Source organism: Centroberyx affinis, unplaced genomic scaffold (assembly GCF_046629955.1).
Source record: "Centroberyx affinis isolate AG114_WGS23_722 - 3 ecotype Tasmania unplaced genomic scaffold, CSIRO-AGI_Caff_v1 ptg002418l_1, whole genome shotgun sequence".
NCBI lineage: Eukaryota > Metazoa > Chordata > Actinopteri > Beryciformes > Berycidae > Centroberyx > Centroberyx affinis.
This window is the reverse complement of record NW_027280664.1, coordinates 1-71,612: the sequence shown is the minus strand read 5'-3', so window position 1 is coordinate 71,612 and position 71,612 is coordinate 1. Positions and strand designations below refer to the sequence as shown.

Here is a 71,612-nt window from a genome sequence, read left to right as displayed (position 1 = left end):
GTTGGGTTGGGCTACTTCATTTCGAAAAGCTTACAAAATGCGATTAGGGTTAGGGTGGATTCCTATTCCCAAACATGGGGATGCAAACCACACAGCCCTCATCGTTCAAATTGGCACGTCAACGTCCATCCAAAAAAAAACTGTCAATTTCTTGTTGTTTTGCTTATCGACAAACGACACATTACAACGTAGAACAAGACTTTAGACCTTTTGTGATTACATGTGGTCTTCTGGTAAATTCGGCTTACAGCTGATCCACCAAAATGCACTTTGTTTCAATAAAATTTCAACTTTTAGAACTGTTTTACACTGCTCGCTACCGGTGTATTTTGGTGGCAAAAATACAGACGAACAAGTTTTAAAGGTTGAGGTTTGTTTTTTTTTGTTTGAATAGGCGTTGGGTGGTGGATTATATGAACGCCGAAGTGATGCAGAACAGGTATTGAGTCGCTTTGTGCGAGGTATGTAATGCCAATAAGCGAGGGAACATTAAATTGCCATATTTGTGAATTAAGTTTGGCGTGACATTCTCTCCCATACTAGACAGCCTGTATCGGGGTACAAAAAGACTCTTGTACAACTTTGTTACAAGCTCACACCCGGGTTTAACCGCGAAACCGCTGTTGGAAAACATTGTAACGTTAACATTTTCATTTCAGGAGAGAGGACTTCAGTGTCCGTGGCTGTAAATTCATCATAACTTCATTTAAAAGAAACGACATTAATATGAGTAGAGTGACGGGCGGCTGAAGCTAAGGTGTGCCTATGTTTGGTATTAGCTACGGGACCAGTTTTGTTCACTCCAACAACACCGGGCATGCTAGCAAAGCGGGCCGTTTTCCTGTCAACTCGCGACAAAACGACACCCGAAAGACCCTGACTCACTTGCGCCTCGAACTTAAAAAACAATGTAGACGAAACAGAGTTGCGAACTCACCCTCTAAAAGCCTGGAAATCAGCGAGTCGACGTCCAACTCCCCCTCCGCCATTTCTGTAGTGAACTGTGCTGTCAGGGACTCAGTGCTGCCCGCCGCAGTCTGGAGCAGGCAGGGCAGGCACCGCCTCACCGCACCGGAACGCAGAGCCCGGCCGCCCGGGGCCTCCCGATCTGGGCAATTATGCCGCCTTCACGTGACTCCCGGAAACTACACTTTCTACCACAGAGGGAGAAGAAGTAGAGAGCTCAGCTGTAGCCGGATGAAACTTGGGGAATGTCTGATCAGGGAATGTTGCATCTCACCAATTATGTGGATGGATGGTCAAACACTGGTTCTGACAGGATGCCGTCCTCCATGAGTAAATGCAAATGTGGAAAAAACAGACATTCAAAAGTTTGATTGCGTTGTTCAAAATCAACTTGGCCAGTCTCAGAAATGGACCACTCCTTACTGCACAACAGCCACTCCCTGTGACCCTGTGGCAGTCAGTGAGGACAAATGGTGTACTTAGACATAGAGTGATCTGTTTCTAAGACCGACTAAGTCGATTTTAACAACAAAATCAAACTTTTGAGTGTCTGTTTTTCCACAGCATGGACCTATTAAGTCCTGCAGTGGCACATTAAAAGTGGAGAAAATGTAAGTGTGTAATTGATGATTTAAAGGGTAACCAAATAATAGAAATACAAACATCCAACAATTAATTATTGATGTAGAATACATCCCTTTTATGATTGGCTTCCATATTCCATACAAACATCACATCTGGGAAACTCAGTTATCATAGACGATTTTCACCTTCCGAATCGTATTTACCACTTTGTTGTGCTGTTATGCACTCTCAAGTTGTGGTTTTGATATTTCCGATAGCCCCTGAAGGAATCAACAGAGCCAGGGCCCTCGGCAACAGGTATTTCGTTATTCACTGTAGGCCTACGGTTACTAAAACTAGACATTTGATAACCTCATTTACATTCTTTTGTAACAATACAATAGGCCTAGCCTAATTTGCCTCATTGTTTCATATTTACTTTTACATCCATTAAATGTTTAGGCCTATTAGAACAATGATGCTTTAACTGTAGAGAGCACCATTCTCCTAAAAGTAGCCTAAATTCATAGGAGCTATATGCCTAAGTAACTGAAGGATGGAATTTAGGCTGTTATATAATACACCCATAATTCATCCAGCTCTTTCCTCTTGTATCTAGGTCAAGGCCCAGTCAAAGAATATAGTTCAGGGACCGGTGCACAGTGCTGGTGATAGGGGAACCGACTGCAAAGGAATCTGATTTATTGGCTCACAGCGTCCCCCTCTGGCCACAATGCGCCTGGGAAGCTGAAAAGACTGAAGGTGTTCAATATGATTTTGATTTTGAATAGAATTTCCTAAGTGAAAACCTCTGATAAAAGCAGCCACGCAGGCTACTCGTTGTGGTATACTTGTGGTATAATTATTTAGTGGTTGGAATTAATAGTGAAATCAAACAGTTGTTTTTTTTCCTGGGGACCCTATGGAACCCCTTCAAGGACCCCCGGAGGTCCCCGGACCGCAGTTTGGGAACCACTGTCACAGAAGGGCGTGTTCAGTTATTGTGCTTACACGTCAAAATTCGCTTAAATGGGGACAACAATTAATTTGACAAAATTAAGTTTTCATAACGTGTTTATCACTAAGTTGAGCTAATAAAACTAGTAGGGTGACAATTAATTTGACAAAATGAAGTTGTTGTAACATGTTTATTATTTAGTTCTCATTGCTTTGCCAATGACAAGCCACACACATAGTATAGAGAAGTTATTTTTAGTGAGCAACAGATTGGAAACTTCTAGTGTGGGTTGTAATGAATGACTGTTTATAGTTAGTCGAATAGAATTAAAACAAAAAAATGCATCAGCTGGAGCCTCTACATTTTTGAGAGCAGCTGTTCCTCATAATAAACCCTTAGAATAAACAAAGTGTATTCCTAATAGGACTAAAGACTGGACCCCCATTCTAAAACCCTCTTCCCAGGCTGTGACTGCAGTCAAGAGTTATTTTATCGCTTCTCCCACTCACAACTTATTTTTCTGTTCCTTTAAAGTGCGTCATCGGGGTATTTCCGCACCGTTTGTGTGGGCGGTGGCGACTTGCACTGGAGAGAAACTCTGCGAAGGCGGCGCAGCTGCGTCAAGCTGGCCGGAGATAAACAGCAACCGGTGCGGTTTCGGCATTTCAAAATAAGAGCGTAAAATCTGTCACCTGTGGGGGAAAAAAGTATGTGACGTGTGAATTGATTATTATAATTATTATTCATTCATTGTTATGCTTTTAAAAAAAAATAACTTTGAATAATTTTAGATTATTTATTTGAGCATTATTTGATTGATTATTTACATTACGTTAAAATATAAGTAATAACTAATGAATTAAGACGATCAATATAGGCTAAATGAAATAAAACAACTTAACAAACAAATAAACAAACAAACAAACAAATACATAAATAAATAAGTAAATCAATCAATAAATAAATAAGATTATTTCATTATTATTGCATAAAGGGGGCTTACACAACAAAAATCGCATCAAAACACTAATTATTCGATTAATCGTGCAGCGGCGATGGAGCTGCCATTCTTCCATTCTCAACATTTTCACTTATGTTTACTCTGTATTACTCAACAAAACAAACAAAAAAAAAGTTGCAACATACGCTCCCCAATTAGGCTTGTGTTTTTTTTTTTTACTGTTTTTTTTTTTTTTTTTACCGGAAAAACTGCCTCACTCTTGCATCTAGCTTCACAGCTGCCGTGGGTGGAGCGAAGGAGGCGAAAGAACAGCAGCTCTGTCAAGAAGTTTGGGAGCCTGCGCTGCCGAGTTTGCGGCTGATAATTAGTTGACAAAACAAACACCGAAGAGACGGTCGTCCGGACGAAGAAAGCGTGGCTCGGACTCGGTTACAGCCATGGACGGTGAGTGGAACGGGTTTTGTTTATGTGCCGTGGATGTTTACTGCGCTCACACATAGTTGTAGGTGAAACTGTACAGGGAGTTGTTTTGCGCACAGGGGAAAGCCCCGCTGCCATTGAGCGCTTCGCTAACGCAGGAGGGGTCAGTGTCAATGGAGATCACTGTACACCGACAGCAGGAAATGAGACTTGGCGCTTTTGTTACAGCCGCCGTTCGGTTTCACAGTGAAATATGATCTTACGTGGATGTGGTATCTTATCGTAATTACTGCGTAATTCACCTGACATAGGGCAGGTCGAACATGCCGGGTTGCCAAGAGGCCTGTTCAGATTAACACAGCATGGGGTTCCCTGGCCGCTTTAAGTGCCACAAGATTCCACTCAAAAATCTGCCAAATTAATGTTAATTTGCTTATTAGGAAAATTGCATATATTATAAAACAAAGATCAGTTCATTTTCTGAATTATTCGGACCCACACTTAAATTCGGCGTACATACAATCTACCCAGTAGCATTTAGTTAAATAAAAACTTTTATAACTGGCCCACACTGCTCGCAACCGCCCACCAAGGTGTATTTAGGTAGAAGATTGTGGGAATAACAGGCGAATCAATTAGCATAGTTGAAATATTAGTGGGATTAAGTCCTGCTTGGGGAATTACATGTATGCCGAATTGAAGAGTGACTCTTGGAGTTAGAAACGGTCTGGCTTCATATTTTATCCCATGTGTGCTTTTGCTGATGACATGAAATTGCCAGATTTTTTTTAATGGTGTTTGGTGTGACGTTCTCTACTAGAGCTACGGGTTCCCAGATGTTTTCACATCAAGGACTCCCCCAAAATCGATTCACATTGTTGATAGCTATGATTAAGTATAGAATTATATCCCTGTTTATAATGTGATCATAACAGTCATTCTCATACTGGGCCTTCTTATTGCAGTGAATTAATAGTGAAATTAAACCTATTCATATTGCTAGGGACCCCCTAGACTCCACTCTCAAGGACCCTTGGGGACCCCGGACCCTAGTTTGGGAACCACTCGTCTAGAGAGATTAATCCATATCACAGTAACACACCCAGCCACCCGTTGCGGATGTGTGACAAGTTGTTTATGTTGTTAATTAACAGATAAGCACAGATCAGTCGGTTTTAGGAACTTGAATGAAAGTGACTCATACGTTGGAATCCTTCTGTGGACGCTTCAGGCCTGGGAAGGTTTCAGTATGAATACATTTCTGCTTCAAGTTTGCTTAAACTTGAAGTCATGCGTGAAGCCCAAATTATGGCGGTAGACATTTACTTTCACTTTGTTGATATGTAAGATTTTCATTTGTAATCTGTTGATTCTGCATTTGGTTTGTTTGGCTTGTTGTCTGTATTCAATGTATTTTTTTTGGGTTGTAAAATGGCTCCTCCCCTATCTCTGAAGCCCCTCCCACCCCTTATAAACGCTAAAGCTCAATCAATAAGGTGGTAATTGCCTAGGAAGGTAAGTAGGCAAACACTGTAGTTGTTTGTGTACTTATAGGCCTTTATGCTTGGTGTTATATCAAGATCAGTTGTCCACTTTAATCTTGCATAGTATACCTTTAAGTAGGGACTGTTGGGTTTGATTCATAATACTTTTATCACTCTCTGGGCAAAGACTGAGAGGCGAAGAAAAGGGGAATTTTGAGCAAACTGTGTGTTTTGTGTGGTGGATTTATGTTGGATTTTGAATGACGAGACAATTCAGTCAGCTATATAGGCCACAGTAGGCTTTATGGTTGTTCCACTACATTCTTTCACAGTCATATGCGCCGAATATCTATATGTACTGCACTCAAAGAGAATGTCCATGCTCAATTGCTTTGGTCTGAGGCAGGGAAGCAGGCATGTTAAGACTTGGAAGGCATGTTTTTTTGAAAATGAGCACATGCTAGTAGTCGATGGGGTGGAGCTTTGACCATCTGAGCTTATATCACACCTTGGATCTCTTTATGAATCTCCACAATGCACAAAGTAAACACCTGAAACTAGAGTGCTACACACCCTAGTGAACCACTCCAGACACAATGGAAGAACAGATAAGTTCTTCACAATAAGGGGGCGGGGGGGCGGGGGGGGGGGGGGGGGGGTAATTTGACACCAATATTATACCTCGCTTGTCTTTGTTTGCTTTATTCTGCAGTTCGTCTTCTCTCCGAGCTTGGCAGGTCATTTATGATGAGCAATTATATTTAGCTGGGAAGCCCTTGTGTTCCAGCGCCCTTTGACCCTTTTGGACGCCGCACTGTCCAGTAGATTTCCACTCCCATCACGCCGCAACCGAGGAACCTTTGCCAAACCACAAATATGTGCTGGAGCAGTTCTGTTCGTCGTCTGCACTGCCACTGTGTGCTGTGTGTCATGCAGATGGAGGATCACTACTTGCTACACTATTTTTTTTTAATAAGTGTGTTAAATTTCTTTCTTCCTTTCTCTCCACCGTAGGACTGTTTGGATGGGGGCAGGCCCCACTGAACCAAGGTAAGAAGCATGAATGCTGTGTATGAATGACCGAGCTGTGTTGCTTTGACATGCTGACACAAGGAAGCCGTGTAGACAGTGTTGCGCAATCAGGACAGCATGTTTATCTTCAAAAGTAACTGACACCGAATGGGAGCCACATTGTCTTTTTTTACATGGCTATCTACTGGTATTTAAAGTAGGGTTGGGACAATATATTGAAATTCAATACATCACGGTACAAAAATGTGACAATATGTATATGTATCTGATATTAGCTCCATTTTATGCTGCTGTAGTAAACACAAATGAGACTTGCCTATCACAATTTCACAAGCTCTCCATCCAATTTATATTATTTGCACTTTGTAATGACATTTGTACATTCTAGTAAGCCAATGCCATTGCTAGAAAGATTTGTGGCTCAGAAGTAAACATAATTCTGTGAAAAGCACCATTTGTGTTTCTTCTGCTATTAGGATGAGATCGATCACTGAACAATAATCTTCTTCGATGCTGCATTGACGTATAGATGCTGATAATACTGTTATGAAATGCTGCAATATTCAAAAACAAGAGCAGAGGGGGAACGCACATTTTCTGCTTTATGTTGTTTTTCTTCGATAGCAGGGTAGAGATGTTTGATCCGGGAATGATCTGTTTGTCTTGAATGACTCTTCGGTGAACGGATCCTCTGTATCTCTCACTAAACACCTAAAAATATCTATTCGCCGCCCAGGTAATCCCTTCATAGAGATCATCGAGCAGCCGAAGCAGAGGGGGATGAGGTTCAGATACAAGTGTGAGGGACGCTCGGCGGGCAGCATCCCCGGAGAGAAGAGCAACGACACCACCAAGACCCACCCTGCCATCAAGGTGAGCCCAATGCCACTTTTACGCTGTACATTTTCAAGCTTCATGTGATTTAGGTTAGATTTCATGAAACTGGACGGATTCCTTGTGGGGGAATTGGGTCGTCGCATTAACAGAGAATAGGATGTAGAAGAATAAGACGAACAGAGAGTAGTTAAAGAGTAACTAAATCCCTAATAAAAATCTGTGTAAAGCCTGAGATCTAATGGTAAAAAGCATGTTACTGAAATTGCCATCTGCTATTGGCTGTTCTTTGGTGCCAGGTGATGTCACCACCTGTTGTACTCTATAGAAGGTGACATCACCTGGCACCAAAGATCAGCCAATAGCAGATGTCAATTTCAGTAGCATGCTTTTTACCATTAGATGTCAGGCTTTTGGGTTTGGGGTTTAGTTACTCTTTAAATTAATAATTACAACAACCGGACATACTGAAAATAATACAGCAAATACATAAGTACAAATACAGCGTCTTTGTTTACCTAAGTTTTTCCTATGAATGGCAATGTACAGTGTACACCAGGGCCTGAGATTGATTTTATCCACCAGCAACAGTAGGAAGTGACTGAATTTTGAAATTTAGCCATCACTTGTTGTACAGGTTTAGTCCTTTTTTTGAGTAGTAAAAATTGTTGTTGGTTGCCTGTAGAGGAAACAAATGTACCAACCAAGGCCAAAATATACTGGCTGATCAATGGCTCGTGGCTGAGCTTCATTCCAACCCTGATTACTCATGAAGATAATGTCAAGATCATTACTTCCACCAAGGAGGTAATGTTTGCAGGATATCTCAAAAAGTTGGGCACGGATTTGCACAAAACTTGGTATGAAGGTTGGTTATGGGCCAAGGAAGAACTGATTAACTTTTCTCGTCGATTGGCCAAAAGGGGGCGTGGTGGTGGGCGTGACATCATACTATAAAGCAAGGAGCTTAAACATAATGCCGTCACACAGTGAGGAGTTGGCGTTATTATATGAAGCTTGTATATTTGGGTAGCGGGGTGGCTAGGGAGTCTGGAGACCCCCCCCTTCAAGCTGAAAGCATTCCCTTTGGGGATAAACAAAGTATCACGTTACATTACATTATCTCCTCCCTACAGGTGCACAACTACAGCGGTCCCTTGCGTGTTCGCATCTCGCTGGTGACCAAGAACGCGCCGCACAAGCCTCACCCCCACGAACTGGTTGGGAAAGACTGCAAACACGGCTACTATGAGGCCGACCTGCAGGAGAGACGAATACACAGGTAGACTGGAGAGTTTGGTTGTGGTTTACTTGTATACTGGTGTACTGGTATTTGCTTTATTCAAATGGCAGCAAAACGCCAGCAAAGCAGAAGGAAGCAGCAGCAAATCGGTTGTTGGACAAAAAAATGGATGGAGAGGGTCCAAATCCAAGGAACACCTGTGATATTGATCCATCATGTTAGCTAATGTTAGCAGTCAGCTACTTCATGCTGTTAATGTTATATTTATCTCCAAACCAACTAGGTCTAACTCTTAATTGTCGGCATTAAAAGCCTTATCTATAGTATTAGTAATATGCTAACTTTATGCGTAATATATCCCTCATGGCGCTTCTTTGACAGTCAAACTGTTTGTTAGATGTGTCTGCTAGCTAACATTAGCATTGCGTGACGTTAGCTGGTTTAAAACTGCTAATGTTGAGGGACTATGGATCTGATTGGCCCGAGGTGGACATACAATTACAGCTCAAAACAAGGTGACATATTTGTTACTGATTGGCCGGATAGAGATTTTTTTTTTTTTTTTTTTTTACATTATTTGTGGGGGGACGGCATGTTCACCGTTGCCTTGTTAAAACTAGTAGTCAGAAACATCATCTCAACGTCAATCCAGTTGCTATAGCCTTTGGTTTGGACACTCTCCAGCTTTGTGTAATTCTCCACGATATCAAATGATACTTTTGATTTGAATGGTTTAGACCCTGTTTGTCTGTGCCTATTTGTCTGTCTGTCTATCTTTATCTCTGTGTGATGAAATGCAAACAAACAAAATGTACTGCCATCCAGTGCCATTATGTGATACAGAGTGGGGAAGCACACCGGTTTAGATTAGTCATTTGTTTTTCACATCTGGGTTAACATTACATCATACATTGAGTAAAGCAGTGATCAGGGATGTAGTGGAGGGTAAATCCACCTAAACAAAGTAGAGTTAGAATAGAGTTCTAGGTTGAGATAAATGCATAGTCTACATAGTAAGTAAGTCTTTTTAAAGGTCTAAGTAAATCACAGGTCAGTTAAAGATACTCTTCACGTATTGTGGCGAATACTACAATGAGTGCAAATTAGAGAGTACAAGTACTGGGTTGTGGTTTACTTTCACTCGTTTTCTTTCTCACTCTCGGCCTGCTTTCAGTTTTCAGAACCTGGGCATTCAGTGTGTGAAGAAGAAGGATGTGAATGAGGCTATCACTTGTAGGCTGCAGACCCATAACAACCCCTTCAACAGTAAGTAGTCCTCTTTGGAGACGAGAATACCACACAAAGCACCTCTTGCTCAACTTTCTGTGTAGTTGACTCTTTTGTTCTGTCATTATGTGGAAAGGAATTGCGCTGTGCTCTCTACTAACAGAGGTGGAAAGAGTAGAAAAATGTCCCACTCAAATACAAGTACTGTTTTGTTTTTTTTGCTTTCAGAGTAAAAGTTACTGAGTAACTTTTTTACAAAATAGAACACAGTTACATATGTTTTTTTCACCATGCTATGTAAATAGGACAAGAGGGCAGAGTTCAATATGTGGTATTGCATGTTGTTATAGACTATTTTGAGCAGTCTAAAACTAAGATTTAAAAAATTCATGTCATTATTTGACTGTGAGTGTAAAAAACTGGAAATGCTCATCCCCATTATTCAATAACATTGCCACTACAACCAATAACATTACAGTGTATCTTTTGCATTAGCTAGAGCTAGCTAGCAAGACTAGTGTACTAGCTAGATGACAACCAGGCTTACGCAAGCCAATAAAACTGTAGCTTGATACATGGCTTTTTGGCTAATGTTAACTTGGCTACTATTGTGGATACATTTTAAGCATTTAATGTCACAGTTAACATTTTCTCTACATGCTACAAGTGTTTCCGGTTTGTTTGGAACAGTGGTGGAAAGTAACTAAGTACATTTACTCAAGTACTGTACTTAAGTACAGTTTTGAGATACTTGTACTTTACTTGAGTATTTCCATTTGATGCTAAGAAAAGAGCGCCACCTACAGAAACTCAAACAGAAGATCCAAGGAGAAAGACGTCACAGTACTGGGCACACTGTTTGATTGACAGGTGATCTCTGGGAAGTGCAGTGCAGAAACACCACAGCAATAAGTGCTGGGCAACAGAGATGAAGACAAAATAAAAAAACAAACAAGGATCTCACTGATTACCACTTGACGTAAACGTGTTTTTATTACCGAGTTTACAAAAAGGCTATGTACAATTCTTGTTACTGTAATTAATGTGTGACTTCCACCCTTTGATTACCAGTGTTTATGAGAGGATGTAGTGGTTTGCCAGACACCGGTTTTGCCCGACTGTGCACCACACCCACTCTCTCTCTGTTGTGTTTCGGCTGCAGTTCCCGAGGCCAAGGTGTGGGAGGAAGAGTTTGACCTGAATTCAGTCCGGCTTTGCTTCCAGGCCTCCATCACTCTGCCTACAGGGGAGCTGTTTGCCCTGGACCCGGTGGTGTCCCAGCCCATCTACGACAACAGTGAGTGGGCAATGCCAATAGCCAGTAGCCAGTGTTATGTCTTTAAATTTGATTTTCATGCCAAGAATTCCAAGTATGCAGTGTTTCCTCCAGAATTTTAATCTTGTCAGGGTGGAAAAGCCTCTGAAACAGCATTTAGACCATCATGGGACACTAAAACTCTCCATTGAAACCCTATATCATGGCCAATATCTGAATTTTAATAGCAAACCCAATAGCAAACTGATGTATCTGTCTAGCCTTAATACATGTACATATATACACACACACAAGCACACACTATACGTTTCACACTTTGACCTTTACACCAGCTGCAACCTTTAATTCCCCCATACATTTCTTTGTTCCTCTTTGCATGTTGACTTTTCTTGTCAGTCTGGAATCATTTACAAGAATCAGTCTGACGGTTGAAGCTGTGTCTCTCTTCCCTCCAGCCATTGCTCCATATGTCTCTCTGTATGATTGCAAAGGTTTATGTTTTTATTCCAAAGTCCTCAGAAATGCAAGTCGTCGTGGAAAACAATTCTCCGTACCATGTGCCTCATTTGCAGTTTAAATGCTTTTAGAGCGCATGTATCAACAAGGAAATTCCAGTAATTTGAGCAGAGTTTCACATTGCTGCCGTTTTTGCTCTTTATGCCTGTTTGATAGACTAGTCAGTTCAGAAACGAGCGATTCAGATCAGTAACGTTTCAATATGTATTTCTTCCAGAAGCCTCTGATATATCTGAACAGAGCATCTGATGGCTTCTGTCCCTTTTTACTCATACAGCTGCTCCACATCCCTCTCTGTATGAATAAATGAAGAGCTTTGTTTCACATTCAAAATGAGATATCCACCATTTGAAAAAAGTGAGGCCTACTTTTACAAAATGATTGATCGCAAACATAAAGATTTCAGAAATTATGGCACTTTTCAATAGAACGGAATAGAAACTTTACTGGCCACATGGGGAAATCTGTCTTTGGCTTCACTGTGGTAGAATTAAAATGAGACAAGATATAGATAATACATAATCAAAAGACACAAGACACCAGTACATATTCCAGTTCATATTTACAAAAATGTACTGCAATCCCCATCAGAGAACTGGTAGAGACTTAGGTATTTCTTTCTTTTCGTTTTGGAATAGAACTTCTTCACACTGTATGGTGCATGAAGCCACAGTGGCCACAGTGTTAAGTGAATTGTTAAGTGAATTTCACAGTAGAAAGAATGTCTTGGCTGCCAAAGTTGTTTGTAAAATAGAGAAGACTCGATTAGTGCAGGTTGGCTGCCTGTCTAAGTGGCTTGTAAAATTCACTTGCCAGCCACAGCCCAAATTCCTCTGCATTTAGCAGGTGTGTGGTGTTAATCCTGAAGCCTCGGTGCTGTATTTATTTACGCGTGAAAGTTTTTCTCTCTCGTAGGGGCCCCGAACACAGCCGAGCTGAAGATCTGCCGAGTCAACCGCAACTCTGGAAGCTGCAAAGGAGGGGACGAGATCTTTCTGCTGTGCGACAAAGTGCAAAAAGGTACGATGGGTCTGTCCAACTGTCATTCAAACACAAGTGGAATCTCATGTAAAGTAGATACTAGGTGATAGGTCCAGTCCTCCACTTCAACTTCAGATCAAATTGGCCTTTCCGAAGTGTGTACAGGATTCCTACACAGGTATCGAAAGTCTGGAAATGTATGGAAAAAAGGATTTGGTCATTTCCAGGTCTTGGTAAGTTTGGAAATTGCACAAAAACATTTGTAGAAGTATGGGAAAATGTTTTTGTACCATCCAATATACATACAACTCTGTGGTTTTAGACTCCCGTCAAATCACATATTCTGATATTTGTTGCTGTGAAGAATAATCTTCATCTATAGAGTGCTATGGCAGAGTTAGCAGGGACAAGATGGCTATCAGTGTAAATTGAAATTTTAAATTGAAACTGTATAAAAATGAAACAAGCCAATACATCTGCCTGCCTTATTCATTAAAAGCCGGGTATGATGCTGGGTTCTCGTTGATAGGCTAAAGGCAATGAACAAAATAAAACAAAAACAAATAAAACGAAATCACTTTCTGGTGAGGAGGAAATGGTCAAAATTTAGAATAATACATCGTTTTACATTCATCCAGACATACTGCAGTTGCAAAAGAGTAAATGTGCCAATGAGTAGCGTATTTCATGACCTTAACATGGCGTTAATTGAAGAAAAAGGTAGACTCTCCGATAAGCTGGAGCTCTTGAAACTGTTGAAACTGACCTTTAGCATTTACCTTTTTCTTTCTGACAAGTAATTCCAGTCCCTCATTGCTTAAAATCTGACATAAAAGGATGTTGTTGTCAGTGATGGTGTGATATTGTTGCTGAAGACTCATTTTCGCTCTTTCCAAGATGCAACTGCCACAAATAATTTGTTACTGGACTCATAATGGCAAATGTTACAAGAAGTGTTCTGGAAGTATTGAGGAGAAATGTAAAAACGAACAAGACTCGAGAACATTTTTGGCTATTTATACAAATCTACATGCACATAATTCAATCTGCAACTACAGTACTTTACTCTTCTTGTATGAGACTTAATGACTGTTCAGTGGTACTGAAGCAAGTCCACTCTAGACTTTTTTAATGTTTTAGTACCAAATGTATGCTTTGTTAAGGAGTTTATCTGATTTATTACTTATTACACCACACAAATTGACATAAGATGTGTGTTTCAAAGAAGTGTGTGCTCATACACACCATACATACACACCCTTGTGAAGTGATATTTTGGCTTCCACCAACATCAAAGTTGCACATTGTACTTTGCTGCCTGTCACAGTGTGTGGCGGGTGCAATGCAATGCAATGCAATCTCATTATCTCTATTTTTATGATGCGAGCCTAAGCCTCAGAGTTACTTTTATCTCAAACCAAAAATCTTTCTTCCTCTATTTGGATGTGCCCCACTTCTCATTTTCTCCATTGTCCAAAAAAACATAATTTACATTACAGTACCCATATGCTGACAAGTACCTGCTTACCGCTGTGTTTCTGTGCCGGTTGTGTCATAACTACACCCACGTAGCAATACATCTTCATTTACTTTGAAAAGATGAGGAGGCTGAAAGTGAATCATGAACTTTGCATAGCACGACATTACAGATCAGAAAAGTTTCCAGTGAGTGGAAATGTGCTGCGATAATAAGGCCGACTGAAAACTTCAGCCACCCTGCTCTTTGTAAGGATCTGAGCTCAGTTTTCAAACCCTTTTTCATTTAATTTCTTCCCTTTGAAGTATTTCTACCTAATTAACACAAAGTTAAACAAAATAACAGGACAAGGCTGTGATCACATTGGACGCTTCTTTGAAGGCACATTTGCCTTTTTTTCACTTAGTTTCGGTAGTTTGGTCGTGGCAGGCACGTGTCTTCTCCAAACTTTGGGCCCTTGGCTGCAAGTTGAACCTGTCTAAGCTGCGTCACACAGACATCAATGCGAAAATAACTCTTAAAACTGTCTCTATCTAGCTCTTGGACCAGATGATGAAACTCGGTGCTCTGTTCTCCCTTGGAGGATGTCATGTACCCAGAGCCACTGCAAGCAGAGCAATCTCTCGTCCATTTTTATTTTCATCATTATCCCCTTTTTTACTTGAGGTTAGCCAGCTAAAGCTAATTAGATATCTTGCAAGTTGTCAAACGAGAATGACGCAACGCTCCTTGTGCCCCTTGAGCTTTTACTCTCCGTTACTAGCGACGCTCACAGCTGAGTTTTGCATTTAAGCAGGATAAAAGAAAAAAAAAAGTCTCCTATCTGTTGCCTCTCTTTTAGCCTTAACGCAAACTTAACTTTCTCCTCGCTTTCCCCCCCCCCACCCACTGCAGAGGACATCGAGGTGCGTTTCTTCCAGGACTCCTGGGAGGGAAAGGGCACTTTCTCCCAGGCCGATGTGCACAGGCAGGTGGCCATCGTGTTCCGCACGCCGGCCTACCGCGACACCAACCTCACCAAGCCCGTCAGCGTCAAGATGCAGCTCCGCCGGCCCTCCGACCGCGAGGTCAGCGAGCCGATGGACTTCCAGTTCCTGCCCTCCGACCCAGGTAAGATGAGGTGTTCCTGAGAGCGCTGGACACTTGTCACTTTAAAGATGAAATTGTTGAGGAGCTACAGGGTCAAATCTGGGTTGTTTGATATCACTCTTACCACTGTCGCCCTTATAGATGAATACAGGCTGATGGAGAAGAGGAAGCGAACTGGAGATATGTTCCAGAGCCTGAAGCTGGGGACGATGCTGCCTGGAGGTTGGTTGATGAGAATTTTTATTTTTTTTATTTTTTATATCATTCTGCCATAAAGTAATAAAATCACAGTGATTTTCAGGGTTCGTTCTGTAATGTAATGGGTGTGTGTGGGAATTTCAGTGTCCGTTCCACCAGAGAGACGGCCCATAAACACTGCCAGGAGAACAGTCACGGCCAAGCCTCCGTCAATGAATGTACAACCTGGTAAGCATTTCAGTGTCTTAGACATAAGTTCTATTCACACAGGACTAATATAACCTGGGGACGTCCTGTGATTTGTAATAACTGCGGAGATTGGCAGCGATTTTAATCCTGTGTGAATCTGCCATGTCTGTAAATTATGAAGTAAAACTTTCAGCACAAATTACCTACCATGTTTTGGTGAAAACAGAGGTCCCCTGATAATACTAATCCTGTGTGAATCCAACTCTTGGTAATTTCAGACATAATTTGTTTTTGCCGTGGCATTTCTTTTCCTTCCTCTAGATGTGTCATTTCCAGCCTCCTCCTGTTATGAAAAATTGAGGCAGTAGTTGAATCTATAGAGGAAGGATTTGCTTTGCTAAATCAGGAAGTGACTAATTGTAAAATGATTCCAGTGAATTTCATTACACTGCGCGAACGTGTTCCTAGAAATGTTGAGGGGTGATTCATTAATTTCATGAGGTCCAAACATAATACTAGTCCTGTGTTAATAGGGCTATAGCTTGGATTATGCAGGTGCACTTGAAAGACAAACTCATTGAACAATAAACATGAACTGAAGGGTCATCTGTGGATTGTAGGTAATATTCTGCATAGAGACTATATCATACTGCACAGAATGGAGGTAGTGGAACTGCAGACGAGTTGTTGTGTTGTCTCCAGCAGGTGTGAACCCGGTGGTGCCCCCTAATGGCGGTGGAGTGAAGCCCCAGCCCTCCTACTCTTACGTCCAGCCAGGCCAGCTCTTCTCGGTCCAGCCCAAGGTGGAGGCCTCCCCCTCCGTCTCCACCACGACTACCAGCCAAACGTGGAAGTTCATGGAGAGCCTGACCCTGGACCCCCAGCCCAAAGCCACTCCGGTGTCCAGCTACGTCCTGAGCCAGGGCCCAGCCTCCTCCGCCGCCGTCAACCAGGACTACTCGACCGTCAACCTGTCGGACCTGCACGACTTCTTCCCCACCTTCTCCACGGCGGTCGCCGCCATCGCAGAGCCGGTGGCTTCTCAGGCGAGCGCGGCCTCTTCGCAGCCCGGCTCCTCCTTCGCCCTCCAGGGCTCCCAGTTCCGGGTGGACGCCCCGCTGGTGGACGACGACATGCCGGAGTTCCCTAGCTTTACCGAGGGCCAGGTCACGGGCACCCTGGACAGTCTCGACATGGATGATTTTGTGGACCTGCTGAACCCGAGGCTCATGGGCGAAGGCGGAAACAGCGTCTCGATGTTGGCTCAAGCTTCGAGCCATCAGGCTGCCCTCGCTAGCTCCTCCGCCGCTGCCCAGAACAATGCGGCGTCCCAGAACCCCTCCGACCCGGCCAGCGCACCCGGGAGTACCTGGATGAACTACCCCAACAGCATCGTCAGCCTGCTCCAGAATGAGGGCATGATTGACAGCTCACCCAGCAACGCCAGCCATCGCGTAGTCTTGGATGACTTTGACGACTTTATGTCGGCTGATGATGATCGTCTTATTTCCATTTTGAATAGCGGAACCCAAGCCGGTTTTGTGTCAGGACACCCGACTTAGAGGTTGTCCATATGATTTTCCTTTTTTTTTTTTTTTTTTTTAAATTGATGTATTTATAAGCCCAGTTCATCAGGCCACATCTGTCCTTTTACCCTTTTGGGACTGAAACCCCTTCAGATTTCTTTTGTTACATAAGACAAAAAAAAGGAAATGTGGTGGAGATGAAGGGCTGGCTCAGACAGAATGCTGCAAAATTGCTCAATGTGGACCTGCTTATCGAAATACCACAAAGACTCTTGATGGTATTTGATGTGGACAGACTTGAGTCGTGGGCGGCCTTTGGTTTTGTCTTCGACAAATGATAAAAGGCTAAACATCATCAGAGGTCATACCGCTTGTTTAACGTACTACTTTTATCGACAGTTGTACTTAATGTTCAGCATAAATGCTTAACATGCTACACCACTATGTCAGCCTGATGGTGCAAGATTTTCCACAAAGAAAAATGTTTCTTTAAAGAGACGCATTGCTAAATATATTGAATGTTTTCCTGTTGGACCATTCTCTTCTGGAACATGTGAAGCATGTTTTTATACTGTCATAGTATAATCTTGTATAGCTCTGGTCAGTGTTAACATTAATTGACCACTGCTAAGTTTAATAGCCTGACTTTTTTTTAAAAAAGGGGCTAGTATTTCTCAGTAGAGGAATACTTTCTTTGAAGCTCAATGGGTTTTTTTTCCAGTATGCAATCAAACCTGGAGGGAAGCCCATGCAGATATTGTCGTTCGTCCTATTGCGTTTTTCTTTAATAACCCCCATGCATTAGACACTCTGGAAATTCAGAGCATTCGAGATGTTTTCTGGAGGTCACCAGTAACTGTTGTAACACAGTTGTCTTGTAGATGTGCCTTTGTTGAGCTTCTCAACAAAATGTAGTTGCATCACCTTGAGAACCAAATATAATGAAGGTCTATATGTAAATATGATCAGGAAACAAGCATAATTAGTGAATGCACGCTCACAGCAGAGCAAGTGTACAAAAGATTCATGCATCACTCTCACTGAATTGTAATATGTGTCATCTATATCATTGTCTGTCAGTATAATTTCTTTCACTATCTCAGATCTCACTTTTCTACAGTTATTTCATGAACAGTAGCCACAGTTTAACAAACTTAACTGTTTCAGACCTGTAGGCCGCCTTGCTGTGCTCTGTAGTCAAAGCGACCTTATTGAAAACAGATGAATGTCTTGGCTAATATTTTGTACTAGTATAAAATGAGCAAAATTAAATACTATGCAAATTTTGGTGTAATGAGTGATTGTTTATTCTGTCACAATCCGAAACACAATAAAATCACAGCATGTAAGACGCTGGCTTCAAAAGTAAACTTTATTTGGCAATTTTGTAATAACGGTTCAGTACAAAGCAAAAATTAAAGCCAAAAGAATGAGACATGGTTACATTATCAAAAAAACAAATGCTTCACATGATGCTTGCAAATTTTCCTCCATTCGTATAAAAAAAAAAAAAGAGGATTTGTTCAGCCCCCTGTCAACCAGGTAGGTGTAAGTGTGTTATAAACAGAAACTCCAGAGTGTCAATATTCTGGCTCGTAGACACAATATCATATTGAGAAATAAGAAAAAGGAGATTTTTACTGAGCATATTTCAAGTCATTAAGAATTACTTTCTTACAGCATGAGCAGACAAGATCAGACAAGAAGAGCTTTTGTGGTTTCTGTGCGAAAAGGAAGAACTTGACATCAAAATTCAACCACTGACAATCAACAAAACTATTTCAAGTCAGTGAGTTGTACTGCGCCACCCACTGCATGGCATCACTCGAAGTGCCTCTCCTCATACACCTTTCCTCCAACACTCTCCTCTTGTTCTCTCAGGCCTACGTGACTTCAAGATTGGTGACTTTGTTGAGAATGTGGGAGCGTCGGGGTACACACTCCAGGTCAAATTTGCTCTCATATATGGTTGGACAGAGCTTCCAGCGGTTGTTCCGGTAGATTCCCAGGTATGTGTACACGTCCGGCTTGTAGGAAAGAAGGCACTTGACCCCCGTGGCACGGATGACCGAGTCCAGCCTCATAACCTCGTTCTCGTCCGTGAAGTTCTTGTTATAGGCGCAAATGACCTGCTTGCCTTCTGACTTGGGGTCATAGGGGCTCACTTTGACCAGGGAGATCTTGCCGTCCAGGGCCGCTCTGGCCACGCACTCCCAGGCGTGGTCCAACTTGAACCCGGAGTCCAAGAGCATCAGCCACTTCCCCGAGAGCACTCCGTGGTTCAGGGCCAGCTCCTTCACCGTCTGGAAGTTCACCGGCCGGCTGCTGGCCAACAGTCTCTCCCAGCTCTCTTGGAGGCCGGCGACGTCCCCGCTACCGGGGCAGTGGTCGGGGCCCAGCACAGCGATCCACCCCACGGGGCCTTTACCGCCGTCCTCGTCACCGAATCGGGATACTTGGGAGGGCCTGTTGCTCTCCAGCCAGCCGTCAAACTCGGCTCTGGGAGTTCTTCTCGAGTCAAATACAATCCAAGGGTCCATGTCTGCAGCCATGGCCTCAGCAGCATAGGTTTCAGCAGGGAAGCCATCAGGGATCTCCAGCTCGCCCTCTACAGGAGCTTCTCCCTCCTCCATGGTGCTGTCAATGTGAGGGTATTAAATAAGTCCTATGTGGGGTTTTCCTGTTGAAGAGAACAGGTGTAGTTCATTAACATGTGTAATACATTTTGTAACTACGGGTAAAGCTTATGTTTACAGTTTGTATTTGGTTCTCCCTGCAGTCATAACAATAACAAGGAACTTGCTTTCTTTACTACAGCTAAGAAGCCATGCCCATTTTCATCGAGTTTCAAACATAACGTTGGCTGAAATGTTTTTTCAAATCAGGACAGAGGTATTAGTAGACAGCTGGACAGGGTTCCCACTCTTTTTAAGAAATCATTTTCCAGGACCTTTCCAGGACATTTTCCAGGAGTTTTTCTTGACAATACAGGACAGCACTTGCTCACAAACGGTCATATAATTTACCGATAGGCCTACTATTGACACATTTAACCCCAGTTTTATACCTCCTTTTTTAATGATGCAGGGTTCATGAAGAAGTGTCTCGGGTTCATTATGGGTGACGGCTACACCCATCACTGCTAACTGTACAATAAGGTCGTCTGGCCTCCTCTTTTTGTTAGACGTGATCAGCACTGGCAGCACAGGTGGTATTGTAATGGGTTGTTACATGCACCCCTAGTAGCCTATAACTGTATTGATGTAGATGAATAAAATCTTAATTTCAGTTTAAGTTAAATTCACTTTTGTCAAACAGATGACCACTGATACGTAGGCGATCTGAGTGAGGGGCTAAAATACAATTAAAATTTTCCAGGACAACATAGATTATTTCCAGGATATTTGGTCACTTTAATCAATTTCCAGGTGTTTCCATGACTGGAAAACTAGTCTCTAAATTTCCAAGTTTTCCAGGACGTGTGGGAACCCTGCTGGATCGCTTGCTGATGTTTACAACTGCTGTTAGCTAACGTTAGCCTGCTGATGTTAACTACTGCTGCTAGCTAGCTGCAAGTCAGCTACAGCAGTACGTTAGTTATCTCCCCGCTTACTGTATTAAGGCTTACCAAAGGGCGATTCGTTTCTTTTGTTTAAAATTATCATACAGTAAACATGTATACACTTACAGAAGATAGGTGGAATTGTTAGGCTCCGGTCTTGCGTTAGCTAGCCGGCTAGCTAGCCATTTTACCAATCCTCCATGTTTGGTCTGACACTTTTGAAGGAACTTTATTTATAGCGAGCTGTTAAACAGAGATAAAACAAAGTTTGCATGCGGATCACTGCAAAAGTCATACTTTTAATCACAAAATAGGAAGTTACATTGTTAAATATCTTACCTAAAGACGACGAACATTTCCTGACCAACTGAACTTGGTTAGTCCGCCCAACAAATAAGCTGCTATCAATTCAATGAATCTGTTCCGCACAAACCAAGCCCCATAATGTTGCGCCCTCTTGCATGGATGGGTCGGTATAACAAACAAGATTCAAATATCTGCCAATTTAATGTTGCCTTCTTATCAGCAAACGTACACAAGCCGTAGAACATGATTTAAGACTTTTTACGAAGCGCTAGAATCTTCTGGTGAATTCGGCATACAAATAACCCAGCAATTCTCACTATATATCGATACAATTTCAACGTGTATGTGCGGGTTGTAAACGAGTAATCTGGACCTATTCTAAAACTCGATTTCTTACATTTTGCTCGGTGGATGACATGTCGAATTTACCAAAGTACCCTGCGATTCGTAAATTACCGTGTGTCCCGTTCTATAATGTGTATCTGTTCGCAGAGATACAAGGACACATTAAATTGTTGCATTATTGAATGGACTTCGTTGTTACATTCGCCCCATACAAGAGAGAACGGAACGTTATCGGAGGATAGCACAAACCCAACGGCGCTGAGACCCTGCGGAACCAAGCTGCCTACCAGGCAACAGGGAACGAGTGACGACGACGTGCTAACGAGCTAGCCGGATAGCTACAGCTATCTGGTGTGTGCGTGGTGGGGGCGATTTATATACAATCTAAAATAATAATCTAGAATATATTATATTTTATTTTAAGTTATCCATCCAGGTCATTTAATAATGCCCAGCAAAAAGAAGAAATACAACGCCAGATTCCCTCCGGTAAGTCTACAGTTTCCTGAACCGGTGCTACTACTAGCCAACTGTATGGTAGAAAGCTAACTTTACCTAGCTAGTTTGAGTGGGATTCGGCCTGTCTGGTTGCCTAGCGAGCTAACAAGCCAACTAGCTAACGCTGAGCCTTTTAATACCAAAATGTGAATTGCAGTTGTGAGAAGTACGTGAATGCCATATGGGTTTCAGTGAACTAGCTAGCTTGCAAGCCAACGCTTGTCAATGAATGTTCAGGGCGGGCGAAGTAGCTAGTTAGCCAATTTATGTTGTTTTTAGCAAGATTAGCTAAGTGAGACACGTTAGCCAGTTAAAACAATCTATGGTGTTGGAGCTGTGTAATTAGCAAACTATCAAGGTCACCACAGTGCTCACTGAACAGACAATCTGACCATTATGACGGGAATGAATGGTCATAAACTAACTATGCTATGAGAGCCCTCCCTTCATGATCCAGACCTTTCAAAACTATGTTGCATTGCACTTTGTTCCTATGCCATCTGTTTCCATCAGGGCCTTGGGTCGTTGATCAAACATTCTGGACCATGGCAATAAGCTGTCTATGAAGTTATGGCCTGTTTACACACACACATATACACACTGCACACACACAGCGCTGACCCTTTTCTCATTACAGGCGAGGATTAAGAAGATTATGCAGACTGATGAAGAAATAGGCAAAGTGGCTGCAGCAGTACCTGTTATTATTTGTATCCTTTCTGCCTCCTGCCTTCATCATTTTGCAAGCTCCAGTGTTTCGCTCCATGTTTTACTTTGGGGATTGGTCTATAGGTGGATTCTATGAGGTATGCTCTGATACAGTACAGGCTCAAATATAGTATTGTATGGAAGGATCTCACTAAAACTAAAATCTGGAGGAGCCATGTTATGTGTCAGAAATCACAGCAACTGCATGTATGTTTTTCATACATATAATGATGTTAGATCTCATTCATTTTGTCAAGGGACCTCAAACTAATGGCCTGACTCTATCAGATGTTCACTGTAATGATGTTATTGTGTCAAGATCAGCCTGTTCCATTAAAGCCCAGCAAGCTTTTCTTTTTCTTTTCAACATTTTAATTTTCAGAAATTTCAGTCTCAATGCTGTTATGAACTCGGGTTTGTAAGTTAATCTATTATCATTATTATTATTATTGTTATTGTTATTATTATTATTTTTGTTTTTTGATAGAACATAGGTCTGCTGTGCCGTACTTTCCTTAATTCAGACATCAGCAAGAGCCCTGGAGCTTTTCTTGGAATCGCTGCTTACAAAAGCCTGTCAAGTCACCCAGTCTAGGAATGCAAAGACAATGACAACGTCACACCTGTAAGTTTATCTCAGTGTGTGTGTGTGTGTGTGTGTGTGTTTAAAGAAAGGAGCCCGGTCCACGTTGCACTGTAAAATTAATGGTGATGATGGATTGTTCTGGGTGTTCAAAACATCCTCTGCTGAATTCATTGTGGCATATGTGTGAATTTAGAACAGGATATCGTATTAAAACGAATTTCACATATGACTTTCAATACAGTTGAAGTGCAGTTTTAGGTCTGCATTTCCTTTTGATTTGCTTAAGACACTTTGAGTCATCTTATTATATGGTATATTTGGTGAATACGTGCTTCACTGAGCAGATTTACAACAGATGACCAAATCCATTGTATTTCAAAGCATTTCTTGCCTTGAGTAAGATGTATCTGAGAATCTCACTGTGACTCACTGATTGTGCGTGTTGTTAAAATGAATTTTAAAATGCCCATATATCGGTTGTTGGGATGTAGAAGTCTATTGCTTATCGCTTATCAACTTAATGTAACTGCTGATAGGAGGGATTCTTGCTTTACTTTTCTTGATTAATGCCATAACACTTTCTTGTTTTCATAGCACTCTGAAGTATCTGGCTACTTACCTTATTAAGGAATGTTCACTTATTTCACTGTTGCACTTACTGTGAGTCGCTCTGGATAAAAGTGTCTGCTAAACGCCTAAATTATAGGCTAATTGTTACATTGCAGTATCAATTCCGGTTGTTCAGAACGTGCGTTCATCTGTGCAAAAGGCAATGTACTGAGTAAAAAGTGTGTGTGTTTGTGTGTGTGTGTTTGCAGAAAGCAGTGTATTGAGCTGGAGCAACAGTTTGACTTCCTGAAGGACCTGGTGGCGACAGTGCCAGACATGCAGGGCGAAGGTGAAGAGAACCACACCGAGGGGGGAGGCGAAAAAGTTCCTCGGAGGTACATCACACACACACACACACACACACACACACACACACACACACACACACACACACACACACAGTAGGCCAAATGAAATTTAGGCATACTGTTGAATACTAAGTGTGCTGAAATTCTCTCATATTCCATCATTGCAGCCCTAAGAAACTTGAGGCCAACTTTGTGAATTTTCACAACTGTACCTTAATGACCTTAATGGCGTGATGTTTACTTACACATTTACACTATCTGCAGTTTGCCTCCAGCAATCCTCCTTAGCCTTGGCAGCAGCAACACTGTTACTTTACACTGTTATGTCTTTGTATTGCTCATATTTATTCATTACAGTTTGTTTGGGAGAGAAGGACACAAATGTTATACATTTCTTTCCCATACTCGCTTTTACAATGTGTTGAAATAGTCGGCAGCATATGTTTACAGAATCCCACAATTAGCCTATTTATAGTGTATTGTTTGATTATTTTATTATTTTCAATCATTTTTATTGCTTCTTTTTATATTGTAGTTATGGGCTTATATGATATTTTCTTTTCCCCACGGCGATCAATAGTTTCTCATCTCATATTCTCATATCTCTATTAGTTCATATCTCATATTAAATACACTGTTCTGGGTCTGTCCATGTTGCATGTGATTGGCTATTTGTTACAAACCCCGCCTCTTTCATGTGAACGCGCTCATAGCTGGATAGGTAAATCTTTTTTCTTAAAACATGAATCACCAGGCACCGTCGCATGTTATTACGTGACTTTTCGTTCTCGCTCCCCCCCCCCCCCCCCCCCCCAGAGGTCGAAAACCAGGGTCTGGCCGCAAGAACGGAGGAGCCGGCTCCAAAGGCAAGGACAAGAAGCTGTCGGGCACCGAGTCGGAGCAAGAGGTGGGGATTGATTTGCATGCAGAGGCCATTGGCTGTCTGCAGACAGTGATTTGTGTGCGCGTGTGAGGTGAGGTGGCACCGGTGATGGATGAGGCGCGTGGGTTTCGCTCACTGTTAAGCTCACTGTTGTGTTCATTGCGATGGGAACAGGATGACTCCGAGGACAGCGAGACAGACGGGGACGAGGAGGACGGCTCTCAGTCAAGCACAAACCTGCAGCCTGCTTCCAGGTTCCATAGGTACGGACATAACCGCCCCCGCTCCTCACTCACACACACACACACACACACACACACACACACACACACACACACACACACACACACACAGTTCTACTGACACACTAGAACTACAACAATTTGTCGACGATGTACGTATATTCGTCATCGATTACGTCAACCATGAATTGATTTGCATATAATTGATGTACTTTCATATTGAAAGTGGCTGTTGCAAGCCCAAACCCCAGGTGTATTTATGAGAATACAGCAAAAACAAACAGAAGTATTTGAGTATTGTAAACACAAAGCCAGTGATGTTTTGTTCGTTGTACATACAAAGCTGAAATGACACATCACAGCAGGAACTGCCATGTTCAAACACAGGGTGTCTGCACGTCCTGATAAAGGCTTGGAATGACTTCAGTGATGTTATGAATCATAATTACATCTAAACTCAAGGCCCCCTCTAGGAATACAGTTGAATATAGTGTTTTAAGTCACATTTTCAAAGTCTTTATTAAAATATTTTAGTTTCATGGGGGCTGTTTTTTCTGGTGACAAATTGGAACCTACAGTATACTGTAATAGGTTTACAGAGTGTAGTCAGTAATAACTGCCATTAAAATTATCTTAAAAATTCTTAAATTAAACTTGAAGACACCTGGGAACAGCTGAATTGAAAAATCCCATTTGAAGTTGATGCACACAACGGTGCATTAGCATGACAAACATTATTCAAGCTAGGCTATATGAAATGATTAGTTAATTAAATAATTGGCAGGAAGCAAAGGGGTTTATGGGAAATGTGGTCTTAATTTGGAGAAACACTAGCACTAATTATACCACTGGCACAAGATAGAGGCGACCAATGGTCTCCACCATGGTCTCAATTGTTTATCGTAATTGTACCAAGTTGTTACAGTTAATTTGACAACGATATACTGATGATTACAAAAATGCTACGCATAGCACCTTCAGCATATATTTATTGGGTTTTTAATTTTCATTTGTAAATGTAGTTACAAATACTTACACATTTATTTAATTTAAAATTGTACAGAAAAAACAGCTGAGCAACATATTGCAATAAAACTTAGAAACAAGAAACAAGGACAAGTAGGACTAAGAACTATGGGGAAAGAAATCATAAAAATGGTCAAATAAATCAGTAACAAAAGGATCATTTGATGCAGCCCTAGCACACACATTAATGGCATTATTTGGCTTCCTCTGATCTAGGGCTGAAGAATTAATCGAAATTTTATCGAAATCGCAATATGGCCTACTGCAATTTTCAAATCACAGGAGGCGCAATATTTGTTAAAGGCAAAATGTGTGTCAAAATACCATATTAAATGAAATATTGTGGTGCTGCAGAGATGTCCTGGCCTACACATCATATTCTACAGACTTAAGAAAACATCTTTGTTTGGTACAGATCCCCGCAAAAATCACACCATAATCATTTGAATACGTTTTTCAATGAAAATGAGAATAATAAATACAAATACAAATAAAAATTATCATTCCCTCTAATATCGCAAATCATATCGCAATTGCAATATCAGTCAAAATAATCGCAATTAGATATTTTTCCAAATTCGTTCAGCCCTACTCTGATCCTTGCATGACATTCTTGGCTAAATTTTTATTTAATCCTCGACAATCAGCGGAAGTCTTTGCTAAAATCCCTCTGCTCTGTGTTTCTGTCCTAACACCTGGTTCCCACCTCTTCTGCCTGTACCCCCCCACCCCCCGCCCCTGCCCCCTTACAGCCCGGACATGCCCCCCCAGTACCTGCACATGGGCAACATGGTGCCGATGGGCGGCGCGGTGCCGGCGCAGCCCCAGGGCGGCATGGCCTTCGCCCCCCACCCCTCCATGATGAGCGTCGCGCCGCCGCCCCCCGCCCCCGTGCCGCACAAAAACGAGGAGGACGACGACGACGACGAAGACTATGACTCTTAGCTCCCTCTCCCCTTTTCCCCACACCACACACACACACACACACACACACACTTTTACCTTTCATTTCGATCTCTTGAGTTGTTCTTACGGCGGCTGAAAGACTCTTTTCATCGCAGCCTGCCGACAGAAAAAAAGCCCACGACAGACAAGACCGCCACCGCAGAAGACCGATAACTGGTTGTATATTATGTGTTTTAATTTTCATTTTTTTTAAAAAAAGAGAACTTCTTATTTTATTGTCGAGGAGAATCCAACCAGGATGTTTTTTAAGAAGTCAGTCTATTCTATTTTGACTATTAGAACGGCAGTCGTCAAATGTTTTGCCACGAGCCCCTCAGACAGGACAGGATTGGTTTGTGTTGCGTTGTAAGGTTTTTTTTTTTTTTTTTTTTTCACACTTTTGTTTCTTTCTCAGTCCTCTGTATTTGACATCAGTTGTGAAAAAGAACATATCACTCCTCGTCACTCAAACCCTCAGGTTGGTTAAAAAAAAAAAGAAGAAGAATAATCATAACTAGCTAAAGCCTTATAGCCTTTGACGCTGTACGTGCAAAGATGAGTTCAGGGCAACAGCTTATAAAATATTTCGAAAGTGTTCAGCGCTTGTCTAAGGGAAAGGAATCCCAGGTCATCGTCTCATAAATAAAGTATTATGAATTGTTATGAATTGGCTATGAAATACCGCTGTCCAGATGTGGGCCCTACTTCCCCGGCTTTGTCGCAACTTGCTAGTAATGGCTGTACTGTAAACAAGGAAGCAAGTGTATTGTATTTTTTTACTATCGGTTCGCTCACTGCAGCATTCTCAATTAGTTTTTTATTTTTTTTTTTCATTTTTAAATCACGTTTTTATGAAAAAAAAAACTGTATCCCTCGGTAGAACCTCAACCATATCCGCATGCAGATAATTCCGATGTTATGTTTGCTTGTTTTTCCAACACTGTCAATTAGAGAAAATGGTATTATTTTGTACTGCCATCGCCCCGCCCACGCGACCCCCCATCTCTATTGATGACAGAGATGACAGCCCATCAGAAGTATACTGTGACTCAACACCATAACTTTGTTTTTAAAGTTGTTTATCTCCTTCCTCCTCCCCTAATTTCTTTTCTTTTCAACTGTTTAGGTCACCCCTCTTCTCCCCCCACTCACATCTTCTATTTTGAATAATTTTCCCCTTTTGTTTGTATTCATTGTTTTGTTTTTTTTTGTTTTTTTTTCCTCTTTTAGATTGTTTTAAATGTATCCCTTGAAAGCAGAGAGATATAGGGCTCCCATTTATGTGTCAGTCTCAATATGAAATGTTTCAGAATAGACCGTTGAAATTGACACTGTATTGTAAACTTTTAACATTCTTTTTATTTTGTATGGGTGAAATAAAGTTCAGATTTCAATAAAAAAAACCTCAATACCCTTTTTTTTTTTTTTTTTTTTTTTAAACAGGGTTTGTTTGTTTTGTGTCTCGGAGATGAGCGGGGTGGAGACGTTCCCCATCGGCCGAATCTGCGACGGTGTTCACCTCTTTTTTTTTTAAACAGTTGTTTGTTTACCGGCTTTGGGAGGGCAAAAACCCGAATCGAAAGCAAAACATTTCACCGCGCTTTCCCTCCTTGAAGCTTCACTTTTCCATTTCACAGCAGCGGAACGCGTCCCTTTGTAGTCCCCGACCTCGGCGCTTTGCCTTCGCTGCACCTTTCTTTTTGATATTTCCATTGAATACATTTGTTTTGTTTTTTTTGTTTTGTTTTTTTTTGCAGAGGGAAACAAAAAAGGAAAAGTTTCCCATGGATGCGGCTCAGGTAGAGTTGCTGCCCCATGACTCATGCAACCTCAAACGCATCATAAGGTGACAGTGGCCTCCTGGTAGTCGCATCAGATTAAGTACAAGACTGTACAAGTTCGGGGCGAGGTTTTCACAGAGAGCTGATTGTTCCCATCATAGACACACACTCAGACTCGCCGGCACACTTTGCTCTTACTGTGTATCCGGCCCCCTTTCCTCCTTTTTACAGTCCGTTTTGTCAGCTTCGTCTACCTCCACCCTCCCTTTGCACCCCCCACCCCCACCCCCACCGCCCACCCACCCACCCAACAAACCAACCAGCCAGCCAGCCAGCCCCGAGCTGGAGCCGCAAAAACAACTGCATCCTTCCTGCACAAGCGATGACTCAGCGGACTGTCGGGAGGGTGGAGGGGTGGAGGGGTGGAGGGGGGGGGGCGTGCGTAGGTGGTTGACTTTAGGAGGTGGGTGTCCAAACAAACGCGGGCCGTGGGGAGGGAGGGAGGGAGGGAGGGAGGGGGGGAGGGGAGCCATCAAAGGGCCAACAGAAGGAAGCACACTGTTTCCACACAGGAGCCGGGAGAGAGGGGGGAGGGGGGGGGGGGGGGGGGGAGGCAAAGGTGGCCCTCTAGATTCCCATCCCCTCCCATGAAGCGCTGGACTTCTTAAAGGGAAGGTTCAGTGATTTTTAGAGGCCTGTCCTATTTATCACTAACCATGTCATGTCACTGTTATAACATTCAGCAACTTTTACATCGGAGTTTTTGTCTCTGAGAAATCAGCACCGGCCTCCTGTTAGCATTTGTTAGCAATGCTAGTATGTATTGTTACTATTACTACAGCTGTGGAAGTATATGGAATGGCTTGTAAGTGATTTTAAGGTTTTGTTTCATACCCCATTAACTTGTGCTATCGTTGCTAACAAACGCTAATAGGCGGTGGTTGCCGATTTCACAGAAACGCGAGCTAATGTAAAAAACTTTTGGCACATTCTAAGACGGGGCTTGATTAGTGATTAATAGCGTAGGCTTATAAAATCACTGAACCTTCCCTTTAAGCGCTCTGCACCTTTTTAAAACATGGGGAGAATGTGATTAAAAAAGAGTTCCATAACTCTTTTTTCAACCAAAAAAAACCTAATGCATGGCTATTTCAAAAGTACATGAAAACATATGGCAGCAGTGCTGTGGCCTTCAGCAGGCAGCAAGGGTGGAAGTAATCACTAGTACTCTCTATGCTGTACTTTTAAATACTTTTTGAGTATTTGTATCATGTCCCTCTACCATGGTACATGGTATATGGGACATTATGTCAACACAACATGATAGAAACTACTAACACCACAGTTTCCCCCTATACAGTAGATGGTCTGATGAGATTCTGGAGCACCTTGCTGCATATATTTGCATATATATATAATGAGGAAAAACAGATTTTCTTGAACCTACTATAACTCGTTAATGCTTTAGGGTACAGGTAAGAGTTCATATTTATATCGCCCATGTGTGGTGTGAAGACAAATATGCTGACATAGAAATATTTGCTATTTAATGGATTAATTCGCGTAATCAGTGATGTAATCAATATGTTTAATGTATCATGGTGATTTTGGCGGGACATTAGGTGGCTCAAGTGCCTGAAAGTATGTTTTGACTGAAACATTGTACTTAACTACATCTTAAATAACAATAACAGCACTTCCACTTGAGCAGTATTTTAGTACTTGTAGTATTTTAGAACAGCAAACTGCATTTATATCATTAATTAAACCTGCCATACAATAAAGGCCTTTTAAATCTGTTGCCTTGAAGCTCTTTTCTTTTCAAAGTCACACCAAATTAAACGAGCACCTTCAACAAATTCCTCCTCACAGAAGCCCAACAGAAGCACTTTATCTTCTCTCCTTTGACCATGGGAATATTTCATTTAAGGTTTTTTTTGTGTTTTTTTTTCCCAAGTAACAGATTATTTGCACAGCATGCCACTGACGCCTAATGTCTCAATTGATTCAAATGGATGAAACTTTAATTATCCCTGAGGGGAAACTGGGTGGTTGGTGGGAGCAAAGAAAGAAATGGGATATAAATAAGAAAAAAGAGCAAATGGGGTGTATTAAATAGAACCCGACCATTAGCTAGGCTACATCAGTAGAACAGACAGAGACAAAGAAATGTGGATGGAAATATGTATGATGTTAAATAAATATATGTTACTGTGAAAATATAGATAGAAACAAAAGAAAAACATGAGAAATATGTGAATTTACAGCATATGTTGTGCAAATTCTGCATTGAGTTTTCCCACCTTTTTACTTGGACATTAATCTTTATGAGGTGAAGTTGTAGTAAACATTTTAGTGTGTAGTAGCCTATCAACTTGATGATATATGAGGATAGGTCTATTAAGTATAGGATAGATCTTTCATGGGGGAAAAAAAAAGCATAAATTCATGCTTTTCTGAAACTACAAGTGATTTTTGTTGATATTGGTGGATGTTTTCCTTATGATGATCACCAACTGGAGTGTTAAAATGGCTTTTTACTGAATTAAAATGTTTTCTCATATATGTGTCTTTCACAGTCAATAGGCTCATTTACCTCTGTGTACCGTTAATAGAGCTTTCCAACTGTCCCACTAGTGTCAAGTTAGGCAGAACAAACAAATAGGACTTCTGGTATGAATTTCAAAATACTACATTTCTGAAAAGAACCAACGAGAAAATAAAGAGTGTGCTGTGGGGGGAATCTGCAGTGAATAGAAATAGAATATGTCTGAATCACAGCCAAACATTACGATTTTGTACGATTGAAAACTCAAATACTAATCATTTTAATCCAAACGTGAGCAATTTTACGCTTTTATTTTGAAGAAAAACCATTTAACTTCCTTTATTGTTCTGCCTATTTCCTGCTGCTTTGACGCATCTCCAGCTCTCTCTGCTTTTGGCGCGTGAAGCTAGCAGGACTTTTTCACAAGACTTTGCCTTCGTGCCTTCAAAATAAAAGCGTCACATACGTCGATACTATTATACATACGTATACTGTACATGTCATTTTGCACAGACCTACATGACTATGAATACACACTGAGAAAAGGACATTTTGGGTGAAAAAATAATAAAAGAAATTTTCAGTCACTACAAATTCCTTCTATACATGTACTAATAGTTTTTTAAGAATCGTTTGAAGTCAGTAATTTTATGTTTTTTCCTGAGTATTATACTTTACTACATTTTAAATCGGATCCATTACCTACAGAGTACACATCTTTATTAATTGTGTTGATTCATGCTTGTTTATGCAATTTATTTTGTAACAATGTTCACTTTAGTGGGTGTCAGTTGAGTATGGCCAGTTATGGCACTCACCATACCTCAGCCTAAGTGAGTCCACATTTGGTCTTGTAGTTTTTATTATAATGGAGAGCAAACAAACAAGCAAAACTCGGTGAAAATGTATTTGGAAGCCATAGGCATAACTAAAAAAATTAACATCAGCATTTAGCAACAATGTTTACTCTAAGCTGATAGTTTGGTGACCTAGGTCTGATGATTTATCACACTGACCAAATTCTTGTCAGTCATCAATCAAGTCATTTGATGTCCTGTTCCTCTTAAAAAAAAAAAAAAGGTAAAAAAGTAACTTGGTGACTTTCAGTCTGTGTGGTCAACAATTTAAATGAGCTACATTTTACTTTTCACTCAAGTCGATTCTCACATCAGTTACTTTACTTCTACTATATCAAAATTTCAACAAAGTAACAGCACTTCTACTAGGGTTGGCAACCTTTCCGCTCCTCGTCTCATTCCAATAAACGTTGCAACCAACGCGCGTCAATAAGCGTTTTATTTTTTAAAGTTAAAACCGGAAGTGACATCGTTCATCGTGTCCAGCTTGACCCAGGCCTTGTCATCTGACTCTTTTCCTGTTGGGAGAGAAAAAGTTTTGAAACCCCACCCTCTCTACTGACTGTAAGCACAGACGTAGAAGTGGTTCGAGGTCCTGACGAGTGAACACTGACCAAGGAAGAGGAATATGACAATAAAGTTATGATGGGGTTGTTGCGCTGTTTGGATATCGACTGCAGTAATAACAACAATACCGCCAAGCCGGGCCAGGCCAGGCGCTGAACTCCAATTAGACAACAACAGGATTTGTTTTTACTTCGCGGTTTCTCTCTGGAAAGTAAACTCAAGCAGGTTTGGATTGCTCTTCCTGTTACAAACTCGGTGCTTGCAAAGTTTTTTTTTTTATGGAGTGATACGGCTCGGTGTTTGTGCGCATCGGGTAACACCGTAAGTATGGATACTGCTGCCCAAAGGGATGCGGGATTCGCTGCGGGAGCGCCGCAGAGTTGCGGTCCGACGCCGTTATTCGAGCTGTGGGCTTAATAATGCGAATTGGTCAGCCCTGAAACTTGTGTTGTCGTAAAACACGGGTTGGCTGGACTGAATGCTCCTTTCCTGCTATTCTTCTCCACTTCTCAGCGCTTCCTGCTTGTGGTGGCCACTGCACTTAATGGCTAAAAATATATAAAAACTCAAAATGGACAGATAAATGCAGTGGGAACCTTCACTTGTAGTCGTAATGGCTGTTGTTTAAATGTTTTACAGCCAAGCCGATGGTCATTTTATGTTTGCCTTTACAGTTTTAACCTTTTTTAAAATCAAAATGAAATCAGGGTGCCATTTTTTAATGAGGGAATAAGGATTAGCCAATCCACTCATAATGAGGTGACTTAAGTGCCCACTAAATATAGACCCATAGAAATGATATTGTGCTCAAACATGTGTTGGGAAACCGCACAGCACATCACTTGAATAGAGAGAAATTCAATGGAGACAATTCTGCCTTTCTGAGCTTTGAAACACTCGGCAGAGTCAGTCACTTAATTGCTTTTGTTTGATTATGGCAATTTCAAATGGAGAGCCTCGCATTCAATGTCGAGACGAATGAAAGACGCTTGCTGTTCAGTTATCTTTGAATCCTCTCTTGTATCCTGCTTGTTGGTCGAGCTTTTGAACACATTTCACTGGTCCCTGATGAACCAACAAGAAAGACAGGAAAGGGAGAGAGGCGCAATAAAGTACTCTTTTGTACTTTATTTTCAAACCCTTGGGGTGCAGAATCAAATCCAGTCAAAACATCTGCTTGAGGCTCCATGGAGCCGCTGAAGAACATATTCAGCCGTGGCCCGCTGTCGAACTGGAAGAATTTGGAGCAAGCCCAAAAAGGGAACTTCACCAACCCCGTGTGGACGGCCTTGTTCGACTACGAGGCGTCCTGCAAAGATGAGCTCACCTTGCGCAAAGGCGACCAGGTGGAAGTCCTGTCGCTGGACTCTGAGATATCGGGGGACGAGGGCTGGTGGGCGGGTAAGGTCAACAACAAGGTGGGCATCTTCCCCTCCAACTACGGCTCCTTCAAGCCCAGCGGCTACGGGAAACTGCCGGGCACCGGCGTGGTCGGCGAGCTGGGCCCCGCCGTGGTGGTGGCCGAGTTCGAGCCCGAGGCCGTGGACTTCCGGGAACTGAGCCTGGAGGAGGTGATCGGCGTCGGCGGCTTCGGGAAAGTGTATCGCGGTACGTGGAAGGGCGAGCTGGTGGCCGTGAAGGCCGCCCGCCAGGACCCGGACGAGGACCTGAGCGTGACGGCGCAGAACGTGAGGCAGGAGGCGCGCCTGTTCGCCATGCTCACCCACCCCAACATCATCGCGCTGAAGGGCGTCTGCCTGCAGGAGCCCAACCCGTGCCTCATCATGGAGTACGCGTCCGGCGGGCCGCTGAGCCGGGCGCTGGCGGGCCGCCGCATCCCGCCGCACGTCCTGGTCAACTGGGCCGTGCAGGTGGCCAGGGGGATGCTGTACCTGCACAGCGAGGCCATCGTCCCCGTCATCCACCGGGATCTCAAGTCCAACAACAGTAAGTCAGCAGTCCTGTGTTGCTACAGGCTTACAAACCCCCATGGAGGCGAGTAGCAGCCTGTAAACAGTTGGCCAGTTTCCCTTATAAATCACTGTGATTCCCTCCGCTCCACATGGCTCAGAGTACCAAGTCATTCATCAATCTAACCTATTCCCCAGTCTTGCCAGTGTTGGACTGATTAGAGTGAAGGGTGCTGACGTATTTGTCGGGGCGTCTCTTTGACCAAAGGCCTCATGGCACCGATGGAACACGGTGTACCGGTGTATAGCTGCTATAAGAAACTGTTTGCTCTATCCAGAACAAAGGCAACCTTTTCTTCCCCCTCATGAGAATATATGCTCCAATAGCTTGAGAATTATCAAGTCAAACATTTCATTAGTGAAGGAAATTTAATTATATCTCTCTCTTTTGAGTTCTGAATTTAGTCAATAATCGGTTCAGTCTCAGGGAGATACAGTATATCATCTTGAGCAATCTTTTTATTAAGAGTTTCAGTCACATATTCAGTTGAAGCTCATCCCAAGCTTTAGCAATAAAATGACTATTATGACAAGACGTCTTTTTGGACGGCAGCCCAATCATGTGACTGCGAGGCTGTAAAAAAAAAAACCTCGGCGTACACGCAAGCGCGGGCAGAACAGAAGCGACTGAAAGGCCCGGCAAGTGTGCTGTTGATAGGGAAGAAAAACGATCAGCTTGGCTTGCAGAGGTCAGGAATTCAAGTGGGAGCATTTCATCTCAGCACCGTCACTGCTCACACTTTGGACTTTGATGCTCTCTGGGGGTGGGGGTGTGTGGAGGGGGGGGGTTGTGGGAAGGACTTGCGTCAGTGTTTCGGGCCCTCGCTGCGGACACGTACGCGCTGGACCTTGTCATTAAAGGGAGATGTATTGCTGATTAAGCTTTTTTTGTCCCTGCTTTTTTTTTTTTTTTTTTGCAGCATAACAAGTGCCTTCCTCAGCTGTAGCAGTGTCCTTAGCTAGCCTAAACATGGAGCCACGTGAGTTCACACAGGGCTTCCTTCTAGTTATTATCATTCTTGTGATGCAGCTTATAATTCCCCGGCTGTTATCCAAAAGTTACCGTACCTTGATCGCCAAACCACCTCGGATAGTCTCCGTTCTGTACGTTAAGAGAAAAGATCAGGCCTTGCTCTTTGTTTGACTGGGAATGAACGAGACCGCAAACATGCCGCACTGTAGGTTTCTGAGAATTTGGCCTTGGTATGGGGCACCAGGAGCTCCACTCCCCCGTTTCAAGGTTTGTTTGAGGTAAAGGATCCCTTGTTCAGCATGTCCTGGGAATACCTTTCTCCCCGACCCCTCTCTACACTCCCATCTTTTCACCTCCCTACCAGGTTTTTGAACAAGCATTAAGTGGGTGTTCCTGTCAGTCTCGCTCGTCTGCCATCTACCTCCGAACGCCCTCCCTCGCTATTCCTCTCCCTATCCCACTTCAGCGCCTTCCTGCCCTCGTTTGCCGTCCTGACGCGGCTCGCCAAGGCCCGGGAAACACCTCCTGTTGCGCAAAAAAAAAAAAAAGAGAAGCGTACGCTAATGTAGTGTTTGTATATGAAGCAGGCCAAGCGAACACAATCCCTCTTTCTCTGTACCGGGAGATCGTATCGCGCTCCTGCCTCCTCCTGCCTCTTGTTTTTTAATTCTTCTCTGGATCTTTGTCCCTGGCCTGCCCCTACTTGTCTCCGCACAGCCGTAGCCCTGTTGTGCCACTGAGCAATATCCTGTTGTGGTGCAGTGAGAGAGAAGGGGGGCGGATGGAGGCCGCGGGGAGGGGGGGGTTCAGTTCAAAAGACGCTCTTGTCAGTGTTACAATGATGCGGTGCGTCGTGATTGCGGCGCTGACAGGTTTAACACACAGGTGCAGGAGCGTCTTAACGTGCGGACATTCTTTAAAGGAGAAATCCACCATAAAACACTCAGCTAGAATGGAGTTTGATAGCAGAAAAGTTCTAAAATTGATCTAAAAGTAGCTAAAACAGGTCAGGTGTTGGTGTCAGTCCCTCAGAATCAAAGAGCAAGAGCTTCTTTCTAGATTCTTCTGAGGTTCAACAGCCATACAGGGAGAAATCCATCGCAGATAGGCAGAGAGACCAATTTCTCCACCGATAGTAGCGTCAATAGACCAGAATGCAATGCAGCCTCAAGACCTGTTGTGTTTTGAATGCAGGGGTGCAGGTCATTCTAGGAAATGTAGGAAATCACTAACTGAAGTAGAAGTAGGCGAGGCAGGTTGAGGGAAAGTTGTTTCACCAAAAAAGCAAATAACAATCACAAAATAACTCGTGGGACTCCTGGGATGCATTGAACAATACAGATTGAAATCTCATCAATCTGTATTGTTCAATGCATCCCAGGACTAAGAGTGCAAAAGTATCCGAGGGTGGATTTCTCCTGTAAGGAAATGTGGAAAGTTATTCTGTTCAGGCGAATCAAGTGGATGTGTTGGAAAGAGCATGCCTTCTGAGTAAACCATCATATCGAAAAACTATGATCTTCACTGCAGGATAGAGTTGCCACCACATTGCTACTTTAAAAAGAAGTTTACTTTTGATCATTAAGGCCAGCTGTTACAGTGATGGATTAAGGTGAATAGTCATTATCCCCTAGAGGACTTTTAAACAAGAGGCAGAGTTACAGTTGTAGTTAATGACCAGTGGAGCGCACTGGCCTGTATGGAAGATGCTGATTAAACAGGATCATTGAAGAAAGTGCACACAGAGAGAGAGAGAAAGAGAGAGAGAGAGAGAGACCTTGGATCGAAGCCAGAGGCCATAACTGGAATTCCACTGAAAGTAAATACAGCACAGAGAAGAGAGGAGCCTCTTTCTCTCGCTTTTTTTTTTGTCTATATGTCTGGGTATGAGACACAATTTAACTCAAGTGCACTTGATTATACCCCTTCACATTCACATCAATAGCGTACACACACACACACACATGCTTGTGCATTCAGTTGCTAATATAGCGAGCCGATAGTGGCCTTTTATTAAAAAACGGACTTCGGACAGTCGGTGTCGTTCACTTCTGATATGGTGGAGGTTCTTCCCTGACCACAGCTAGTCAATATGTTTTTATTGTTATTATTTTATATCAGATATTTCATTCCAGTGTGGTGTGGGAGGATTTACTTACTTACTTTTAACAGTCTATAAAACCTGCAGTGAAACCCTGCCTTAAAGAGCTGCTTACCCACCTAAAATAATTTGATTTGTGTGGCTTTCAGTGGAGAGTTTTAGTGTCCCATGATGGTCTAAATTAGGGCTGGGCGATAATTCAATATTATCGTTTATCGTCTTTCAGTGGAATCATATCGTGATGATATGAAGATATTTTAATATCGTGACACACATTTCTGCTGTCTAAATTGATGATGACAAGCAAATTTTACTTTAAAACTCTCATAAAATGAGGTATGGTAGGAATATTATTTGAATATTTCAGTTTTGTTTGACATCACACCTAACATTACCATTTGGTTCAATGAGATGAACATTAATTTGATTATTTAACGTGATTTTGCATACATGAACCATATCGTGATATATATTGATATCGAGAAAAATCCTTATGATTATTGTGATATTGATTTCAACCATATCGCCCAGCCCTAGTCTAAATTCTGTTTCAGAGGCTTTTCCAAATTCTGCTATAAACATTGAATCCTTGTCATTTGTTTGGCATGAAAATGATATTGGTGCAAAATACTGGCTGTCAGCAGCTTCAGTCCAAAATATCGGTATCAGTATCGGCCTTCAAAAACGCCATATCGGTCGAACCCTAGTCCTTAACACCGCCAGTACTCAAGGCACAAAGCCTTCATACACCCAAAAACAGCTATAGGCATCGCCACGCACTATAAAACTCTGCAGAGGCTTTAGTTAGAAACGGTGGGGAAAGTGCCAAGCTAAGCACTCGCGGGGCTGGAACTCACAGGACTTTTTTCAGGAAGAAGCCACAGTTAGATCTTGGATCAACATGTCTTTTTTTTTTTTTTTTTTTTTCCACGAGTGCACAAACATCTGATACATCCCTCCACCGGCATGTTTTCATTCAGGGCCCCCAGCGCCCCACACTGCAGCGCACTCAAAACATCCCCTGTGTGTGTGTGTGTGTGTGTGTGTGTGTGTGTGTGTGTGTGTGTGTGTGTGGCGAACTCCGGCCGTCCCCTCCCCGTTACCGCTGCACACACACACGCGCTCGTTCTCACACACATCAACATTCCCCGGTTCAGCGAGGGGAATTATGAGGGCAATTTAAACATTTTAGCCACCGCCGATGGCATGGGAGGCATTTAGTATAAGGAAATAAGGGCGTTTTAAACCCGATAAAGTCTGATAGTGCGCCCTTATTTTGTTAAGCCAGCTGTATTATCTTTAAACGTGTGTAGCCGAGGCGATAAGTGAAGCGGTAACACTGTAAAGAGGGTGTAATAGAAATCCTATCTACAGATGTAAATTTGGTGGTAAAGGTGCTCCACTATTGCAGTCAGTTTGCCATTCAAATCTTTTATTGGCCGCTACTGGTACTTCACTGCACTCTTATTCAACACAGCATTTCTGTTTGGGATGTTCAAGCAAAAAGATACTGCACTTTTTCTCATGGTGTGGAGAGAGGCAGAGCGGTGTTTGGTTACCGTTCCTGTTGAGTTGCAGTGTCAAGCCGTGATCACACGTTATTTGTTGAATGTGTTGCTCTCCTGTGAAAGTGAATTAATTATTTCAGATATGAAATGTACAGTATGTGTGATGAAGGTGTTGCACACGTGGGATTTGTTCAATTTATGCCTTGATAATACATGCGTGAACTTGGCTACATGCATCTTTGTGAAGTTTTTGTGATGAATTTTTCGCTGAATGAAGCCCTAACCCTATAATAATCCGCAGCATTTTCATAGCAGTACATTTCTCTTTATCTCTTTTTGATATCACACAATAGTGAGTCAACCTATACCCAGTTCATGAAAGCTGTTAGCTTTGCTGTTTTAAACACCCGGTGTCTGGTAGGTCTTTCCTGGGAAAAATCCTCCCGTTTGTTTGGAATAAACAGAAGAAGAACTGGGTAGTTAGCATGAGCAGTGATAGTCACCATGGCTGAACAGACAAAGAGAATAGAAACTCAAACTGCATCAACAGAAAATCCAAGGAGAAAGACGTCACAGTACTGGACACACTGTTTGATTGACAGCTGATCTCTGGGGTAAGACAAACCCACTGAGCAATTTTACGTTGATTAGACGTTTACAACACGTCTAAATGGCCATAGCCGTCTAGGCTAAATTAAGTTTAAATGGGGTTGAAAAGTGAAAGTTTATTAGATGTCTATACATAGACAATATTATCCTGGACTATATGAGAGCTACGCATAGACGCAATGTTGAAATTACTTCTTGTGCTCAGATAAATTATCTTGTAGGCTAGTCTACAGGACTTCTCTGGTGCATATTTTTGGTATTTACAGATGTTTATTCATTGTAATAATGTATTTACTGCTTGGTCTAATATAGGTCTATACATAGCCGTAATGATCCTGGGCTATATGAGAGCTAAAGCATAGACGCGACGTTGAAATCACGTCTTTTGCTCAGTGGGAAGTAATCAGTTTCATCTCAGTACGTTCAAGCCATGAGATCCTGCAGCGATATAAACGCATTAGGGACTAAGCATGATCCTGGCATCTAAGTTGACTTAGTTACTCAGCCAATACGCTGAGTAACTAAACCATTATGCGGATACTAAGCATTTTGAAATCAGCACAAGGCGTCACCCCAGAAGTCCAGTGTAGCAAAAACCGCATCGTCAGGAAGCAACCCATCCGTAAACACTGGCGCATCTTCAGCGCCGGCGTGCTGACTGGCACATCGGAGGGGTGCTCGGGTGCCCTGGCAGAGAGTGGAAGGGGGTCACCGAGGGTAGAGCTCAGCTGTGTTGCTCTTGGCTGTCTGTGTGTGTGTGTGTGTGTGTGTGTGTGTGTGTGTGTGTGTGATAAGGCAGCAGGGAGTTAGGTAGCCTAACTCGGCGTACAGCTCCGCCAGCCGCCCTGCTGCGTTGTTCCCCCGCTCTCTTTATGTTGGAAAAGGCGGCTGCCAGCCTGCATCCGCAGATCCCAGGCTCAGATTGGATTGAAGAGCAGGTAGGATCTGGCAAAGGGATTCACACACACACACACACACACACAGCAGGAGATGCTGGGTGCACGTGTGCGCAAAAAATAACAAGGATTCAGTGTTTCCCACAGGATTGTGTTCTTGTCAGGGTGGAAAAGCCTTTGAAACAGCATTTAGATCATCATGGGACACTAAAATCTCCATTGAAACTCCATGGATGATTATACTAATGGTAATAATAGTGGGGGGAAAAAAGGTTTCCCATAGACAAACAGTACAATGTTGATCAGTTGTACAACAGACACAATGTGTATATATATAGAGATGTAGGTTGAGCTACATTTAATGCATCTACACAATGATCACACACCCACGCTTAGTCAGGAAAGCTGCAGTGTGTGTGTGTGTGTTTGTGTGTGTGTGTGTGTGTGTGTGTGTGTAGAGCAGGATGAGTGAGCGGGCGGAACAACAGAACTGCAGGGGAGGAGGAGGAGAAAGAGGAAAAAGCAGACACTGGAAGGTCAGAGCGCACAGGAAGTGGCGAGGTTTCCAGAACTCGGCCAGAGTGAGATCTCTCTCTCTCTCTCTGTTTTTTTTTTTTTTTTTTGTGTTTTTCTCCAGTCTGAAACCTCATTCTCACCAGCTCAGCTTGGCCTTGTTTTTCGCTGCACAGATCACAAGACAGTTCCCATACAAATTTGCAAAAATCTACATGATGCTTGTGGGAAAATGGATATGAAAATGGTTATAAGGATTAGAGCATTTTTGCTTCGGAGAGTTAAGGCAGGAAAGGAAGTTGAGCTACACTGATCATCTACATAGTAAAGATAGAGTGTTTATTTCATTATATCTGGGATGAAGGAGATGATTGGAACATATTTCTGTGAAATTTCCCTGACAGATAAATCACCCTTAAAAAGAACTATAGTAATCCTATAATTTTGCAAGGATACTATGCAAATATCATGCAGCTATTATAGGTCAAAAAATATAACACAGAAATCCTATACTAATACCAGAGGAGATTAAAAAATATACCATAAAGTGTGATTAGGTCACTATAAACTCACTACTGAGTATTGTAGTGTTGCCATAGGAGATAAAAAAAAACACCATAAAGAACAATAAACTGCAGATCGGTGTTTTAGTTATCCAAACATTTCTAAAAGGCAGAGCAGCTCTGGAGGCAGAGATAATCTCATTGGTTGAGTTAAACCTCAGTGGGCGGAGCCAAAGAACCTCAGTTTTTCAAAGAGCAAGTTGGCCAACTGGCAAATTTGAATTGCAAAGAAGGAACTTTGAAGATCAAAATGTAAGTCCAAAAATGTAAATGGCAATGACTTAAATTCATTCATTCAGTTGGCTAGTTGAACTTGGAAAGTCAGCTAGGCTAGCTAACTATCTTATGACAGCTATAGGCTAGTATGGCTAGTTTGAACCTGAAAGGACAGTTAGGCTAACTAGCTAACCTAGATAACTTAGTATGGATAGATTGTATTTTTGTCAGCTATAGTAGCAAGAGTGATAGGCTTCATAATATTAGCTTCTTCCTCTCTTACATCATTTACTGGGCTTCAGTCTGTTACTTAACCAGAACAATTCTGGTTTAACTCAACCAATCAGATTATTTCTGCCTCCAGAACAGCTCTGCTTCCCAGAAATGTTTACATAACTAAAACTTACAAGCTCACTATTGAGCACTACAGACATACTACAAATCTCTATAGGAAAATTAGAGATACAATAGGAGATACATAGGAGATAGTACAATAAGGTCACTATTAACTCACTACTGAGTACCACAGACACTGTTTAAGCTCCTATAGGAATATTATGGTAATTTTTTCATTAGGCGCAGGCAGACTTTGGCACGGCCATATAGACCCACACAGTAGGCTACTGATGCCTTTTCTCTCTGGCTGTGTTCAGGTGCATCTTATTCAAGGTCCCAGAATATCAAACTTACCTCCCAGCACTACCTGCCTTGACCTCAGAGCATCTGGGGTCAGCCCAGTAATGACCCCCCCAGTCTGAGTTGCAGAGAAAATGGCGCTAATGGAGGTTAAACTTCAACACATGAGGACTGGAGGCTTGTTAATAAGTGACCGTTTTCAAGACCCTACAGCCTTCTACCTGGCACCAGCTACTTTACACAGGGAATCATTTATAACCCCCCTCTGACAGCTTTGATGTGGATGCCCAGAAACTGAAAATTCCCCTGTGTGTGTGTGTGTGTTGGGGGGGCGTGTTTTGGAGCGTTGCTCTCATGATGATTAGCTTGTGACTTGTTTGCCTGAATGTGCTTGATAAAAGCAATGCTGTTCTGGTTGTATAGTGGAAGCAAAGTTTGGTCTATTTCCTGTTTTATGACTCTGACTCTGGTCGTAGGTTTGACTGTACAGGGCAACAACTGGAAAGGACATAAAACCATATCACTAATAAAAAATGTATAATATTCTATAATATAATATATAATATTCCTATAGAGGCTTATAGTGTGTCTGTGGTACTCAATAGTGACTTTATAGTATGATATTTCTTATGGTATCACTGTAATATTCCTATAATATCCTTGCAGGGACTTACAGTTTTGTTGCAATATTTGAATAGTATAATTCTATAATGTATTATAGAATTACTGTAATTCTTTTCTGTGAGGGCAGCAACTGGTTTGAAGGCGTGTTGAAGTGAATGACAAATATTAAACTCGCAGGCTTGTCATCAGTTCGTTGTGGACTCTCATGCGAACTCATTGACACTGCCTAATTTTTATGCTCGATGAAAAAATGACTGTGAACTCAGACGAAACTCCAGTGGAGCAAGCTCCAGTTTCACCGTGAGTTGACATCTCGTGCACTATGATTATCCTCTCTCTCTCTCTCTCTCTCTCTCTCTCTCTCTCTCTCTCTCTCTCTCTCTCTCTGTCTCTCTCTCTCTCTCTCTCTCTCTCTCTCTCTCTCTCTCTCTCTCTCTCTCTCTCTCTCTCTCTCCCTCTCTCTCTCCCCCTCCCTCCCTCCCTCTCTCGCTGGCTGCCTGGTCAGAGGTTGCCAGACTGTCTGTCAGCCTATGGCCTCGTCCCTCAGGGGACAAAGCTCCCGTTCTTCCTGGGGAAAGCCCCCACCCTGCCGGAATTCTCCCCTCGCCTACGGGTGCAGAGCAGGAGGGGGGGCGAGAGGGAGGAAGGTAGAGAGAGCATAGAGGAGAGTAAGGTTCGACCGATACGGGTATTTGAAGGCCGATACTGATATTTTTTTGGATTGAACCTGCCGATAGCCGATATTCAGTATCTTTAAATATATCAATTTTCATGCCAAAAGCCCTGAAAAACAAACAAAACAAATATTGTCAAGGTGGAAAAGCCTCTGAAACAGCATGAAACTTTAATGATCCCCATTGGGAAATTGGGTTTCTGCAGCAGCAAATAGTAATAGGATAGCAAAAAATAAAACACAACTAAAAATTAGAGCAAATGAGGGGTATTAAACATAATGTAGGTAACCGACAGTTACAACACTAGAACATATTAAGTAGCAATGTATGAATAATGAAAAAAGCAAGATTACGGCATTGTGTGCAAAATAACAGCAATAGTAGCAGTAGAACTTACTGATACTGAGAATAAGTGAAAAAGATCTATATATATAGGCTATATATATCTATATATGCCAACAAATGACAGTATATGACTACTACTGCTGCTACTTCTGACATTAATAATAATACATAATAATAATACAAACATTTTCATGCATGAGAATCTGATCAAAATGTCTCATTAGACTGAGTTCAGGTTAGGTCTTCCCATAGACAACCACTGTAGTATTGATCAATTCTACAATAAATATGTAATCAATCAAACATCATATCAGAAGTGGATGACACTGACTGGACCAGATCTGATTTTTAATAAAAAGCCAGTATCGGTCCCATACGTTGGCAAACTGATATATCGGTCTAACCCTAACAGAGATGGGGGGGATGGGGTGGGGGTGGGGGTGGGGGTGGGGGGTGAGGAATGATAAATGAAGCATACGGAGAAAAATGCGGTGAGAGATGGAGATGTAGTTACAGTGTCAAATTATCGAGAAAACATAATTAAGTGAGGTGCAGAGTGAAGAGGGAGAGAGCGGCTTTGTGGGGCTGACTTCAGCATCGTGCATGTTATCATGGCAGGGCGGCCGAGTCCTTAGAGACTGTCTTGTATCTCAAAGGTTAGATCCCTGCTAGCCACATGTCCTGTCAGAGTGTCCTTGAGCAACACACTGATGAACCCTTGCCTCTTAAAGCATAGGTCACACTACAAGACCTGTTCCAGTCTTGCCTAGGACAAGGGCAGTTCACACTAAACGCTTGTCGTCCAGTCGGGAATCTGTTCACACTAGGCGACGGGACAAAGATGAAATCGAGGGATCACACACTACCTGATTCTGCCATTCCAAAATGTTTACCCGTTCGTACAGAACAGTTCACTGTAAATACAGCTGGTCTATCGCTTCATAGTACAGAAGCTACAGATTACATTTACATTACAAGTGTATGTTTGAAGTGGCACCGTTACAAGAGGAATTTTGTATGAGACTTTTTTCACTTAGGCTACTTTGTAATTGCAAACTTATGTGGACTGATCCAGGCATGCTGCCATTTTCTACTATTTTATATGATATGTATTCCTCCAAATGAAATTGCATAGCAATTTATCAAGAGTGGAGCCAGTGGAGTAGTGAATCTTGCTGATCTTAACTATCTATGTGAGTGGCTGTTGTTGTGGTTAAACTGACTTCTCCTCTGGCTCATTTTTTTTTTTTCTTACCCCTGTATCTACTGCCACTGTCACTCTCAGATTTCAGTCTTGGTGAGTCTTGTACCGCTTCGCAATACACAAGTCCTGACAAAATCAAACATGTTTGGAAAACAAGTTTGAACACTAACTCTAACTAGCCCAGATTCAAATCAGGCTTAGAATCTGCGTTAAATCATCTAGTGTGGCCTTAGCTTTACTCTGATACTGGGAAGTAAGGCAGGCGTTGCTACCAGTTGTGCATAATGCATATGATCTATAGTAGACTTTATAGCCGTAACTTCCTTGACTTTCTTGAAAGGCATGGTCATTTCATTGGTAATGATGTCAGAGCAGCTTCCTTGCAACTGCTGGACTTCCTTTAAAATTTCTCAGCTTTTTTTCAAGGAGATTAACTTGAGTGAATTTGCTGAGAAAGCTGAGAAATGCAGCCTAACGTGCCAAACCGTTAGGCTGCACTGAATTCAAGCAGGCCCGGGGCTCTTGTTTAATGACGTGAAGAACATGGGAATGTAAATAGTCAGTGTTTACCCAGGATTGACATGGTTATGCTTTATCAATCAGGTAATTTTACAATGGTTATGTTCCATGCGCAAATACCTGACAGCTCCACTCACTTTCCCAAGACGGTAACTGCTGTAGAGTTGAGTCAGTGCCAGCACCAAACCCATATCTAGGCCGCCGCTGGTGCGAGTCATTTCTGCAACTGACACACTCTTGTTTCTGAACAACAAACAATACCAAACAGAGTCCTGTTGCCATGGAGATCTGTCACGGTGTCTCCGTGGCGACATTGTTGGTTTCGCCTCCTCTATCAGGCAGACAAGTCTGTGCGGTCAAGACAGATCTAGTCATGATATTCCCTATTAGAGTTTGACGTGGGCTGGGAATTTTGGAGCCTGGTTCCCAACTGGAAGCGGAAAAAAATGGATTTAAACCTAAACTGCACTTTAAGGCCACAGCCACACTGATCTGTTTTGTCTGTCCTTCTCCATTCATTTCAGTTTATTTTCAATGAGACCTGTCTGTTGTCTGGGCAGCGCTGATGACGCGTCCGTCTACGTCAGATTTCCGTCTGTTTTGACGGACAGAAAGTTCAACCCACTTTTTCTGGACGGACGGATTTGTTACCGTCCGTTTAGCAAATACGAGATGTTCCTACTGGTTTTTTAAATCAGCGAACATGTTGACGTTCCAAAACAGCCCAACGGACAGAAATCTATCCGTCAATAATTCTGTCCGTTTTCTGACGGATCAGTGTGGCCGCGGCTTAAGGGTAAATGTTTTTGTGAGCTCAACCCAGTTCACTAAACCTTTAGCTGTGGCAAAGTCTCTGCATCTGCTATAATTTGCCACCAAAACTTCCAAACCTGCTTATATCAGCTGAACTTGTGGGGACAAAGTGGAGCAATGACTGATGACTAACAAGATTATTTGGTCAGTGTGATTAATGATTAGACCTACTTCACTAGGCTGTCAGCCTAGAGGGAACATTGGTCTTGAATACTCCCCTGATGTGAATTTTCATTTTATTTTATGTAGGTTTTGCTTCCAAATAGATTTCTGGCAATTAAAAAATAATCTTTAAGCGTACAAGACAAGAGATATAAGCACCCATTTCATTTCATTTCATTTTCAGTTTATCCATGACCTGACAACTTTCACTATTGCTTTTGCATTTAGTTTTCTTGACACAGGGGCACACGTCTAGACAGGCAGCTGCAGCCAGCTGGCAAAGATTAAAGAAGGAAATGCTAAAGCAATGGCCAAGGTAGCATCAAAACATGGTTTTGTTTACATCTTTTTACCGACATGTCTCATTTCTGAACAAGCAACCGATGTGTTGAAAACAGACATGCTTTGGGTGCTTTTGGGGTTGATTTTTGGAGCGTCCATTGGCCCTGTAGGACTGTATCTTAGAGCCCCGCATCCCGGCAAACAAGACGGAACACAATAGTGACGCAGTTGAGGCGATTTGGGTCAGAATCCATCGATATGATGGGGTCCAGGTCGAAAATGGCTGTTATAATTTAAGTGAGAAATTCAGTCCGATCCAAGCTCATCGGGTCCAGCCTGGTCCGTCAAATACAGACCTAAATCTGAGGTTCTACCACTAGGACTGACACATCGGTGCCATATGGGTTCACTATAGGGCTGGGCGATAATTCAATATTATTGTTTATCGTCTTTCAGTGGAATCATATCGTGATGATATGAAGATATTTTAATATCGTGACACATTTCTGCTGTCTAAATTGATGATGACAAGCAAATTTTACTTTAAAACTCTCATAAAATGAGGTATGGTAGGAATATTATTTGAAAATTTCCGTTTTGTTTGACATCACACCTAACATCACCATTTGGTTCGATGAGATGAATATTAATTTGATTATTTAACGTGATTTTGCATACATGAACCATATCGTGATATATATTGATATCGAGAAAAATCCTTATGATTATCATGATATTGATTTAAACCATATCGCCCAGCCCTAGTTCACTACCAGTCTAGTTTCATACTGTATTCCAGATGTTGCCCAAAACCTACTGACCATATGCTTCACGGACTCAAAGCGTACGTTCATTTGCGTCAGCCCTGCTTCTATACCTTTCTATATAGCTGTGAAGATGACTCCCACTGCTACCCCCGCTGAAGCCGTCCCGCCCAGACTTCGGCGCGCTCGTTCGGGGCTTCTAAACTTTTCACCACTTTCGGTACGGTCCTGAGGACGTCAGCAGACTGAAGTTATCCGGGTCAGTGGTTGATTTGGACACAGTTTGTTGCTACATGCCGTCCAGTAAGCAGCTGACTAATGCAGCGGCAGTCAGTGTGATGGCGGTGAGAGGAGGAAGACCGAGCGGGGCTGAACTGTGGATGCACTCTCCCTCCGTGCAGGAAGTGGAAGAAGAATGTGGTGTGTGTGTGTGTGTGTGTGTGTGTGCATGTGCTGAGACTGCTAAACCCTTTGTTACTTGTGTGCATTTGCGTGTTTTTGGGCTATGCTATGCATACTTGTGTAGACTTGTATGTGCGTGTGTGTGTGTATCTGTTCATAAAGCACTGAAGGACAAGGTGTGTGTGTGCTGAGACTGTTAAAACCCTTTGTTACGTGTGTGTGTTGTGTTCCTAAAAATAATGAGGGTATTTGTGTGTGTGCTGGGTGAGTATGTATGCAGTAGTGAAATGTTGTGTGTTCATGTGTGCATGCATAAATGTGTATCTGTCTCTTGAGTACTGAAGGATATTTATGTAAATGTGTGTGTGTGTGTGTGTATGATGAATCTGCCAAAATCCTGCTACTCATGTGTATTTGCATGTGTGTGTGTGTAATTGCTTTGGCATAAGAGGTTCACAAGTAAGTGCAGGAGCTGGTATACGGCCCCCGTACCCCAACCTGCCCACATCACAAAATGGACTGAATGTAATTCAATTTTGGGAATAATGAGTACCAATTTTACACTATTATGCCTATTATGCCTGCGAGTAAAAAATTCTGGTTCTGTTGTAAGGATAATTTGAACATAAGCACCTGTGAAAAATACTTTTTACGTGAACAAACAGATGTACTTGCTACACCTTTGCCCTCATAAAATGGCCACCATCCATTATTTCAGCACTTGTCAGATCTCTGATAAGGAGTCAGGACTGATAGGGAGTGAATGATGTAGCATGAATTTATATTAAGACAGCATCAAATATAGTATGTCCGGATACAGCTGTATTGGATGGACAGACGGGAGTCATTCCTATGTTCCCAAGGTCCTATGTTACCAGGGTCCTATGTTCCCCAGCTCTATATAGCACATAATGGGAACCTGAAAAAGATGTTCCCCAGCTCTGTATTTGCTTAATATGGTTGGTTAGGGTTAGGGTTAGGGTTAAACATAGTACCCTGGGAACATAGGACCCTTTGTCATGTTCCCATTATGTGCCATATAAACCTGGGGAAGATAGGACCCTGGGAACATAGATACGCTCCCGACAGACAAGGGAGAAAGGTAACAAATGCTAGCTAACATTAGCAAGACACAGCTAGGAATTGCAATCGTTAGCCTAACTGTAATTGCTAGGTTGTTGAAACAGTGTCTGTATAATAGCATAAATAATCATTATCTGGCAGGCAAATTATCTGGCTATGAATTTTCTACCTTATGTCAGGCTTGCAGTCGGTAAAGCAGGTGGTGACGTGATGCTAGCAGCCACAAAGCTAGCATCGTCTTCAAAATGTCCGTCTTGCTGCTCCTCCCCGGCAACAGCTGGATTTAACAAAGGCTTGAATTTATCAAACTTGGGCAGTTTAGCAACCTATCTCTCAGCCATGTTGTTTTTTTGTTTTTTTTTTGTTTAGTTTGTTTTTCGTTTTTGGGCACCACTTCTGTTACGATGCATTTTAGCTAACATTATTTTCTCAAGACTTCCCAGCTAACACACACTAAGTGATGTTTTTTCTTGAGTGTGCCAAGTTGGCAGCACTGCATAGCTCGAGACTGGCATAAAGACACTTTAGCTTTACATAAGTGTAGCATAGTGCAGACAAAATACACTTGTCAGTAATTCACATCTGAATGCCAGGGGGCCTGTGTGTGTGTGTGTGTGTGTGTGTGTGTGTGTGTGTGTGTTTGTGTGTGTGTTAGTGTGTGCTGAGACTCCTCAAAACCTTTGTTACTCGCGTTTTTGTGTGGGTATGTCTATGCTAGTTCAGTGTTGTGTCCATATGTGTCTGTCTTAAGGACATTAGTGTGTGTCTCTGTGTGTGTCCATGTGCTTGTTTGTGTATGTGGGTGAGCGTGAGTGTTTTTGTGTGTGTGTGTGTGTGTGTGTGTGTGTGTGCACCATTATCTATAACTCCACTTGCTAGACCCAAGCAGCCACTTTTAGCTGTGCTCTGTCTCGGTCAATCAGATGATAACAATCAGCATTCAGTGCCTCTCTCTCTCTCTCACTCTCTCTCTCACTCTCTCTCTCTCTCTCTCTCTCTCTCTCCCCCTCCCTCCCTCCCCTTACCTCCGATTGCTCTACAACAACACCCACAATTCCCTCCGTCTGTCTCTATCAGTGTCTGGAGCCACGTGACCCCTCTTAACCTCCATTTCCTAAAATAGCGCTCTGCTTATTGTGCACAGTGAAGAGGGCCGGGCCGCGGTGGGCGGGTGGGCGGGCGGGAACGGCAGATCGGCTCCCTGTGTTTTTGAGGAAAGGGCCCCACGCCGCCGGAGGCCGATTGGCCGACGCCGCCGTCACTTCCTGGAAGTGAGGTCACGGCGAGCGAGCGCTCCGGGTGGAAATGGGGGTGACTGACCGCCGGAGCTTGTTTTTCTTCTTTCTTTTTTTTTGCCAGACTCTGACCGGCAAGCAGACAAAAGAAGTAGAGCGAGGGATCAGGGCCTGTTGCGGTAAATACTGAGCTTATTCCCCACTCCCCCCCCACCCCCTCACCCCCCCACCCCCCACCCTCACCCTGAGGACCTGTGGAATTGACAGAAACAATGACTCAGCCGTGGAATGGACAGAAATTGATTTGCTGCGGAAAGGTTAAATGAGTGGACACTTTTTTTTTCCTTTTTTTTTTGTAGTTACTGTAGAGTCTGTCTTTGTTTTGGCCATGGGCTACTTTTGCTATTTCATTGGTTGTGACTGGAAATCATGAGGCTGGAGTTGATGCTGAACTCTGTGATGCACATACCTTGGTGCTGTTTCTTTTTTTCCCATAAAAAAAAAAAAAAAAAAAGAACAAGTCTGGTTCTGGGAAAAAAGGGAGATTGTTCAGTATGTGAAGTAAAATCCTCCTTTATTCTGTCCATCTTTGCACCTGTCGCACCATTTTGCCAAATCATCTCAGTCCCTTTATAACCATACAGCACATCTATGAATGAGCATGAGTGTGCAAAATCATACGTGTTATCATGTTGGGTGTGAGGAGGTGACTTTTTGAATAGTTTGCGTGTGAGTGTGTGTGTGGTTTCAGCAAGCCAGGGTGCAGACATTGCAGTGCAAGTACATCGTGAAAGCGCCAAGCCCCCTATCCCCCTTAACACGCACACACACACACACACAAACACACACACACACACACATAGAGCAGACAACACAACTTCTTGTGATGCATTCCTTTGTGACGTCAAACCCGCTGCCTCTGGGCTACGAGGCAGAGCACAGGATGTCAGAGAGTGAGAGAGAGACAAAGAGAGAGAGAGAGGATCCTTATTTATGTCTATGTCTGGTGTGTGAGAGAGAGAGAGAGTCAGAATTCACATCTGCGTGTACGCGTGGTAAGAGAGAAGAGAGACCGAAACAGACCGAGATTTGTCAGTGAAAGACACGGTTGAAAAGAGGAAAACGGAAAACAGCGCCGAACCCAGAAAGTCGGAAAGTGACTGCAAATAGCAAGAGCCTTACTTCCCTATAATAAGTGAAATTCTTTGGTACTTCTCCTCCCCTTGCGTTCTGACGGCCAGCCTTGCCCTGAGCGATGCCCGGCCTGGCAGCAAAGGGGAAGGAGGAGGCACGGCTGCCGATCACGCTGGGACACGTGATGTCACACCACACCAACCGACATCCTGATCATTATATTTCATTTTCCTAGAAGCTCAACTGGCCGGCCTTGCAGCCTTGCTTAGCGGTTTCATAACATTGGCTGGTCACCAAAATGTGTTTACAGTAGTTATAGGTTATTACATTTTACAACGTGCACTTTTCCCGATTGGGATCTTTGTGTTTGCATCTATAGATACACCCATGTTGACCCATACTTCCATATCTGATGCAGCCATAATGCTGCTGTGAGGTGAAAACCTAAAAAGTGGCAAGTTTTCAGGAATTAGCACTAGAAAGGCCAATGGACTACACTTGAAGAGGGTAAATAATTATGTAATTTCCTTGTATAATTTTGAAAATCGTAGCAAGACTTTGTATAGAATCTGAGATATTTGAATGCTAAAATTCAAATGCCACCAATTGAGCATGGCATGGCCTTTCCTGTGTTAAGACAGACACGGCTTTGTGTTTTATATGGAGTCAGATAACTGTCACACAGTTTTGATAACTGTCACAAAGTTTTGAAACTTAGTTTTGAATGCTTGAAGCGAGTTTGGAAAATTTGAAGCTCACTTTTGAATTGTTGTAGAAAAGGAATTTGCACTCGTGTTTGAGACTCCGTGGTCGTAAGAAAGTTTTGCAAACTTGAAATAAAAAAGCTGAAGTATTTCCAGCAGTGATATGCAGTATCCTTATTATCAAAGGAAGTGATTATATATGCTATTTCCTTAGAGCCACTTGAGTACCATTTTTATTCCTTGACTTGTCATTTTTACCAATTCCCACCATTTTACTGCAAAAGACACAATACTCCACAAAATCAAGCACTTTTGGTCGCATTAACTGCAAAAAACCCCTCTGCAGAATCCTGGAGGGACTGCAAAGACAACCTCCTCCACCCTTCCATTAAGTAAAAACGTGAAAATCACCAAAATTGGAATTGGGAGGTTTTCACCTGACAACAGCTTGGCTGCTGTGTTCTCAGATTGCTAACTATCCTCGCAGCAGTTTTGGAAGATATTTCATGGAAGGGCTGTAACACACCGAAGCGGGTTGATTGTTGGGGTTTTGCTTTGAACATGCATGTTGCTCAGCCGTCGCATGATGGTAGTATGCAGGTATGAGATGAGATGCAGGGAAGATGCATATCAGGAGTTTGTTTCTTGGGCTTTAATTAAAGGAATACACCAAGCTTTTTGGAGATTGACTCATTGGTCAACTTACCTGTTAAGTGATGAGAACATAGATGCCAAAATCATCCACAGTAGAACATTGGCTTTAGCATACATCATGTTGAATGACAGTAGGCTCCATGTCAACACTTTAGCATACACTATGTTGAGTGATAGGCTCTATGCTAACACTTTAGCATACACTATGTTGAGTGATAGGCTCCATACTAACACTTCAGCATACACTATGTTGAGTGATAGGCTCTATGCTAACACTTTAGCATACACTATGTTGAGTGATAGGCTCCATACTAACACTTCAGCATACACTATGTTGAGTGATAGGCTCTATGCTAACACTTTAGCATACACTATGTTGAGTGATAGGCTCCATGCTAACACTTTAGCATACACTATGTTGAGTGATAGGCTCCATGCTAACACTTTACCATACACTATGTTGAGTGATAGTAGGCTTCATGCTAAGACTTTAGCATACACAATGTTGAGTGACAGTAGGCTTCATGCTAACACTTTAGCATACACTATGTTGAGTGATAGGCTCCATGCTAACACTTTACCATACACTATGTTGAGTGATAGTAGGCTTCATGCTAACACTTTAGCATACACAATGTTGAGTGATAGGCTCTATGCTAACACTTTACCATACACGATGTTGAGTGACAGTAGGCTTCATGCTAACACTTTAGCATACACTATGTTGAGTGATAGGCTAATAAGCTACTAAGTGAGAAAATTAGAACTTACATCAGCTCTAAAACTAAATCGTAAGTAATTTTAAACGACTTGGCAGTCTGGCAGTTTTTTCTAGGATAATGGTGAAATGTACACAAAATATGATACAAAATTTTGAACTAGCAGGGACCACTTCCCCTGTTTCCATAGGAAGTTAAAGTGGTGGGCGATGGGAGACTGTGTGCAGCTAAAAATCACTGCGTATTCATCACAGTGGATGAATACGTGGTCACTCACACTGAAATAGTTCCAAAAATAAACCTGGCTGCATCAGCTATATTGAGATAATGATATTTCATTTTAAAAAATTGTATGAATCTACAGGCCATATAAAAAAAAAAAAAAACTTTTACAGTACTAAAAAGTCAGTCTTATGCTAGTGGCCTACTATCACTCATAGTGTATGCTAAAGTGTTAGCATGGAGCATCAGAGCCTCACATCAACCAATGGGACGCACTTGGTGTATTCCTTTAAGGATGCAGAGATTTATGTATTTACATAGGTTAGTCAATCGCAAGTGAACTGTGTCAGAGGATATGTGGAAATGCAATGTTCTAGTGTCAACTCGGATCGTAGTGGTCTGAAAGAAAAAAAGAGGAAGGGGAAGTGAGAGAGAGAGTGTGTGTATCCGTGTGTATCTGTGTGTGTGTGTGTGTGTCTGTGTGTGTTAGGCCCTAAGTTTAGCCTTGCATGATTGTTTCTCAATTATGCACGAGGAAAGCACTAAATCGGCCTCTGCAGCCATGCATTTAATTGCGTTATAATCGCCCGACACGTTTAACTGTTCAAAACCTTGTAACGACGTCTCGCCCCTTTCTTTTCTTTCCTTCTCGCCCCCCCCCCCCTCTTTGCTGCCCTCCCTCTCTACCTTCCTGTGTTCCCTCCACCCTTCCTCCATGCAGTCCTTCTGGCCCAGCCCATAGAGAATGAATGTATGGAGGGCCTGACGCTGAAGATCACCGACTTCGGCCTGGCGAGGGAGTGGCACAAGACCACCAAGATGAGCACCGCCGGCACCTACGCCTGGATGGCCCCCGAGGTCATCAAGTCCTCCACCTTCTCCAAGGGCAGCGACGTCTGGAGGTAAGGGTGTGTGTGTGTGTGTGTATGTGTTAGAGTCTTATTGAAGTAGGTAGTGGAAGAAGGTAGGTGTGGAGGATTTCATGCTTCTTTTGCAACTTTAAATGTCTTTAAATGATTTTTAAGTCCTGCATAAATTATAATTTACTTCATTGGATGCACATAATGCATTTTTACATTGTGCTTGCAAGGTCTGAATGTTACATAAAGCCCATATTCAGCACTGACTTACAGTAGTTTGTCCTACTTGATTTGTGCACTTGCTTAATTCAAAGGGAAGGAGAGGCAGCCCCTTGACAGGAAAAATTCGTAATCCTTTGTTGCTGGGAAAATACCATATTGATGAATATGTACCAGCCTCAAGCAAAGGATAAAATTTGGTACAGATTTTTTTTTTTTTTTTTTTACAGAGCGCACACACCAGTATTCTCAGCGGATTCTAGCTGTTATCACAGCAAAGCAGAAGTGTTGCAACGGGTGAAAATTGAAATCACTCAAACACATTAGAGTCAGGACAATTGCCGCTAATGTGTTGAAAGGAGCCGCGATACAAATAGGACAAAAATATATCTTGGTGTCTGGTGGCACCTACATGTGTTAGCTTCCCAGAGAGCTGGGTAAGAGATGAACGGGTTAGAGAGACGGGCCGGTAACCGAAAGGCCACAGGTTCAATCCCCACAGCAGTCAAGCATTAGGCGTAATACTAAAATTTTGACTTAAGAACTTGACAACGATACAAGAACAAACAAGAAAGAAACCCTCAAGGGACGCCGCAGAACAACCACCGTGCTTAATTTTATGCATCTGTCGGCTTTGTAAGCAAAATAGTTCCACATTTGGCTCCTGGCACCAGTTTTGTCAACCAGTTTAGGTGGAGTGGGATTCAGTTCAAGATGTGTTCTACTGTTGAGACGCTGCTGGCATTTCTTCAGCTGTTTAGTTCACTGTCGAGAGCCAGACTGCGGCTCTGTCTATAGAGCTGAGACGTGGCCGCCCCCCCCTTCTTCAGTAGCCATTCATTTTCTATAGAGACATTTCAGAAAATCCAAAAAAGAGTTTTAAGCTTTGGGCCAAGCAGCTACCAGTTGACTCATGAGCCCTAAACCGACACAACCATACATAACTTTGGAGCGGGTAACGTTTCCATGGTAACGGCGATGTGTCCGATGGATGGGTGCTCGCTGAAGGTTGCGGATAGTGTTTTATTTCACAAGAAAATCAAGAATAAAACAATTTCTTAACAACAAAGTTGAAATCATATTGAGAAACATATATAGTCGTTTGACAAACTGATAGCTCATGGTAAGTGGACCTTACACCATTTTAAACATTATGGCTAATAAGCAAATTCCCTATGGGAAAAATGAATAGGAAATTTACTTTTGGAACCGGACGCCGCTTCAGCTCTATTTCAAATTTTTCTTCTTCTTCTTCTTCTTCTTCTTCTTCTTCTTCTTCTTCTTCTTCTTCTTCTTCTTCTTCGTCGTCATCTTCTTTTAACTAATCCAATCCACATGTCATCCGCACATATACGCCCTCTAGAGGTGACATTAAAAATGGAAGTTCAGCTTCAATCTTGAAATCAATCTTTTGCAACGGCATCAACATAGTATTGAAATTTTGTGACAATCACGACAATCCACAGCCACGTGTTCTTCAGCGAGACGCCGTACCTGCTGCGCTCACTGTAAGTCGCTCTGGGATAAGCGGAACGCCTTAAACATACATGTAAATGAAGAGGAAACTGACGGGAAAACAGGGAAAGAGCGATGGAGTGATAGTTTGAGAGCGAGCGGTGAAGGGATGGAGGCACAGAGTGATGGATTGCAGGAGGGCCGCCGCAGCCATGTGATGGCTTCTCTTCAAAGAGCTGCTCTGTGCTTTGTTGTGGGACATGTGTGCTGCACACTGTCCTATTGTCTCCAGTATAGACAGGGAGGGAGGCCACACAGCAGACCCAACCGCAGCCCTGTATCTAGGAGTGGCTTTCTGTGTGTGTGTGTGTGTGTGTGTGTGTGTGTGTGTGTGTGTGTGCCTCTGTGTGTGTGTGTATCTGTGTGTGGCCACATCTACACAGAAAAAAAAAGACGGGCTCTTCAAGGGTTCTCTGGTTTGGGTCTGTGGTTCTATAATAATGACTTATAGAACCGTCTGATTTGTTAAAATAAAAAACTGGGGAATCAGAATAAAGTACCATGTGTGGTTTAAAAACTTCTACAACATTTGTTTCTGACAAAGGCTTGTGATTGGATGAGAGGTGTTTCATGATTGCTTAGAACTTCCACATACAAATTTGTACCTTATAACGCTAACGGTATCACTCCGCCTTAAGTGGAACGAAGCAAGCAAGGACGTGTATTGCTTAGCAACAGGGAACTGTTTTTTGTTGACGGATTTAATTAAAACCCAATGCATTTTTAATGTTATTATTGTAAAAATGTTGTAAATGTCCTATAAAAGCAATAACATATTTGAATCATAATCTCATATGCTATTTCTTAATTTTAATTCTGCTGATTTGGACAATTTCATACATTCTTAAAGGGTTCTTAGCAGCATCATAAAGAGTTGAAGAAGCATTTGAGCTTTTGCTATAAAGAAAAAAGCTGTGTCTTCTTCTACCATTCTCTAAAAGGGTTCTTTACAGCAATCAAAGGGGGTTCTGCTATGGTACAAGCCTATAGAAGCATTTTCTGCCACTCTATAGAACCCTTGTTGTACACAGTATACAGACCGTTTACTACCCCGTGGACCCAATCTCAGCTCTCCATCTCACACACACACACACACATTTTCTCAGTTTCCAACTTCTCCGTCTGACTGACAATAAACCCACGCAATCTCATTTTCACAGCAACAATCACCGCACAATCTGGAAAAGAGCAAAATGAGCGAGCGGCAGGCAGGCAGGCAGCCCCGCTCTGAAAATGACGGGTAATCTCTGTTCTCCTATTCTTTGTCGTCTGTCCTCGGCGGCTCGTCTCCACAGCCGCCGTGCGGAGACGGCGACGGCCCCGGGGGCGAGACGGCGAGCAGCGTTTCTGCACAGTCACAGCGTGTGGAAGTTGTAATTAAAGAACTAAATAAAAAAAGGCTGCGGCCTGCGCTCTCCACTTAGCGAGCCTCCGCAGTGCGTTTAGTCAGGCCCGGGCGAGGGGTAATTGACAGTGTGCGAGATCCAAGTCCTGCGCCACGCTTCATCTTCTTAAGGCCCTGGGCTGCTCCCATTGTGTCTTTAGTGGCTCCACGGCCCTGTGTGTGTGTGTGTGTGTGCGTGTGTGTGTGTGTGTGTGCGCAGAGGTTCTTCTTCTGCATGCGTGAGTTCACATTGCTTTGCAAGCACATGTGTGATCAAGCGTTATTTTTGGCATCGCACAAGTGTGCCTTGATTCTTTGCACTCGGCGTCATCATAATGCATGTAGTGTAAAGTGTAATGTGCTCTGCTAAGCACTTTAACGTGAAAGAACAAGAAGAGTTGTACTCTTATTCTTATTCTGCTACATACTGTATATCCATTTTAGAAAAGAAAAAGTCATTACTTGAAGTTCATCATTCAATCTGTTCAAGTGGTATCATTTTTGTCATCCAAGGACTTAAAAGGACTTTAAATAGTACCATCATTTGCTTTAATGTTGTGCTGTCAATCATTCAGCCAACCGAGGACTTAAAAGACTTGCTATCCTTTAAAAAGCACCATCATTTATTTGATTATATTTATATGATATTTTCTGCGAGCAGGTGTCATTTATTTTTCAAATAGTGGATATCTCATTTTGGAATGAAACTCTTCACATTATTTTTATTACCTACACTGCAGAAAAACTGCTCCAACACAATAAGCATGACGTTTTACACCATGTATCATACGTACAGTATATGTACCAATATTTGCTTGGTTGTCTGTGGCTTTTCCCCCAGCTATGGTGTTCTGCTATGGGAGCTGCTAACAGGAGAGGCGCCCTACAGAGGGATCGATGGACTGGCCGTCGCCTACGGAGTCGCTGTCAACAAACTCACCCTGCCCATCCCTTCCACATGCCCCGAGCCCTTCGCCCAGCTCATGTCAGGTGGGACAGATGTGTGTGTGTGTGTGTGTGTGTGTGTGGGTGGTGTGGATATCAAATGTCTACACACCCTTTCAAATTTTTGAGTTTCTGTTGATCTAATTAGAATTACTTGACTTGACTTCACGCGCAGGAAGATTAGCTTTGTGCATGCTTTGCAATGTGATTAGTTAAATCTTAAAGAAATACAAGTTTTTGGGGGACTGGCTCATTGTTCAACCTGTTAAGTGATAACAGGGTTCCTACGCAGGTCTGGAAAGTCTGGAAAAGTATTAAAAATGAATTTGATCATTTCCAGGTCTTGAATAGTTTGGGAATTAGAAAAAATGTCTGGAAAAGTATGGAAAATGTCCGATACACACATAATTATAGCTTTTATGTTGTTGTAGACCCACTTTGAGTCCGTAGTTTTTGTTGATGTGAAGAATAATGTTCAGATAGAGGGACGCTCTTATTACCCAGCCGCTGTCAGCATGCATTATATCAAATACAGACCAAAATCAAATCCGGTCAAGAACATAGGGTCTGGGAAAAATATGGAATTTTAAAATGGAAACCGTGTAGGAACCCTGCCAATCATCTCACATATTCTGATATTTGTCGCTGTGAAGAACAATCTTCATCTATACAGTGATATGACCTAGTTAGCAGGGGAAAGATGTCTATCTGCGTAAATCATATTGAACACCAGACAAAATCTTCAAAACAAATCAAGGTCTGGAAAAAGTATGGAATTTTCTAATTGAAAATGTGTAGGAACCCTGTGATAAGAACATAAACACCAAATCATACATGTGTCCCCAGTAGATTGGTTTTGGTGCCCCATGCTAACACTTTAGCATACGCTGTGTTGAGTGATAGCAGCCTCCATGCTAACACTTTAGCATACGCTGTGTTGAGTGATAGCAGCCTGCATGCTAACACTTTAGCATACGCTGTGTTAAGTGATAGCAGCCTCCATGCTAACACTTTAGCATACACTATGTTGAGTGATGGTAGGTTCCATGCTAGCACTTTAGCATGCTGAATGATAGTAGGCTCCATGCTAGCACTTTAGCATGCTGAATGATAGTAGGCTCCATGCTAGCACTTTAGCATGCTGAATGATAGTAGGCTCCATGCTAACACTTTAGCATGCTGAATGATAGTAGGCTCCATGCTAACACTTTAGCATGTTGAATGATAGTAGGCTCCATACTAACACTTAAATGAGAATTTGTAGCAACACCAAAGGTAAATGGTAAGCAATCTGCACCTAAGTCTGACAGCTTTGGTAAAAATTATACAAATATGGTGCAAAAATAAGGTACCGTTCTAAACTAGCAGGGACAGTCTCCTAAAAACTTGATGCATCCTTTCAAACGGTTACGACCCCCCAATAATAATGAGTGCGCACACTTACGCAACCGAGATGTTTCAGTTTTCCATTTTTAACGCGTTGTCAGAAATGAGTCGCCTTATTTTTCCAGCTTCATTTTGGTGGTTACCATCTTCAAGTGAGCGAAAAAAAAAAGTAAAGTGATGTAATGGGTTTTCATTTCAGACCCCAAGGCGATAAATACTAGAACATTGGAAAGAGAGTGCAGACATTTGATATCCACTATATGTGAGAGAGAGAGAGTGAGAGAGAGAGAGAGAGAGTAGGTTTCGAATATGGAATGTGCCAGGGTTAGTGGTATTATTCCCACTGGGGCCTCCCATGTTAAAAATGCATGCACGTAAGGCGACTGGGGTAGTGGAAGTGTCCACCAAATGGCATGTGAATAAAGAGTGTGTGAGTCCCAGAGAGAGAGAGAGAGAGTGTGTGTGTGTCACTGGTGCGAGAGTGCCCTTGCGTGCCATCAGATTCATGTCACCGGCAGCCTCTCGTTCCATTTCCCCAAAGCTGGGTTGAAATGGAGAAAAAAATTCCTCTATGTTGTTAAATGACGTGGCTGCGGAGGGGAAGTGTTATGCACCAGAGTCACCTTGTGCAACATGTTTACACCTATTCATGCTCTTTTTAGGTTATTCCATTCTTAAATGTTTCCAGGCTCTTGACAACATAGATACAAATATGCAAAAGTAGGCAGTTTTTTTTTCCGCGTAGCCTCACCTCTCCTCGTGCATCTATGTCAACTTGTCTTTCACGGTTGTATTTAAACAAGGGATCAGTGTAGAAAAACCACCGGTAGCCACCTCAGAGGATTAATTAATTATCGGATTGGTTTTTGATCTGCGTGTAATGCCTGAAAGTGTTTTAGTGAGTTATGCAAAACACCCCATAGCAGGTTAATTAAGCGTACCACTTTGAATTTGCTTGATGCAAGATTGTGCTCAGACAAGTGCACAACAAGTGCAGTGAAATATGTGTAAGTAAAAATTACAGGCATTGCAGGATATTGATTCAGCCTGCTGCAAAAACATTCATCTCAGTAAGTCGTTTAGTCTAGTATTGAGTCTTAAAATGTGATTTTTCTTAAAGGATAAGGCTGGTGTTTTTTAATGCATTAGTTACCGTCAACAAATCCTATGAAAATAACAAAATCAGCAGTAATTTTGTTTTGCCAACAAGTCTCGTCCATGTAGCCGGTGCCCAATGCAGCCATAGAACTCCATTGTATTAAAAAAATGATTAAAAACACGTCAAAGAGCCATGCCGTTGCTCTGGGCAGCATATTTCTTAACTTAATAAGCCGGCTGTAAACACGTTTTCCATCTCAGGAAAGTAGTTTCGTAGCACCGAAAATAGTCCCCGGCGTAATGAAGAATTTGTTCCCATTTAAATTTGATTTGGTAATAACTACAACAGCCTGACTTTTCGTGGCAACAGTTAGCGATTTTTAAAATGTAAACTATGTCTTTGTGAGCTGAATTTCAAGGTTTTTAGCTTACAATTGGAGCCAATGACTTCCGGGTTGACGGCTAAAAAGGGAACGTGGGAAGTCAGAAAGTAACGGGAGTAGAGCAAACGCATTGTTGATTTTGTTATTTACATAGGATTTGTTGGCGGTAAGGGATGCATTAAAAAACACCAGCCTTATCCTTTAAAACGGGTGAAGAAATCTTCCAGCGGGGAAGATGATTCAACATGTTTGAAGAATTTTCCTCAATCGAGTTATGCTCTCTTGATACTAGAGGAGTGATCTTCCTTATTTCAAGATATCAATTCAAGAAAACTCAAAATAAGTGAAACTCCACTGGAAACAAGTGAATTAATCACATAATTCATTGGCAGAATTTTGTCACTCGTTTTAAGGGAACTAAGATTTTAAAACTCTAAAACCAGACTAAATGACTTGTTAACACTGACATTTTTAGTAATTAAAGCATAGTCATACAAACATACAGTATATAGACATATATTAAATGTTTTTTGTTTGTTTCAGGTCACACAACTCCTCAATTCCTATTTTCCTCTGCTTTTCCCCACAACTTCCTTATTTCTAGTAGTTTTCTGTATTCATGTGATGTCAGTCATGCAACTACAACGTGGTCTCTGGTCTGTAACTGTGTGTGTGTGTGTGTGTGTGTGTGTGGTGACAGAGTGCTGGGACCAAGACCCCCACCACAGGCCCAACTTTGGCTCCATCCTGTCCCAGCTGACGGCCCTGGAGCGGCAGGTGAAGGAGGAGATGCCGCAGGACTCCTTCCACTCCCTCCAGGAGGACTGGAAGCTGGAGATCCAGGACATGTTCGACGAGCTCCGGGCGAAAGAGAAGGTAAGAAGAAGAAGAAGTCGCCCTTCCCTTCGGTCATTTAGCCATTTCTATCCCTGCTTTCGACCATCCGTCCATTTTGAGACATGTATCCCAGACAGGGAAAGTCAGGGAATTGGATAATTTCTCTGAGGAAGTCAGGGAATATCGGTGGATTTGACACTTTACAGGAATAGGCCAGAATGTATTTTACAACTTGTTTCACACATTCATTACATTAGATGGGGGTTCTCAGCCAACTGCAGTGGTAACCAGACTATTTTACCTCCTTACAGATATTCTAAGCTGAAAAACAACATTAACAAAGTAGGTAGGAATAAAATTTCTAGGTCATGGAAGGGCTCTGACTTATTTATGGAAAATCATGAAAAAGGCATGGAATTATACATTAGGAGGACGGTGGGAAACATCTATCCATACATCTGTTCATCCATCCATTCAGCCATCCATATTGCCATTCATATAAATAAACAAAATTCACCAGGTGCCACATCCACAATCATCCACTAAATAAGCATATTACCATCTTTGCCTCCATTTACTATATCGAACAGGTCTGGTATTGTCCTAGAACAAAAGTTATCTTCCCAAAGATGAGAAAAAATGACAAGAACATTAATTTTATCTTTGGATGTTAACAGTACTTTGTGCTTTGGTGCCATTTGGTCCAAATAAACCTTTGATGTTTTTCATGGAACATATCTACAGCAGTAGTCCATATCTAGTGACTTTTTCATTAATGCCAGTAGACTGAGAGCAGACTTCGGTCCGTCGTAGTTCACCCTGACGTTTGTGGAAATAGGGGCAGAGTGAATGCTCTTTACTTTTTCCTCCTCTCAGGCCGCATGTGTGAAATCTAACTAAACTAAAAAAGCAGTTCTGAGTCATCTGCCATCAAGGCCCAAGAGTCTGCAGGTTTTCATTACAACCAAACTCTGCAGCAGCTCATTTCACCGGAGACGAGGTTAGAATGAAAACCTCCAGACTATTGAGCCTCGATGGCGCATGATTGGAAACCACTGATCTTAAGCAGTCCAGTTTACACAGGATGACTTCCGTACTTCCTCACCCCCGCTCTTATCCACCGTCCTCCTTCCTTCCTTCTTCCAGGAGCTGCGGTGCCGCGAAGAGGAGTTGAAGCGAGCGGCGCTGGAGCAGAAGTCCCACGAGGAGTTCCTCCGGCAGCGCGAGCAGCAGCTGGCCCAGTGGGAGCAGGACGTCTTCGAGCGCGAGCTCAGCCTCCTCATCCTCCACATGAACCAGAACCAGGAGAAGCCCAACGTCAAGAAGAGGAAGGGCACCTTCAAGAAGCACAAGCTGAAGAGCAAGAACGGCGAGAAGATCAGCATGCCCCAAGGTGTGTGTGTGTGTTTGAACTGTGGGTCCATTTACTTTTGGCATTAACAGGGTAACTGAAGGTCTTGAAAAAGTCTTAAAATGTCTTAAACTCTATAACTAAAGGCCTTAAAAGTCTTGAATATAGAATTTTAAGCCTTAAATTCAGTTTGAAGTCTTAAAAATGTTGCGTTTTGGTTTGTCAGAAAGCACAAGTTGAAGGACACGAATGTCCAGATCTTCATGCCCAAAGAGGTGTGTGTGTGTTTGAGCTGTGACTTCATTGACTTGTGGCATTAACAGGTTGTCTGCAAGTCTTGGAAAAAGTCTTAAGGGGGATCAAACTCAGCCCTCTGATTGGGGGATGACCTAACTAACCACTAGGCCATAACTGCCACCCATTAAGACACCCAATATGATTATCTCAACTAAAGGTGTTGAAAGGTCTTGAATACAGTTAGATATGACAGTCTTCAATTCAGCTTCAGAGGTCTTAAAAGTGTTTCAGTTTCTTCATGTGCTGTTGTTTTTTTCCGGTGAGACAGGCCTCTATTCTCATAGGTGTACAATTGGTTTCATTTTCATGTTATTTCAGTACCGAAAATTGGGCTCATATTTCATATTTCAAGTTTGTTTTGTCAAATCTAGCAACTGGATTGTCTCTGGATTGTTGTTGACTGAGACGAGAAAACAGATTTCAAAGGCCGTTGCTGGCTCAGTCCCCAAAGAACAACGCAAACAACAAAAACAACAAAACCACCAAAAGATACAAGAGAGCAGAGAAGAGGAAGTGAGGGAGAGACTGTTGTGATGCAACTGTTGTCATTTTGCAGCTAGGCTTTGCGTGGGTTGCTATTAGAGTTTGACCAATATGGGGTTTTTGAAGGATGATACCAATATTTTTTAATCGAAGCTGCCAATAGACAATATTTTATGCTGGTATTCATTATCTTTGAATTTGACTGTTGTCATGCCCCCACACTGTCAGGGTGCAAAAGCCTCTGAAACAGCAGTAAGACCATGGGACACTAAAACTCTCCATTGAAACCACTGATACAACTAAAGCCTCTACTACTACTACTACTACTACTACTACTACTACTACTACTACTACTACTACTACTACCACCACTACTACTACTACTACTACTACCACTACTACTACTGTCACTACTACTGCCCCTACTACTGCTACTGCTACTGCTACTACTACTACTGCTACTACTAATATTACTACTACTACTACTGCTTCTACTACTAATACTACTACTTCCACTACCACTACCACCACTGCTACTACTACTAATATTACTACTACTACTACTGCTTCTACTACTAATACTACTACTACTACTTCCACTACCACTACTACTACTACTACTACTATTGCTACTACTACTGCTGCTATTACTACTACTACTACTACTGCTACCACTGTGTGGCATTTTGCTTCGGCTGCACTGTCCAACACTCATTCTCATATTTTTACCTTTTTTTACCTACAGAGCCGGTTTCTGTTTCCTATGTAGATAATCACAAACACACACAGCCTGCTACTGTCCATATCCAGGCTACCAGTGTGTTTCAATGGAAGTGTATGCGTGTGTGTGAGTGTATTTTGGGCTGAGCAAGCATGCGTAAATGCACCGTGTATGTGTGTGTGTGTGTGTATGTGTGTGTGTGTGTGTGTGTGCGTGTGTGCGTGTGTGTGTGTGTGTGTGTGTGTGTGCGCGCGCACTGTGGTCAGGCCTTTCCCAGCAGCAGCAGGGCGGTGATGTGGTGGGGGGGGTTGATGAGAGGGCAGAGCGAGCCAACCACGCCTCGACGCTTCCTGTCCATAGACACACTGCTGGCTGCCTTTCATTCTTTCATTCTCTCTCACTCGCTCTCTCTCTCTCTCTCTCTCTCCCTTCACCGCTCTCCTTTTCCCTCTTTTTCTCTATCGCTCTTTTTCACCTTCTCTGTCTCTCCCTCTCTCTACCTCTGTCTCACCCCCATCTCTCTCTCCGTTTCTCTTGATCCCCCTTTCCCTCTCTCACTCTCTCTCTCTCTCCTTTACCCTCTAGCTCTCTCCTCTCTCAAATGCTGTATTTTTGTCTTTTTCATCCCTCTCTCTTACTATATCTGCCTTACTCCCTCCCTGTTTCACCCTCCTCTTTTCCTCTGTTATTATTTTCTTTTCCTTTTTTTGTTTATCCTTCTCATCCTGCGTTTCCTTTGTACTTTGGACCCTGTAGAGTAACTCATATGTATTCTATATTATGCTATGTCATGGCCTATACTGTAGAAATAGATATGAACAAAAACAAATGATTTGTACTCTTCCTCTGTCCTTCACCCTGGCTGAGCTCAAACCTCTGTGTTCTCAACCGATAGAGGCTTTGCAGTTGTGTCACAAATCTCCCAGTAACCATGTTTGCCGCCATCATGGAGGTCAGTTGGAGGACTGGCTGTGTCCAAATAATGTCTAAATATCTAACAACTGTGCTGGGAAAGGAGAGATACCTAAACAAGATAGTTGTGGTGTGGGTGTAGGTCAATTAAAAATAAAAGCCTGTAGTCGGATGAGTTAAATTTGTTTTCAAATGTAGGTTACTGTGACACAGTAAACAGTTTAGCCCTAGTCTCTGCTCCAAAACACCCTGAGTTGTAGCTTAGGAAGAGTCAGCTCAGCTAGCTAGCTAACAGTTTTTTCAATTGTTTGTTCAGCAGTTTGTTTGCTTTGTTCAGGTAAATTAGCCAGTAGGCTAATTTCGCAAAGCAACCAATGTTAATGTTAACATGCAACTACGAGCCACTTCTACTTAGGGCTGGGTGATAATTCAATATTATCATTTATCGTCTTTCAGTGGAATCATATCATGATGATATGAAGATATTTTAATATCGTGACACACATTTCTGCTGTCTAAATTGATGATGACAAGCAAATTTTACTTAAAAACTCTGATAAAATGAGGTATGGTAGGAATATTATTTGAAAATTTCAGTTTTGTTTGACATCACACCTAACATTACCATTCGGTTCAATGAGATGAACATTAATTTGATTATTTAACGTGATTTTGCATACATGAACCATATCGTGATATATATTGATATTGAGAAAAATCCTTATGATTATCATGATATTGATTTCAACCATATTGTCCAGCCCTGCTTCTACTAGATATTAGCTACTGTGCAAATCAGATGTGTTTACAACAACTGACAACAATGATGATTAGCTAACCAGATAGCCTACTATGGTTAGCTAGCTAACAAGCTGACATTGGTCAGATTGATCAGTGATGAAATGATCAGTTCCCACTCAAAAACAGCACAGAAACAGCCACTGTTGACCAAGAGCTGAGGACCTCCAACATGGCCGCCAGAGGATGTGTTATGTCACTTGACAGACTGTCCTTCAGTCGGACAACCCGGGTTCAAGCTCTTGAGCAAGGCACTGAATCCCTACCTGCTGTTTTGTAGCTGATCCTCCGCTTTGCTCCCCCGGTGGAGGGGACAAGATAAAAGAGAATTCCTCTACAGGGATCAATGAAGTATTACATTGAATTTCCACAACCCCGAAGGTTTCAAAGAAAGCATGAAACAAAAAAAATGTGTTGCAACCTTGCAGTTCCTCCAAGGTGCATGAATCAAAACAAACCAAAGGGATGAAGTAATTCAGCTCCTCGTGGAGAACAGTTGACTAAGCTTTCATTTAAAAAAACAAAAACAACATACGCATTTCAGCTGCGATGGCTTTCTTCAAGGTTACAGGCATTGCTTGCATAGTCAACAATAAATACAATCAGTGACATCCAAAATGGCTTCCTCCGGGTCCGGGAAAATAAACCTGCCACCAAAACACAGGTTGTCTTAGTAGTTACGGTGCAGCAGTAGTGCAGAGAAGTGGGTTTGTGACTACAGGGTTGCCAGTTCAAATCCCAAGACCAGCAAGACCAGCAGGGAAAATGCAGGTGAGGAAAGTGAACAAGTAACACTTTCCCATCTCAGTGTGTTATTCCAGTCTGTATTCTGGTTCACATCTGCCATCTGGGTGGTCTAACGTCTGTCTTGTGTGTGTGTGTGTGTGTGTGTGTGTGTGTGTGTGTGTGTGTGTGTGTGTGTGTGTGTCTGTGTGTGTGTGTGTGTGTGTTGCAGATTTCATCCATAAGATTACGGTGCAGGCATCTCCAGGCCTGGAGAAGAGGCGGAACTCTCCAGATTTGGGTTCGGGCTCCTCGCCCTCTTTTGGCCCACGCTTCCGAGCAATCCAACGTGAGTGCACGCACACGCACGCACACACACACACACACAAACATGTAGGTACACGGATACACACGTGCATGCATGCTCTCAGACACAGACATTCAGAAAATCAAAGAACGTATATGTACAAGCACAGACACACACACACACAGACTCTCCTTATCCACTGTTGCAACATCACATTTCTCAGTCTCCAAATTCTCTCTTTTCATCTGCTCTCATCCACCCACTCTTCTTTTTGTCTTCCCCTGTTTCCCTACGGGCCCCCTCTCTCTCCCTCCCTCTCTCTCTCTCTGTCTTTCTCCCTCTCTCTCTGGCTTACTGCTCTCTCTCTCTCTCTCTCTCTCTCTCTCTCTCTCTCTCTCACACACCCTTTCCCAACAATAGTCTGTTCCAGTCCAAATATTATCTGACTTCCTCTCAGCGGCTCAGCACTTCTCAGCGGCTTGTTTTGCATTGCAGTGCCCCCCCCACTCCCCCCCTCCACCCTTCCCCCCCCTCCACCCTTCCCCCCCTCCCTTCTTCCCCCTCCCGCTCCCACCGGCTGCAGTTACCTGCTCGCCGCAGCGAGGGGAGCCATTGAGCCGCTCTTTCAGGCAGCCAGCCACCACCATTTTTATTTTTATTTTTTTTTGTTTTTTTATATGCATGTAGCGGCTACAGTGCGGTTTGCTGAATTAAAAATAAGCGGAGGAGAAATTCATCGCTCCAGGAGAAGGGGGCGAGAGGGGTTGCAGCAGCGGCGGTGATTTACAATGCTCTTCTGCTTGTCAGCCTCTCAGACGAACGCCCAGAGATCGCTTCCCTTCGGAGGGAAATTCTAGCCAGTAGATCACAGGGCTCTTACAAGACCCAAAAGGAAATTTGTGGTGTGGCAACAGACAGCGAAAGGGATTTTTCCAAACAATTACCGCCGGGGGTTGACATAAAAGCACAAATTGTGGTGAAACATTTATCTGTAAAAGTGGTTAGCAAATCCAAAACATCTGCCGGCTTCATTTATTCATTAAATAGAGGGCTGGGTTTCTCTCACATGGCTAATGACTCTCCTTAATGGCAATTACCAAGCCCTGAGTGTGTCTGTCATTAAAATGTGTTTAGTGGATATTTATTCTTGCCCTCACAGTAGCGTGCAGTGACTTATTGCAGGGGCTTCCTGAATTCGAGAGCTGCCAAATTGATTCGCACCAGACCACAGAATTTGTGTTTTTTTTTTTTTACCCCAAGGAAACCCATCTGGGTAGACTCGTGTTGTTACCTATGATTGATTTAGTGTAGAATTGCATGACGGTCTATACTGGAGGTGGGGAGGGGAAATTGAAACCTACAGAATAATCAGAATAGTCATCCTTATACGTTCTGTCATTGTCCCAACGTCTGCTGAGTTACATAACAGATAAATTTAATTATCCCTCATTTTGTTGGGGACCACCTGGAATCCCCTCCAGGACCCCTGGAGGTCCTCTGACCCCACTTTGGGAACAGCTGACTAACTAAATTCTGGGACCATCTTGCTTAGCATTTTTAGCATCTCAGCAGGCTGGCTGTATTACATGCAGTGGCCGCTTTGGGATGTTGTTGCCCTTATTATTATAATTTTTTTGTAGCTGTTGGGGTAGGATTAATGTTGGTTGCTGCATGTGGTTCTCTCCTAGTCTTCTTCTTAGCATCAGTTCCAGTATCTGAGGTGTTGAAATCTCTAATTTAGATCTTCATATCATATATCTATTAATTCATGACTTTTTTCCCCGACACTTTTCCTTTACTTCCTTCCTTACAGCAGGGGTAATTTTCCAGCAGTGGGATTCTACCGCTGCTGACTGGATTCAATGGAACATTACTAATCCTACATGGGGCAATTAGATGGGCAACATGATGTGAAACATGCAAAATGTTAGAAACCACCAAGATATAGAAATCATTATGGCAGAAAAATGTGTTAAAGTGTTATTCATAGAGCAAAGTGCAGGGGAGACGTTGCTTTTTAGCTGCAGTGGGCGATTGATGAAATTGCACCCTCATCTACGTTGCTTCTGTGCCTGCTTTGAAAACCTTGTGCTGGAGAGGGTGGTGGGCTGAGTGCAATAGCCTTCAGTGTAGTAGAGAGCAAAGAAAATAATGTAACATACCTGTTCAGAGAACATTTTTCTCCAAATGCTCAAGCTGAAATGAAATGAAATGAAATGAATGAAGAGCTGGAAGTACGATGCCACCGCCTGAACGCAGGGAAAAAAACATGAACATATATTAACAATACATGTATTGTTTCAGGAACTTCCCATAAGGGGTGTTAAAGGGTTTGATCATGTTGCAAGTTGTTTGGACAACTTTATTCACACCTTGTGTAGTTTCACAGCTTTCGCACACTGTTCACACGGGGGTGCAAAAGCTCAGGCGAAGGGTGTCATTGGCAGGTGAAATCCCGGCTTCTATTAGAACTTTTAGATCTATTAGAACGCTCTCGTTTCGTCTTTTCCCCGGCGACTTTGGTTCCTTCCTCCCACCCGTTTCTGCTCTGTGAAGAGTCTTGGGTTTTAGCCTAGAGGTTACCTTCCAGACTGGAGCTGTATCCACATGGCAAGGAAATCTTAACGCTGTTTCAAAAGAAAACTATGCAGAAAAAAAAAAAAAAAAAACGTCTGAGGAGTTGCAGCCTATTGAAGTTTCAGGAAATTTGGCTGTAGCAGAGAATCAATTGAGGGTCATTGTGTTGATTTCTGTGTGAAAGCTGCCCTTTTTAAAATACTCACCTCATTAGAATACAGCTAGGCAGTGTGCATCTTAATGATGTGCCAGCTGATATTAATCTCACTCTCTGTATTTCTTTCTGTTTCTCTCCCTCTCTCTCTACAGTCAGTCCTAGTGACAACAGCAGGACGTTTGGTCTGAGCTCGGTGTGGCCCCTGGACGCCCCCACCCTTAAGCAGGCCAATGGAGACCTGAGGCTGGGCCCCCACTGGAGGCCCCAGAGCCCTAAAAGCCCCAAGAGCCCCAAAGTCCTGCGCCTTAGCCCGCAGGAAAGCAGGTAGGGGGCCGACAGCCAGCCAAACCTCCGTTTTTGATCAACCTTGGAATCACTCATTACCATCATTTTTTTTTAAACTTGATAATATTCTTCATAAT

At 42.6% G+C, this 71,612-nt stretch overlaps 4 protein-coding genes across 6 annotated transcripts; 3 read left to right on the top strand and 1 right to left on the bottom strand.

Annotated features, from left to right (window-relative positions):
- Positions 1-3,734: 3,734 nt before the first annotated feature.
- On the top strand, positions 3,735-18,290 carry rela (v-rel avian reticuloendotheliosis viral oncogene homolog A). Of its 2 annotated transcripts, none has more exons than XM_071533736.1 (11): positions 3,735-3,893; positions 6,368-6,403; positions 7,122-7,258; positions 8,356-8,501; positions 9,637-9,728; positions 10,852-10,986; positions 12,397-12,501; positions 14,834-15,049; positions 15,170-15,250; positions 15,371-15,454; positions 16,121-18,290. In XM_071533736.1, exons 1-11 carry the CDS (start codon positions 3,887-3,889, stop codon positions 16,975-16,977), a joined length of 1,896 nt encoding a protein of 631 aa, XP_071389837.1. In that variant the 5' UTR covers positions 3,735-3,886; the 3' UTR covers positions 16,978-18,290. The 2 variants fall into 2 exon arrangements, with proteins under 2 accessions (XP_071389837.1, XP_071389836.1); XM_071533735.1 differs by having other exon boundaries at positions 16,118-18,290.
- Positions 18,291-18,301: 11 nt separating this feature from the next.
- Positions 18,302-21,068, bottom strand: cunh11orf68 (chromosome unknown C11orf68 homolog). 2 transcript variants are annotated; one of them, XM_071533738.1, is made up of 3 exons: positions 20,843-21,068; positions 20,630-20,746; positions 18,302-19,621 (listed from the first exon to the last, which is right to left on the bottom strand). In XM_071533738.1, exon 3 carries the CDS (start codon positions 19,572-19,574, stop codon positions 18,825-18,827), a length of 750 nt encoding a protein of 249 aa, XP_071389839.1. In that variant the 5' UTR covers positions 19,575-19,621; positions 20,630-20,746; positions 20,843-21,068; the 3' UTR covers positions 18,302-18,824. The 2 variants fall into 2 exon arrangements, with proteins under 2 accessions (XP_071389839.1, XP_071389840.1); XM_071533739.1 differs by lacking the exon at positions 20,630-20,746.
- Positions 21,069-21,482: 414 nt separating this feature from the next.
- On the top strand, positions 21,483-28,370 carry drap1 (DR1-associated protein 1 (negative cofactor 2 alpha)). The gene is made up of 7 exons (XM_071533740.1): positions 21,483-21,643; positions 22,290-22,362; positions 22,892-22,985; positions 23,765-23,890; positions 24,680-24,770; positions 24,921-25,009; positions 26,767-28,370. The coding sequence occupies exons 1-7, from the start codon at positions 21,602-21,604 to the stop codon at positions 26,957-26,959; spliced, it is 708 nt and encodes a 235-aa protein (XP_071389841.1). The 5' UTR covers positions 21,483-21,601; the 3' UTR covers positions 26,960-28,370.
- Positions 28,371-32,741: 4,371 nt separating this feature from the next.
- LOC139656230 (mitogen-activated protein kinase kinase kinase 11) lies at positions 32,742-71,514 on the top strand (the record flags this gene model as incomplete). Its single annotated transcript, XM_071533734.1, has 7 exons — positions 32,742-34,659; positions 54,959-55,139; positions 59,057-59,205; positions 62,728-62,903; positions 64,011-64,257; positions 68,382-68,498; positions 71,343-71,514. Coding segments are annotated over exons 1-7 (1,802 nt in total), but the record flags the coding sequence as incomplete, so codon positions are not given.
- Positions 71,515-71,612: the final 98 nt, after the last annotated feature.

Bases quoted from the DNA above. Each gene is read 5' to 3' on its own strand.
- rela (XM_071533735.1), top strand. The intron at 8,502-9,636 runs GTAGACTGGAGA...GCCTGCTTTCAG, and splicing joins CAGGAGAGACGAATACACAG to TTTTCAGAACCTGGGCATTC. The intron at 10,987-12,396 runs GTGAGTGGGCAA...TCTCTCTCGTAG, and splicing joins CCAGCCCATCTACGACAACA to GGGCCCCGAACACAGCCGAG.
- cunh11orf68 (XM_071533738.1), bottom strand. From the start codon at position 19,574: ATGGAGGAGGGAGAAGCTCCTGTAGAGGGCGAGCTGGAGATCCCTGAT.
- drap1 (XM_071533740.1), top strand. From the start codon at position 21,602: ATGCCCAGCAAAAAGAAGAAATACAACGCCAGATTCCCTCCG. The intron at 24,771-24,920 runs GTGGGGATTGAT...CGATGGGAACAG, and splicing joins GCACCGAGTCGGAGCAAGAG to GATGACTCCGAGGACAGCGA. The intron at 25,010-26,766 runs GTACGGACATAA...GCCCCCTTACAG, and splicing joins CCTGCTTCCAGGTTCCATAG to CCCGGACATGCCCCCCCAGT.